This window comes from Camellia sinensis, chromosome 9, assembly GCF_055761805.1.
Source record: "Camellia sinensis isolate YWXY chromosome 9, ASM5576180v1, whole genome shotgun sequence".
Classification (NCBI taxonomy): domain Eukaryota; kingdom Viridiplantae; phylum Streptophyta; class Magnoliopsida; order Ericales; family Theaceae; genus Camellia; species Camellia sinensis.
Genome location: NC_138969.1, coordinates 117,266,659 through 117,338,747, shown reverse-complemented (window position 1 = coordinate 117,338,747; position 72,089 = coordinate 117,266,659). Strand labels below are relative to the sequence as shown.

At 38.0% G+C, this 72,089-nt stretch overlaps 1 protein-coding gene across 3 annotated transcripts; it reads right to left on the bottom strand.

Annotated features, from left to right (window-relative positions):
• Positions 1-15,758: 15,758 nt before the first annotated feature.
• LOC114310149 (subtilisin-like protease SBT5.6) lies at positions 15,759-59,615 on the bottom strand. 3 transcript variants are annotated; one of them, XM_082887487.1, is made up of 9 exons: positions 59,460-59,615; positions 56,332-56,524; positions 53,479-53,667; positions 20,073-20,184; positions 19,133-19,694; positions 17,643-17,740; positions 17,201-17,555; positions 16,582-16,795; positions 15,759-16,477 (listed from the first exon to the last, which is right to left on the bottom strand). In XM_082887487.1, the coding sequence occupies exons 1-9, from the start codon at positions 59,541-59,543 to the stop codon at positions 15,981-15,983; spliced, it is 2,304 nt and encodes a 767-aa protein (XP_082743613.1). In that variant the 5' UTR covers positions 59,544-59,615; the 3' UTR covers positions 15,759-15,980. The 3 variants fall into 3 exon arrangements, with proteins under 3 accessions (XP_082743613.1, XP_082743614.1, XP_082743615.1); XM_082887488.1 differs by lacking the exon at positions 53,479-53,667; XM_082887489.1 differs by lacking the exons at positions 17,201-17,555; positions 17,643-17,740.
• Positions 59,616-72,089: the final 12,474 nt, after the last annotated feature.

Genomic DNA, 72,089 nt, shown 5'->3' with positions numbered 1-72,089 from the left:
ACTCACCCTCTAAGGAGGAACATGAAGAACACTTGCAGATTGTACTTGAGTTGCTTAGAGTCCACAAATTGTATGCCAAGTTTGGGAAGTGTGAGTTCTGGTTGAAGGAGATGAAATTCTTAGGCCATGTGGTATCCGGGGAAGGGGTGACTGTAGAATTTTCTAAAATAGAGGCAGTACAGGATTGTGAACAACCTAAGAATGCCTTTGAGATCCAGAGTTTCTTAGGGGTAGCGGGGTATTACCTTTGTTTTATGAAAGATTTCTCTAGGTTGACCTCACTGTTGACTAGACTGACGAGGAAGGGAATCAAATTTGTGTGGAGTGAGACTTGTGAGAAGTCATTTCAAGAGCTTAATGTTAGACTTACCACTGCTGTAGTGTTGATTATTCCAGAGAGGGGTTTGGGCTATTTAGTGTATTGTGATGCGTATCAGGAAGGTTTGGGTTGTGTCTTGATGCAAGAGGGGAAGGTAGTAGCATATGGCTCACGATAGTTGAAAACACATGAGAGAAACTATTCTACCCACGACCTAGAACTAGAAGCAGTGATTTTTGCTTTGAAAATCTAGAGACATTATCTTTGTAGTGAGAGATTTGAGGTCTTTTCCAATCACAAGAGTCTAAAGTATCTATTTTCACAGAAAGATTTGCATTTGAGGCAGAGAAGGTGGATAGAGTTTATGGAGGATTACGACTTCGAGTTGCATTATTATCCAGGGAAGGCCAATTTAGTGACTGATGCCTTGAGTCGGAAATCCATTAGCAGTGTAGCTAATATTGCCATCCGGGAATGGGAGGTGTTGGGTGCTATTGGTGAGTTTGACTTGCATCTTGGCGAGTCTGTTGAGTCGGTAACTTTGTTTGCTATAGTTGCACAACCTACACTTGTGAGCCTTGTTATAGAAGCGCAATGGGATGATCACAAGCTAAAAATCCTCAAAGAGAAGATATCTAGTAGCACGGTAGAGAAGGGATTGAACGTGTATTCTGACTCTAGTGTCAGATATCTTGACCGTCTTTTTGTGCTGGAGTCGTGTAGGAAAGAGGTACTCCGAGAGTTTCACCATTCGCGCCTTACGATACATCCGGGAGGCACAAAGATATATCACGACCTTAGTCACCAGTTTTGGTAGAGGGGAATGAAGAGAGACGTAGCATTGTTTGTTTCGAGGCACCTTACTTGTCAACAAGTGAAGGCCGAGCATCAGAGGCCAACGGGTTTGTTACAACCCTTGTTTATAGTCGAGTGGATGTGGGAGCATGTCACGATGGATTTTGTTGTGGGTCTTTCGAGGACTCAATGGGGTAATGATGTCGTGTGGGTAATAGTCGACCGGTTAACTAAGTCAACACACTTTGTATGTATGCACATGAGTGACTCGGTAGATTGATGTTAGGGACATATTTTGTCTTTACGGGGTCCCTGTGACTATTGTTTCTGATAGAGATCGACGTTTTATGGCTCGGTTGTGGCAAAGCCTACAGAATGCCTTAGGTACTGGATTGACTTTTAGCACCACCTATCATCCTCAGACTGATAGGTAGTCAGAGCGTACCATTCATCCTAAAGAATATGCTTCGGGGTTGTGTTCTTGACTTTAAGGGGTTGTGGGAGAGGCACTTACCTTTGGTGGAGTTTGCCTATAACAATAGCTTTTAAGCGAGTATTGGTATGGCACTATTTGAGGCCTTGTATGGCCAACCGTGTAGATCTCTAGTATGTTGGGCCGAGATGGGTGACGTACCTATGCTAGGTCCTGAGTTAGTTCGGGAAACAATGGAGAAGGTTGCACTTATCTGTAAGAGGTTGGTTTCGGCTCAGAGTCGCCAGAAGAGCTATGCTGACCGTAAGAGGAGACCGTTATCATTTGAGATAGGAGATCATGTCTTCTTGAAGATATCACCGAGACAGGGTTTGATGAGGTTTGGGAAGAGATGGAAGTTGTCTCCTAGATTTATTGGGCCTTTTGAGATTCTGGAGCACATTGGAGAGGTAGCTTATCATTTGGCCTCACCGCCACAGCTTTCTGAGGTTTATGACGTGTTTCATATCTATATGCTCTGGAAGCATGAGTTGGATCCGTCACATGTGTTGTATTGGACTGAGTTAGAGGTAGAGGAAGATGCCTCATATGAGGAGAGACTAGTTAGAGTTTTAGATACTCGAGGCCAAGTCTTGCGAGACAAGACAATTCCATTGGTAAAGGTGTTGTGGAGACACCATGGTGTTGATGAGGCAACTTGGGAACATGAGACGGAAGTCCATGAGAAGTATCCAGACCTTTTTGTTAATGTTTAAAACTTGTAATGAAAATCTTGCCATGTGGATTAAATGTAAACATTGCATATGTTTTGGGAAAAGTGCATTATGTATTCAGTATTGAAAACTTTGTTTATCATTGTTATGAGAATGAATGATATGGTTATGAGTTCGACTTATTATTATTGTTATAATTGATTTAACACAGTGTTGTAGTTTGATTTAAAATTGAAATTTTTTTAGGGAGGGAGGTTATAATGATTCTGGTTTAAACCCAACTCGTTTATTGTTTTGAATCCGGATTCCTTGTCTTATCTGGTTGTTTATATCCTTGTTCATCTTATTCCTTGTTGAATTAGGTTGTTTGAGTATTGTGGTTGGTTTGAAACAGGTTAGGAGTTCATTTTTCAAAGCAGTCTTTGCCCAGATTTTGGTCAGTTTGCTCGAGCGGTCATTTGGTCGCCCAAGCAGTATTTGAGAACTTCCAGTATATTTGCAGGTTTGTAAAAGTACTAGGAGGGTAGTGTTTTTCACTCGAGTGGTTTTTGTGGACTTGCCCTTTTCTCGCACCCTGCCTTTCGGAAAGGGTTTGAAAAGAAAGGCCTCACAGCTTGCACTCCCGCGGTTCTGAATCTAGTCTTACAAGTGCAATGTAAAACTGATAAACATTAAAGAGTCCAAATCCAGCAAACCTTTTTGAAAAATCGATTTTAAATCAAATAATGCCAAAATTGGACTGCTTTGCCAGATATAGAGTCACCACCTAAATATTTTGTTTTGGAAAAATTTAGGAAACCCTGACTCTTGCCAAAGGCCACGTGTTTGTCATCACCAAAGTTGCCTCGGCTCGGAAACTTAGGTACGAAGGGGGAATGTCATGAAATGAGCACCCCTGCTTGCCCGATCAAAGATTGGCCTCTACTAATCATGATATGTTCTTTTATAAACATTATGTGTTCTTATTCCGATTGTTAGACTAGCTTTACTATGTGACGCACACAAGCAAGTATAGACTAGTCGCAAGACTTGGAACAATTCAACTCATGTTTGTTTTGTGAAAATGGTTTGAATTTACCACCCTCAAGTGGGCTTAAAGATGTGGATTTGCCACCAAACATAGTGGGCTTAAAGCAGGATTTTGCCACAACAAAGTGGGCTTAAAACTTACATTCATTGAATTGTTGCAATTCAAACAACAAGCCTTCGTCCACAGGCATTCATGCAGCTTAGCATTTAAGCACATAACCTGATGGCAACATGGCAACATGGCAATCACACTCATGCAAGTATGCTAAAGCATAAAACTCACCGAGTACTCCAAGCCAAAACAAAAGCTAGTTAAAAAGATGCTTGATCCTAACTATACAAGATGCCTAATGCAACACATGCAATATGAAATTAATAGGCTTGGCTACTAATATAGCATATGAATCAATTTGAACAACATGTGATAAACACGTATTCAAAGAAGTATCGAAATTGCAATGTAGTTTGAATGATGCGCCGAGCCTCGGTGCATGCATGACAAATGAATGGATGCAAGCATGCAAGCATAAGGTATGCTAATTGAAAATGTCCCTAATCTAACCATCAAAAGCGGTTAAATAAAAGGGAGAAAGACGTGGGGTTGGAAGACATACACACACGCACTCACACTTATTACAACATTGTGCCCTCGCGAAGGAGGTTCCAAATGAATAAGCTAACTAACTAGCTACGCTAATTAAGCTAACTATTACAACACAAAACTAATTAACTAACTTATTCTAAGCTAATTAATTATTACAAACCGGAATTGAAGAACTAGTTACACTAAGTAATTAATTACAACACTTGCATTAACTAGCTATTCTAAGCTAACTAAAGCGATTAAACTAATTAATTAGCTACCACTAACTAACTAAACAAAGCAGTTAGATGGCCTCGGGAAGCGAGGGATGCATGCATGTTCGGTTTCTCCACCCGAAAATGCCACCGCCTTGCCATTGAATGCCTCTGTTTGCACTTATTTGAACACCAACAGTGTTGTCATCTCCCAGAATGCTTCTGTTTCAACTCAGGAACACACTTTGCAAAATTTTTATTGATGGCCGGTCGGCTACCATTGGTGGCCGGTCGGCTACTGCTGGTGGCCGTCAGCCACTGTTGGTGGCCGGTCGGCTACCCCTTCCCTGAACTTCTTTTTTTTGCTACAACAGAGAGTTAACAGAGGCAAAACAGTGTGTTCTCAAGGAGTGTCTATACTGTTACCCTCATCGTTAAACAAGCTCAAAGGAGTGCAACTCTTGGCCCTCAAACTATCAACCAAGCATTTTTCATGCATGATGGCTAAGGAACAAAGCTTGTACAAGCTTAATGAGTGCAAAACAAGACTCAACAAGACCACCACCCTATCATGCCTGATCAAAGGTGATGATGACCAAGGAAAGTGGCACATTTCATCACTTTTAGTATGGAATGTTACATTTTCCTCATGTTCAAATTAATGTCCACTTCGAACACATGCAATGCATCACAAAGATGCTTAATCTTGCCTCTTTTACTTTCCATTTTTGTTTACCCATTTTACATTACCAATCCATTCTTTAATTAGTTAAGTCCAAAAATGAGTGTCCTCTAATGGAAAGAGGGCTTAAACCACAAGTTACTTTGGGCATGAAAGAGACCTCATGCCGTTGGTAATGAACCCCAAAAGGGATTAAACCATTAAGCACAAATGTCTAAATTTCACACTTAAGCAAACAAGTGGTTTAAACCCACTTTCAAAGAAAATAAAAGAGTGAAGAATAGAGGGAGGTTGCAGAGATTCCAGTGCTGAAATGGAGTGCAAAACAACACTAAAACTTGCTTTCAACTCAAAACATTGATGAATAGAGCATTAAAACTCCAAGCTAGTGAAGAAAATTGCACTACAACTATACAATACAAGCCTCAAAGGACTTAACTAGCCCAAAACAAAGCTAAAACAAGTCAAAACAGTAGCAAAAACATGCTGGACCAAAGCTAAGTTAGACTAGAAAAACATGCTAACATGTGAGGCTAACTAGGCATGCAAACAAGGCACAAGGAAAGAAGGCTAACCCTTCAATTTTGGACTTCAAAAGAAGGTTTTTGTGAATGACAAATCTCTGAATTTCAGTGGTTAAAAGGCCCAAAAAGTTTGATTTGAATGTAATGAAAAATAGCACAAAAAGTTTCACAAGCTAAGGAGCAAAAAGCGGGGACAACTCCCTAACTCACAAAGGCTCAAACCACCACTTTTCTGCCTCAAAAACAGAGTTTTTTGCACTTCAAAAACAGCCTTAAAACAGTAGAAAAAAATGGCAAAGCAAGTATGCACAATAAGCTTAAATTAGGTAAGTTCTATACCTTTGAAGAAAAGCACAATTTAGTCACAAATTCAAGCTCAAACCCCCTTCCAAAGCTCAAACACAACTCCAAGGGACCTCAGCTCAATGGTGGTCAAGTTTGGTTAAGGGTTAGTGTGCAAGAATGTAGAGAAAACTAACTACAAAGCACAAAATATCAAGTAAGAGAGAGAAAGCTAGAGAGAAAGAGAGAGAAATTTTTGGTCTAAAATATCTAACCCTCTAAAATGGGGAAAGACACCCCCTATATAAAGAAATCAAGACTTGAGCTTGTATACATCCTGCCATACACGTATATGAAGATGCAACTCAGTGAGCAACAACTGGCACAACTGGCAAACAAATATATGAAAAAAAAGGGACCAATGGTTGTCGGCCACCACTGGTAGCTGATAGGCAGAAACCATGGCCGACAATCCAGGGGGCTGGTCGACAGGTCACCCTCATCTCCAGGCAAGAGGCAACAAGCTCTTGGTCCAAAAACATGCACAAAACAGACAAGGCTTAGAGGCTCAAAGACCAGGCGTTTCGCTGAGGACTTCGGGCACTCAAAATGAACACAAACAAGCACAATCATCGAGTGCACAAATGATGACATCTAAGTCTTAAGGACGGTCAAAAATGGGGTGTCTATAGTGTTTCTTGCGCACGAGCGGTCTTTCTTACGCTCGAGCGATTTTTGGGAACTCTTAGTACTTTTGCAGGCCTACAAAACAACTAGGAGGGTGGTGTTCTTTGCTCGAGCGGTTTCACTTATTATGTCTGGCCACTCGAGCGGTGTTTTGGTCGCTCGAGTAGTCTGTGCGTATATCAGTTCGTAACAACCACTTTTTGAGTCATTTTCTCATCTCTCTCTCTCTGTAAACATTCTAAAATCGTAGATTTTCTTCCTCTCTATCTAGAAAACATCTTTAAACCTCAAATACACTATCATCCATTGATTCCTCAACTATTACCCTTTGGGGAAAATGGTAGAGCTTGCCTAGCGCTACCATTTAATCGGAGCAAAGTTGGTTTTCGGCTTCGTCAAAGTTTCTCCTCTCTCTCCTCTGTCTTCTAGCTTCGAGGTAGGGATTTCTCCACACTTTTGTACGGTTTTTAACTTGGTTATTTGATATTCTAAACAATATTATGATTTGGGGATTTTTGAACAAAATCTAGGGTTTTGGTTTAAAAGTCAAAAGAGGGGTTTTCAAAGGGGTTCTTGAATATGATTGTGGGTTTGTAAATGTGGTTGAGTTGTGATAAAATTGTGGATTTTTATCCTTGGAATTTATTTATAAAGGAAATGGGATTTTTTCCCTAAAATGCGAACATTTGATTTTGTAAAGAGGAAATGGAAATGATGTTGGGTTTTATGGAATTGGAATGATGATGATGATGGAGTTGGATATGTTTTATCACACCCATATTGAAATTTTGGAAAGTTTATCTTTATTGGAAATTTTCTATATATTTAGAGATATTTGTTTTGGGATATCGGTAGAGGATAGCTATGATTGTTATAGAAATTGCATGAGAATTCAAAGAATTGAAACTAATTTCTCATCCATTTACATTGAGCATTGTTGCATATTTAAAACATTGAAAATGTATATTGTTTCGAGAAAAAAAGGTGAATACCTTGGTGAATCTGGATTAGGGGTGTGGTTGTGGTATTATTGTTGGCTTGTGTGTCCTTGGTGAAAGTCTAGAAACTCACATGGTTAGGTGCCGAGCCTTCCGGTTAGTGCTGGTAAAAATGACAATTGGTAGTGCTTGTATAGCCTATTTGCAGATACGTACCTAGAGATTCCCAGTGTTATATCCATTGCCCTGTTTTCTATTGTATAGAAAATGATTTCATGAATTGTGATATAATCTGGCATTGCATGGTTTTTGGAAAGAGATGTAAAACATTTTGACATGAGCATTGCATATGCATTCACCTTATAATTTTGTTAAGATTCATACACTATGTTGGAGTATCTCTACTAGGCTTTGGCTCACCCCATATGGAAAACTATTTTCAGGTGCTGATGATATGCCTCTGCCAAGGCCATAGCTTGGGAGGACTTGGAGTCAAGAGCTTCTTTTTGCTATTGTTATAATTATTTTGTACAAGCCTAGGGCTTTATTTGTATTGAGTTTCAATCTCACTTTTGTTGTAACCAAGTATTGTTTGGGAAAGTTGTAAACAATAGGACATTAGTGTATTTGTTTAACTTTTATTTCATGCTATGAACGTGTGATACATGCTATAAATTCAGGGTTAGGGCTTATGGATGTATAATTGCATGTGTTACCTTTTGTATAGTTGGATCATATGAATGGAAAGATATTATATTCAGAACTGTGTTATTATTTAATTAATATCATGCGAGGAATTATGGTTATTATTTTCGGGGCGTTACAAGAAGTGTTGCTTGAGCGCAGATATCACACTTCCTGTAGTTTTGCAAACTGTAAAAAGATCGTTCGAGCGCAAGAAAGACCGCTCTAGCAAACACGCAAAAATCTGTGCAACAACTTATTGAAAAACTGATTTCCCAACTTGTTCCAAACGCAACCAAAACTCCCAAAAGCCAAACTTAACAAGCAATAAGATGGAAATGAGATGAACAACAGTTAAGTACAAGGATTCTCGGATTCGAAATTAAGAAAATGGGTCAGATCTAAATCAAAATCATTATAGTCAAGTTATTTCTTCTATAAAAAAATGTGTATATTTATAAGCAATTGAAGTGAGAATGAAATCACAAGCACATTGTCCATGTCTAGTGAAATAACTAATTTGATAATGTCTAGTGGGCTCGTTTTAACTATTTTAGTTTATATTTTGGATTGTTTTATTTTGCTTAAAAAGTTATATTTGGAATGATAATTAATATTTTTTTATAGTTGATTGATGGTTGTAACAAAGAAAATAAAATAATTATAATTTAAATGTAATATTTTATCTTATTAATTATTTTAACTTATTTTATTCTCATTAACTATTTTATTCCAAACCTAATTTTCTAAACAAGGTTGTCTCTTGGATTAGTGAAATTTGTTTGGGGAATTACATGCATTTGAAAGTTGGGAAAAAATTTACAAACACATAAGGAGTGCAAACATATTTGTGATAGAATGCAAATAAAAGATTGTTGGTGCACCTCTCCATATATTGATAATTTTTTTTTTCTTCTAACTTTCACCTATATATTTTCACCCAATTTGTTTTGGATTTGGTCCGGTTTGACCCAGACACGTTCCCTTGTTCTCGTACGGTCACCGCTATCAAATATACAAGGGCCCACTTGTAACGCCCCCAAAATAATACAATGAACCTATCTATCATGCGAAAGATTATAACAGAAATACAATACTTTCATTCATCAGAGTTTACTGTTTAACAAGCAGTTAAATGTCATGTAGGCTTACATCTTCCCAAGTCATTGCTTGGTTGTACAAAGTGAGTCTTGCTCATTACATCTTAAGCCCTTAAGCCCTTGGCTTCACAAATAACAATCGTTCGAATAACAAAACATAATCAAGAAGCTCTTGTTTTCCAAAAGTTCCCCCACGCTATTGCCTTGGCGGACGCATATCACCTGCACTTGAAAATGGTATTCCCATATAGGGTGAGCCACAACCTAGTAGAAATAATCTAACACAATATATGAGATTTAGCAAAGGTATAAATACCATATGCATAAACAATGCCTATACCAAAACATCCATAAACTTGCATACTCACATCATGCTAAGTTGTTCAAACCTTAGTCCATTTTCCTTCGATTCATTTACAGTTCATAAATACTTCTCAATTCATGAGTTAAATTCATTATCTTTCATTAACCAAACTACGACTACAACTCAATAGCTTTTCAGAATTATACAAAACACACATAAACACTTCTATCTGCCATTTTACGGATATTTCATCCGAAGGAATCGGCACCCATGTATACTCTCCAATATACCATTTTACGGATATTTCGTCCGTGGAAATCGGCACCCATAGTTATATAAGATTTCGGGTCTTTCACCCAGGACACTCCGGCCAACTTGCTTTCAGTGCAGTCCATCCCCTTTCTCCTCCCAAATAAGCATACATATGCAATGTATTTATAAACATGGTCATATGCAATGACAACCAACAATGCATTAGCATTAAATTGCCTAATCCTCATGCAATTTCTACAACAATCATAACTATCCTCCACCGATAGCCCAATATAATTATTTCTAAACAGATATTCAATCTCAAGAGAAATAGTTCATTCAAAACTTCCAAAGGTGTAAGATAATACATATCTAATTTCACCATCTACAACCATAACCTTCCAATTTCACATTTTCAATGTTAATCCCAATTATTTATGCAAATAATTATTTAAAATCAAAATTTGGAGCAAAATCCCCCTTTCACCAAATATCAACCCAAACACCAAAATCAACTATTTTGGCACAACATGATCTTATATTCAAACCTCATACTCGTTTACCTCATATTTATCAAAACCACTTTTTTCATTTCACACCCAAATCTTAGATTTGTCCAAACCACAACCAAATCTCATAATCTATATACAATAGCAAATAACTAAGCTAAAAACCATATTAGAGTGTAGAAAATCCCTACCTCAAGCTTAGAAGAGAAGATGAGCAAAACAAGGTTGAAAATCCAAAGATGTCGAAACCAACTTCTACTTGGATCAAAACGAAGCTTTTGACAAGCTCTACACTTAATCTCAAAGGAGCAAGGCAAAGAGATGCTTCCAAGAGAGTAGATCTAAAGATTTTTGAGCAAAAAGTGATTTTGGAGAGGAAGAGAGTGACTCACAGCTTGGAGAAGGAGAAAGAGAAGAAAAAGTAATGAAAATGTTAAGTGAGGGACCTATTTATAGTTCTAGGTCATAATGAAATAAAGTCCCAAAGTCAACCCAAAAAGTAGGCCCAAAACCAGACTGAAATCTGGAAAAAATGTCTGCAAGGGTCGACCCTTGCAACACACGGGTCGACCCTATGAAGAAACTTATGTTTGACAGCATACAAGGGGGTCGACCCTTAGACAGAAGGGGCTTAACCCTATTTTCCAGCAACTAACACACAGACATAAGAGGGTCGACCCTCCCCAGACTGGTTTCTACCCTATTTTCTAGCAACACTTCCAGAAACTTCACCAACAAATAAGGGTTGACCATTAGGAAGGCTGGTGTCGATCCTAAAATAGAATTTCTAAGTCTCCAGGGAAGTTTTGACAAGAATAAGTACGAACAACCAAACCCAACAAGTTTAAATCGGATTGTACTCCTCCAAAACCAACCCATAACAATGCCAAAGATTTCCAAAATAAAAATAAAGGATTCGAATACACTTCCCAAAAGCTTTGAAGGACACAAGTGTTACACCACTTCTATTTCCCTAATCATTTTTTTTTTTAAGAATAATCCTTCGTAACTCGAAATTCTTTTGCCCTGAATGGCTCGACTGCCCAAAATGACGTCGTTTTGGGCATTTTTTTTTTCTTTTTTTTTTCTCTTTCTTTTCCTCTTATATCTTTGAAACAGACGGATAAACGAAGATAGAGAAGAGAGAGGAATAAAGAAGAGGGAGGGGGAAAAGAGAGAGCACCCATCACTGGCGTTGCCATCACCGGCACCACCATCCTCTGTGTGTATACACAGATCTGTGTACCCCCCTCTCTCTCTCTCTCTCTCTCTCTCTCTCTTTCTGTGTATCTCTCTCTCTTTCTCTCTGTGTATCTGTGTGTGTATACACAGATCTATACCCCTCTCTCTCTCTATGTATCTCTCTCTATGTACCTCTGTTCTGAGTTATGGAAGAAGAAAAAAAAAATAGAGTAAGAACATATGATGTGTTGATGATGATAATGATGTGTGGTTGATGATGATGATGATGCTGGTCGGAATAAATTTATTTTTTGATTTTGATTTCAATTTGGTGATTGTGAATAGAGAGAGAAAGAGATGAACAGAGGGAAGAAGAAGAAGAAGAAGAAATAGAAGAGAAAAGAGAGAAAAAAAAAATCCAAAACGATGTTGTTTTGAATTCGAGCCATTTCAGCCCAAATATTTTTTGAGTTACGTAGCAGCTCTACTTTTTTAATTCAACCATAGCCGTCCAAATCACCCCATCATTGGTCAACCAAGTCAACACTTTGTATGTACTCCTCCTAAATCGTCTTCTTTTGATTGGTCCCACTTCATTTGTTGTCCATCATTCGGCTACTTGAGATTTAGGGAGTGTTTGGTATCTAGCACATTATTTTACCAGTGTCACAATTATCTTATTTGAATCATATCATTTTTTTATTATATCATTTCAGATTCAACTCATATTTTATATTTTTTTTATAAAAAATAAAATGTATACTTATTTAAATAATCCCAAATAACATTTTAAAATTAATAGCTGAAACACGTGATTGTATCCAATCACACCGCACCTTCACCGCACGAAAATTCTCGCTAGCTTAATGAAAAAAGGGCGATTATACTAACAGTCCCTATAGTTTAAAAGTTGTGTCACTTTAGTCCCTGACTTTTCAATTGTGACACATTTTACCTTGAATTTTGAATATTGTTCCAAATAAGGACAATTGAAGATACCATTAGACTTTTCAAGGGCAAAATCATCAATTTGATAAAATATAAACTAATTTGACAAAAATAAATGTCAAAAAAATATTTTTAAATTTTTAAAAATTATTTATACCCACCAAAGATAAAATTATGTAAAATTAAGATATCTTTTAGACATTTATTTATTATTTATTTTACCAAATTAATTTTTATTATATGTTTGGATGATGATCATGAAATGGGTAGTTGTTAAGCTTTTAATGTGTAATCGATATATTTAATATGTGAAATATTTTTAGCTTTGGATTTTTTTTTTTATTTGATGGATTGGTTTAATAATGATATCAAAGTTGTCACCATATTTGACTTTTGAAAAAATAGAAACTAATTTAATGAAAACAAAAACAACCACCCATTACATGATTATTATCCAAACACATAATAAAAATTAATATGGTAAATAAATAAATGTTTAAAAGTGTACTGGGGAGAGATATTCGTCGTTGTCCGTACTCCTTGAGTCCAAGCTCCGTGTCTATCCGATCAACATGGAAACACAATGGCGGTGAGCTACCCGGCAGTGTGTTGCCGGAAAACCCCTCCGATGGTCAAGTTGGCACCCACTCAGAGAGAGAGAGAGAGAGAGAGAGAGGGGAAGAGAGTTCGATCTACGTTAAGTTTTTCTCCCCAAATGATGTTCCATCATCAGCATGGGGGGCGCAGTCATGCTTATATACTTTTTGCGTTCACCTCTGCACCCACTAGTCTATTGATACGTGGAGCTGCTCTCCCATCCGTTAACACAAATCCAGCTAAACCCCACCTAATCAAACCGCCCGACAACATTAGCAGGAACGGGGCAGCCCGACGGCATCACCTCGGCCTCATACGACCGTGCTACATAACGAGTCCGACGGCGCCACTCGCCGAGCTTCATCACAACCGAGCTCAGAAGCATTCTGATAGGGCTGGGCTCTAGAAAAGTTAAGCTAGTATTCAGAAGACCTTTTCGGCCGAGCTAAATGGGCGAACCATGAAACCCGGGTTGACAGACGATCATCTTGGCCAAGTTAGCTTGGCCCAAACATGGAACTTGGGCCTCGACCGAGCAAAACCAACTTTGGACAAGGACAAGCCCAAATTAGCTCGGTCCAAACATGGGACCTGGGCCTGGACCGAGGAAAACCAACTCTAGACAAGCCAAGTCAGCTCGGCCTAAACACGCTCGGCTCTCATTCTGCCGGCTTCTACCACGGCCCAAAGCCAGATTATGAATCTCCCTCTCAAAAAGATTTATCAATTTTTCATAATTTTATCTTTAGTGGGTAAAAATAATTTTTAAAAATTCAAAAACATTTTTTTGACATTTATTTTTGTCAAATTAGTTTATATTTTATCAAATTGACGATTATGCCCTTGAAGAATCCAATGGTATCTTTAATTGTCCTTATTTGGAACAAGATTCAAAATTCATGGTCAAATATATCACAATTAAAAAGTCAGGGACCAAAACGACACCATCTCCAAACTATAGGGACCATTGGTGTAATTCACCCATGAAAAAAATAAAGGAAAATTAAGACGGTGTTTGGTTCACTTTTGGAATCATGATTTCAATATAAAATTTTTAAAATGTTTTTTAAAATTTATAACCAAATATACAACTCAAAATCATACAAAACTCAATTTAAAAATTATTTTTGAAACTCATAATTAAATACACAATTCAAAACTCAATTTAAAATTCTTTTCAAAACTCAAAACTAAACTCTTGTCAAAATTCTATTTTAAAAAAAAAATTTAAAAATATTTTTTTATTTTTTAAAAAAATTATTTTTAGAATCTTGATTTGAGTGTGAAGTCGTGCTTGAGTTGTAAAAAGAGAAAATTTGTTTAATTATGGGTTTTGAAAAGTGTTTTGGCCATATGTATTTGGTGGCTTAGGTTGGATGGTATTGGCGTTGTTTGGCAAATGGAAATCCAGGCTACTGTAGCCTTTTGAGAAAAAAAAAAAATCCAAAAAGCAGCACTGTTGCTCATCACTTCCCACGTGAGGCAGAATAATAATGACAGAGTGTAAAATGACTCTTTTGCCCATTTAATTTTGAGAAATCCATGACAGTAGCAGCAATACACACAGGGGCATTTTGGTCATTTAATTATCCCACATCATGTCAAAGTTGTAATGGTCAGACTATAAAATGACGTTTTTGCCCTTTTAATTTTTGAGAAACCCACGACAGCAACAACAATACACACAGGGGCATTTTGGTCATTTACTATCCCAATCATTTCAAACTCATTTTTCCATACAATAATCAAATAAAAAATTCAACCCAATCTTCCCAAACACAAAAATAATACAGCAGTGATTTAGACCCCCTCAAATTTCAACCACCACCACCTCCCACACACACGTGGCGGGTGGTGATTGGAGGAGGAGAAAAAAAAGAAAAAGAAAAAGAGAAAGAAAAAGTGACCAATCAAAAAAGAAAGGGGGTCAAAAGGGGGTGGGGGAAAGGGGGTCCCAATCTTTATTCAAAATAATAATAGCCTACTAAAATAGCCAAATAACCAAAAAGCCTAAAAAAATAGTCACTTCCCAAACAAGGCCATTGTTAGTGAAGATATTGTTAATATGTAAATTGTTAGTGAAAGGATTATGTGAAAGTGTGTTTGTTTTAATGATGTAGTTTGAAAATAGTTAGTGATGAGATTGTTATATTATTTTTATAAAAAATCTAAAAAAAAGAATTATATAGTAAAAAAAAACAAGTGTATATTTTTTTAAATAGCAGGTTACAATTGCAAATAAATAAATAAATAAATTGCACTGTTCCGGTCAATCAAGCAGACAACCGAGTAAACTCAATCCACTAAATAAAAATTATAAAATAAATAAATAAATAAAAACATCTAAAACATTTAATAATTTATAATTAAAATATTTAAAATAAAAAAAATTAAAAATATCTAAATAAAAATTATATATTTAAAATAAAAAAATAAAATTTTCTTAAACATTTTTTAATATTTTAAAAAAATAGATCCATAAAATTTAAAATACACTCAAAATTCAAAAACTTAAAACTCAAAATACAATACAAAACCTTTTTCAAAATTCAAAATTCAAAAACTCTTTTCAAAACTCATAACCAAACAAATTTCTCTTTTTAAAACTCAACTCACAATTCCACACTCAAGTCATAATTTCAAAACTAAATTACACAACCTAATTTTTTTTTTTTAAGAGAAATTACTTATCAGTTAGACAGGTAAAAAAAAGTATCCAAACATGTTGCAACTTGCATTTTATCACAGTATTACTTGCAACCCGAATGTTTTGGTAATTTTCTTTCTATCCCAGTATTAACTAATTATTCCATTTTTTTTTGAAGGTGTTTTTTTTAATTTTTTTTATCACGGTAACAAAACAAATTTTTATTGATAAAAAAATAATTTTTTAATTACTATTTTGTATATTGTTTTCAATATGAATATTTGCTTATTTTTGTTAAGTAAAAATAACAGAAAAATAATATTTTAATAATTAAATTGAACCAAAAAGATACTTTAGACATTTTATTTTATGTTCATTAATATTCAACAACTTACACTGTTGTTTGTGGAGATAGAAGTGCTGTGAGGAACCACATTCACTCTAAAGCTTAGCACAAAAAGCAAAAAAGAAAAAAAAAACAAAACAAAACAAAACAGACTCTAAAAAGAAAAAATTGTGAAGGGTTTCATTTATATTTCATGTTCTTGAAATCTTGGCTATGCAGAAGACACTGCAATGGGACTTCTTACCATGTGAATCCCATCACCCCACATGTACCAACCAAATGAATACTCATCCCTCCTGCTCCCAATTTCTGATTTCACTGTTATGCTGAAGCTCTTCTTCTCCCCAAAATAACTAAAGTCCAACGTTGTTGGAGAGATCTCAACAGAATATCCAACTGGGGGTATGATCGTTGAATTGTACGAACTTCTGTTGCTACCAACATTTGTAACAGTCCTATTCACTGTCATGATGCCTTCAAGTTTTGCAATAGCAAGAGATGGGTAGTTAAGGTTACTTGGTGATGGAACAAATTTATTGGTACTACTGTTGGGAAGGAAGAGAAAATAGTCAGTGTAAGTGGTATCATAAACGAGACCAGGGTCTTCTGCTTTTAAAGGTTGGAAGTGGCCAGCACCATAATGGAAAGGGGTTGCAGGACTTCCATTAGCATCTGTAATTGGTTGACCCATGTTATTATTTAGCCCGGCTGTGCCAAAACAAGAAGAAAAACCTATAAAAATTAGGACACGAAAGATGTCTTGAAAGCTAGAAAATAAAGAACATGTAATGAGTTAAAACATGCAAGTGTACCAGTTGTTATGAGGGCAGATCTTATCATAGCACTGCTCCAATCAGGGTGTATGGCTTTGATGAGTGCAGCTATAGCAGCCACATGAGGGCACGACATGGAAGTTCCAGACTCGATGTTATATTTGACAACTCGATGATCATCAGGCAACTTTGTGGGGGAGGATGCCTCACTCCATGCTGCTAAGATATTCAATCCTGGAGCAGTAATGTCTGGCTGCCAAGATAGCCATTAACCTTAAGTTCATGAAACCATTCACAAGTATGATGACATAAAAGCTACTAATAAATTGTTTTATTGTGCCAAAGAGACTCTAAAATTGAAACATCTTCTATTCTTCTTGTTCATATATAATGATATTGCAGTCGCATGTCCTATACTCGAGGACTTCTCAGTAATGAACAGAGATATAAAACTTCCATTGAAAAGAATGATGCACATTGTCCTGGATGGAGTACACACTGCACTAAATGTAGTATTGCCAACATTTTTTATTTTATTTTATTTTATTTTATTTTTTATTTTTTATTTTTAAATAACTAGAAACAACATGTGTCACCTTTTGGGATTCATTATGGACATCTAAAAGTATAATTTTATAACAATGAATATACTTCTTACCTTGAGAATATTGGGTTCAAGGCCATTTGGACCCATTGAAGAGAAGGATGCCATGAAAGGCGCTGGTTTACTATTCAAAACAGTTTCCGGTGGGACCAATGTTGCCATTGGATTCTTGGAAGTTCGTATGTAGTTGAGAATTGTGGTTGAATCATTGGAAAATACTGTTGTTCCTGGAAGTACATGAGCATCAACTAATATTCCAATGCCATTCTCAGGGTTCTGTAGAATGAACCCAATTCCTTGGACTCTTTTGACCTCTAAACCTTTCTTAACATTATATGAATACCCACTTAGGCACAAAACAATTTTTCCTTTCACAAGCTCCGGTGAGAGAGTACCATCAAGGCATTGTCTGGAAAAATTCAACAACTCAAATTCAAATGGTTCAAAATATCAATTAAATCTATACACTTTTGAACAAAAAGAAATGAATAATTACCCAGTCGTACTATTCGTGGTTGTTCCAGGGACTTCAACATCCCCAGCATAAACTAATTGATACATTTTGTCCAGCTTGAAGGGTGTCACTGTTTGTCCCTATGTATAGATTGAGGAGAAAACATTATGAATAAAATTCAATATAAGAAGAATATTGATATTTAGGCACAAAAGTTAGACTTACTTTCTAGACCCAGTAATGTGTCAACCAATTATCTTCTTAACACACAACTAAGTTTAGAAAGTGGGTCTAAAAAGTAGACTTGTATATCATTTTCCATATAAGAAAGGTTTATTTTTTCTCTTAAAATAATAGATTAGCATTTTATGTGTGATATAGAGATTGATTATCTTAAAATAATAATTAATTACGAAAAATCCACATGATGAAAAAAAAAACTGTAAGACACTACAAGAAAAAGCGTTTTTGGCGACTAAAACTTCATTTTTCGTCGCTGAAAGTAGTAGAATGGGCAACTAAAATGGAATTAGTCGCCAAAATTGAACACTTTTGCCGACTAAAAGAGTTTAGTCGCCGAATACAGGGGTTGTAGCGACTAAAAGGCAGTTTAGTCGCCGAATGTAGGGGTTTTAAAGACTAAAGGTTGTTTAGTAGCCAAAAGTGACGGTTTTTGGCGACTAAAATAATTTAGTAGCCAAAAGGGGACGTTTTTGGAGACTAAAAACAGATTTAGTCACTAAAACTGCTTATTTTTAATTTGAACTTATTTTTTTAGCGACAAAAAATTAATTAGTAGCCCAAAATAATAGAATTGGCGACTAAATAATAGATTTAGTCGCCAAAAGTGGCCTAAATTTTTTTTAATAAATAATTTATTTTTTACATAAATTATATTGAATAAAAATAATTATATTTATATATATAGTTTTGTATTAATACCGGTCTATATACTATATAAATAATATATATTGCATATATATTCATGCGATGTTGAAGTGGCATAGTGGAGGGAGTGTGTTGCTAAAGGTGTTGGCGGTTCGAATGTGGGAGAGGTTGGCGGTTCAAATCACAGAAAAAGCAAAGAAATTGGTTTTTTTTTTTTTTTTTTTTTTTCACGGAAGGAACTTTGGCGACGAAAATTTTAGTCGCTAAAAGTGTTTATTTTGGGCGACTAAACCGTTTAGTCGGCAATTCATGGACTATTGGCGACTAAAAGATTAGTCGCCAAATGTGTGATTTTAAAAAGTGTAAATCACTATTGGCGACTAAAATGTTGGTCGCTAAAGAGCTATTTTTTGCCGACTAAAAAAATTTTGGTCGCCAATACCTCCGGTGACCATATATACGCGACAAAAGGGGCGACTAAAAAAATTAGTCGATGAAAGTAAAAACTCGACTTTCGGCGACTAAAAATGGACTTTTGGCGACTAAAAATTTAGTCGCCAAAAATGCTTTTTCTTGTAGTGAGAGTATTATATATATACTTCTCTTTGTATTTTGATATTGATTTAAATTGTTTAAAGTTTTACCTCAATTTTCATGCCATTTCCTAGCAGAACTGGTGAATTGAACACTCGGTCTATGCTACTTGCACCAACAGTGATGATCCAGGGTGCCACATTTTTCACAGTTGACAGACTAGGGCCTTCATTACCAGCACTGCATGCCACTACAATGTTTGCCTTCACCGCATGTAATGCACCGATTGCAATCGCATCTTGTTCATAGGGTCTAAGACTATTTGATGCGATGGAAATGCTTAGCACATGAACCCCATCAGCAATGGCATCATCAAATGCGGCCAGCATGTCTTCATCGAAGCATGTGTTTCCCTCTAGTTTAGGATGGTTCGGAATTGCCCAACATACTTTGTAGATGGCTAGACGCACTAGTGGGGCACCGCCAGTGGCTGTGCCACTGGCCAAACCACCGAGGACTGAAACATTAGCAACTGCTCGGCCTCCGATAGTAGAGGCTGTGTGAGTTCCATGGCCATCTTTGTCACGGGGTGACCGATAATCCTCTGTGTCATTGAGTCGCCCATAGAATGCCTCATATCCCTTTAGGTAGTATCGAGCTCCAATTAATTTCCTAGAAAAACATCATTTGTGAATTGAATTTATTATGTGTGCGTTACACTATACTAAATTTAAATCTATGCTATATATTAAAATTTTACGTACTTTTTAAAAACAAAAATATGAGTACATAGCACTAGTTAAAAAAAAAAAAATTCTGAATCATGTGCATTCATGAAACTTGAGTTTATGGTGTGTGACCGGTGGACATTACCTCAGTGTTAAAGTTGTACTATTGTAAACTATGCGCCGTAAGATTTAATTCATGAAAACATAATCCACTATGATGAGATCGTCCTCTTTTAATTTGGATTTTGGTGGATTGAACATTCAAATTATCCATATTATATATAAGGAAAATTATATAAATAGAAGTTGCTTAGTAAATTACCTATTGCAATGAGATGGTTGGAAAGCAACCCCATTTTGGCAGATTCCTTTCCATGAATTGGGAATTGGTTCCATCCCTTCATCACTAAAACTCCGTGACTCTGGCCATACCCCTGGGTTTAAAAGAAAAGCAACAGAAAATACTTTATTGAAATTTTAATTCTTGAAAAAATCTATAGAGTAAAATTATAGTGAAATTTTAATTATTTTTCTGTTTTTTATTTTTAATTTTTTAAACATTTAGAACTTTTATCATAAAAATTATGGCGTTTCTTACAATGTATACCTTTTTAGGACTGCATACTGTAGTATTCCCCCTCAAAATTAACAATGTGGTAAACCCACAATGGAGGAGTAGACAGAAAAATAAACCAAAGATAACACATATAACAAGACAACTACTACATATTATTAGAATATTTCACCGAAACTTTTCACTTTGTATGTGAATTTTCATATGACATGGTACGTCTAATTATTATCTTTCAAATACCATAGGTCTTGCATATAAAAATGGCATTTCTCCTTTACATTTTATACGTGGAAGGGAGATCGTTATTTCATAGTTAATTGTTGTGAAAGATACACATCAACAAATCCACTAGAATGACATGAAGGGAAGTTATAAATAGTTGAATGTGAATCTTATGAAAAATAAAAAAATAAAAAAAATTGCTATCTTATTTATGAAATGAAAAATATCAAAATCTAAATAGATAAATAGTAGAAGGTGAGACAAAACGATGAAATGCATATGGAGTGATAGAAGATATCACACACACACAGAGGTGGAGACACAGCTGGCCTAGGCGGGTCACGTGCCCCCCCCAGTTTTAAATTATTTTTTATTTTTTGTTATTGTCATGTATAAAATGCATTCTAATTTTTTTTTTCTTAACATGTTCTTTGGCTAAGTGTTTAATGTATTGTTCACAACAAGTAGTTATTTGATACTTTGGAAACACTATGTGATATTGTTTATTTATTTATTTATTTATTGATCAGCAAAGAAAAACTTTATTGATGAAAAGCATACAAGGTATGGAAAGAACATCAATAAAGGGAAGAGTGCAGAAAGCATCACAGTGACCCATCAAGATCCCAACCAAGTTGGCACCAAGATGAACACGAAATCATCTGCTAGCACAAGCTCCAAGCTCCAAGTTGGTGAGAAACCAACATAAAGAGCAAAAACAAAAACACCAAAACAAGAAACAAAAGACAAGATCAACAGCAGAAAAGAACATCAGACCAAGGCTTGCAACCAGCTTCAACCCATACACCAAACAACATAGCAACCAAATTTACCAAGAGTATGCAGCCACAAAACTATAGCAAACCAGCAGCATAATAACCAGAAGGGCATAGCAGATCAACAACATAACTACAACAGAGCACAACAGCAGGTAGAAATTTCAAATATCTAATCAGCATATCAAACTCCCCCGTGACACACCATTCCACATACAGCAGCAGGCAAATAGTCAATAATACATTTCTCAGCAGCCCAAGAATCCTTAGACTATACATCATCAACCCTTTACCCCACATAGTGATGCCCAATCTCAAGTTGAGAAATTCAATCCATAGAACTATCCTAACCTACAGTAGCTCCACCATCTCTATTCACCAGCACCAAACCAATTGCAACCCAACTGATATACCTATTCACCAATACCAAACTACTGAACAGCAGCATTAACAGCAGAGCCTCCACAGAATATAATCAAAGCCAAAACATTGACAGTAGAAGAATAACAACCACTACCACATTAACATCAGCATCACAAAACAATAGCAACCTAATAGAATTTGACCAAGAGCAACCTAACAGAATAGAAGAGCAATACAGAGCAGCAGGGGCAACTATATAGCAATACACTATAGTAGTTCATCTCCCCCTTTTATCAACTAGCAAGACTTGGAGGTGCAAAGCAATGCCTTATTGTAGCCACTGCTGAGCATAGCAATCCAATGTACTCCCTTATGTAGTCCTGATAATCACATCCAATGTATAACCACTATGCTCTCCGAATCCACCATATTCAGACTGAGGCATGATTCCTATAGCCCAGACACCTTTTCACCTAATTGAGGTTGTGGATCAGATCATAGACAGAGTAATCCAAAGTAAATGTTGACTTGACCCACATTGCATTTCTAACCTTAATGTTTTCACATAAAGCATCAAAACTGGGCTGCACCCCATTGAACATATAATCAATCCTTTGTTTCCAGATTGACCATAAAATAGCTAAAGGAACTACACTCCATATCTTCCTTACCATCTTACTATGCCTACACCCAGCCCACAAATCCAGCATGCCCTGAATTGAACCTGGTAAAACCCATTGCAGCCCCCCCCCAAATTAACAAAATAAGACCAAATCAGCCAAACAAAAGGACAATGGAATATCACATAACTAGAAGGTTCCTCCATCTCTTTACAAAAAATACAACAAACATCCACATTGCCATTAAGTATACCAATCCTTCTCAAGAAACTAGCAGTCTTAATTCTACCCCGCTAAGCCAACCAACCGAAAAATTGAACTCTTGGTGGTACAGCATTCTTCCGTAGTGAACTAGAGACCGTGCAAGTAGGACCAAAACCTAGTTCAAACTAGTGATAGGTAGAAGAAACACTGAAAACACCAAATGGAGTTGCATTCCATTTCAAACAATCCGGGACATTGGCTCTAAGTAGAGAGAAGTTGCTGAGATGGATTGACAATCTACTCAGCGCCTCTTCTTCCCAAGCAAAAAGGGGTCTTCTAAAGTTAAAACCCAATTCCTAAAAGCATCTCTACTAGAATGCTATAGAGACACAGACCCATCTTTGTCATTTGATAGTGAGTAGAGTCTCGGAAACTCATTTCTGAGGCAAAACCGACCTGACCAGCAATCAGTCCAAAATCTAGCTCTTTGACCATCACCAATCAAAACAACTGCATTGCTCCTAAAGAAGTGAAGAAGCTCTGGCCTAGTAGCTATAGTATTGGCAATATCACCCCAGATTTTCGACATCTTGCTGTCTCTATCTGTTGAAGGGAACCAACCCCTACCTTACTCAATATACTTCCCACAAATCACCTCCTTCCAAAGGGAATTTTTTTTAGCACCAAACCTCCACCACCACTTCAGTAAAAGAAAAATATTCATAACTTTTACTCTGCTAACACCTAGCCCTCCAATGCTTTTACTTTTGGAGATATCCTCCTATTTTACCAAATGCACTTTTCCTTCTCAGGTCTGAACCACCCCATAAGAAAGCGGATTGTATTCTGTCAATCTCTTTTGCAACCATCTCGGGCATTTTGAAGAGAGAGAGACAAAAAAAAAAAAACAGGCAAGCTAGCAAGGATAGATTTGATCAAGGTCAACCTCCCAGCGAAGGATAGAAATCTTCTCTTCTAAGAAGCAAGACGTAACTTGCACTTATCAATTACAGGCTGCCAGGTTCTTCTCCTACTTGGGTTGGCACTTAATGGCAGACCTAAGTACTTTAGAGGCAAGATTTGATGATGACAATTCAGACTTGTAGCAAACTCTTGGCCCAGCTCAACAGGAATTCCCACTCCACAAACCACACTTTTATTGTAGTTAATTCTAAGACCTGATACAATTTCAAAGAACCTTAGGATTCTTTTTATATTGGCTACTTCCCCCCGTTCAGCTTCGCAAAAAAAAATAGTATCATATGCAAATTGTAAATGAGTAAGCCTAAGACCACTTGAGCCTACAGAGGCCCCTCTGATCAAACCCAAATGCTTGGCTCCCTCCAGCAAAATGTTGAGGGTTTCAACCACAATATTAAATAGGAATGGTGACAAACTCACCCATTTGCTCTCAAAACCAAAGTTTGATAGCATAGAAAACAAAAATTCCCAATTCACTGAGTCAAAGGCTTTTTCAAAATCAAGTTTAAGCACAATACCACTCTCACTAGCCTTCTTCCAGCCATCTACTATCTCATTTGCAATAAAGATACCATCTAAGATATATCTACCCTTGATGAAAGCTGATTACGTTTCATTTATGATTCTTGGCAACACCTGGGACAACTTGTTAGATAAAACCTTGGCCAAAATTTTGTACAATGAGCCTACTAAACTAATAGGCCTATATTCACTTAGGCTAGTTGGGTTCTTAACTTTGGAATTAAAGCTATGAAAGAGCTATTTAAACCTCGAACCAACTTAGCATTCAGGTGAAAATCCCTCATAAACTGCATAACATCCTCCTTAACTATACTCTAACATTTTTGAAAAAAGCCCAAATTAAAACCATCCGGCCCAGGAGCTTTGTTACCCCTACAAGATTTGATGGCATTATTGATTTCCACCTCTGTGAATTTTGCCTCTAAAAGGCCGGAATCATTGGCATCCCCAATTGACTTAAAATGGCCATTAAGGGAAGGTCTTATCTTCCATGGCTCAGCAAAAAGATTACTGAAATAATTCAACACCTCTGATTTAACACCTATGGGATCTTCAATATTAATTTCATTCACTAGAATTGAGCATAAGGCATTCCTATTGCGCCTACAACTTGCCACAGAATGGAAAAAAGAGGTGTTTTTATCGCCCGATGTTGCCCATTTGAGTATAGATTTTTGAAGCCACAACCTCTCTAACATTTTATTTATCTTCCAAGCATCGCCGTGCAATACTCTTCTCCTAGCCAGTTCATCTGCAGATAATGTCCTTTTTTCAGCAACTAGATCAAGGACATGTGTTTCCTCTTCTGTAGCTTTTAACTTGTTCTCCACATTTTCTAACACCTCGATGTTCTACTTCTTTAGGGAAGATTTCAAGGATTTGAATTTGACTAAACATTTAAAACCAACCCAACCCAACACATGTAATTCAACCCAAGTTTTCTCAACAAATGACAAGAATTGAGGATGCATAGACCAGGCATTAAGGTACCTAAAAGGTCTAGGGCCCCAATCTCTCTCATCTTCCATTAAGAGGATGGGACAATGGTCAGAGAACAATCTTGGTAATCCCCATAGCTTGAAGTTAAAATATTGCAACCAATCTAGGTTTAGTAAAAATCTATCTAACCTGCTCCATCTTTCATTCTCATATGAGTTACACCATGTGAATTTCCTTCCACACATTGATAGATCAGACACCTCTAATTGCTCAATCATTTCATTGAACTCTCTCACCCCCTTATCCCTTCTAGAGCATTATTTTCTTTCAGAGATGCATCTAATTTCCTTAAAATCACCCCTCAAACACCATGGAAATAAGAACTGTGATTTGAGCCTCACTAGAATATCCTGCATCCCTTTCCTTCTGTCAGAATCATTTGGCCTATAGACATTCACCACTACACAGCTAAAGTTGAAAAAGATCGTACCTGTGAGTAGGAGAAAATTATGATTGCAACAACATTGATTGAGCTGAAAGACCTCAGGATTCCAGATGTAGAGTAACCCCCAGCTGCACCCTCTGAGTCAACGGACATGAATTCCACTTTTTCTCCAGCCCAAATAGAGTTCACAAACTCTGCGTTGATTCCCTGTTTTTTAGTCTCTTGCAACAACACCATGTCAATCTTTCTTTCCTTGAGAACCTTCATGATCTTCTTTTTTTTTTCAAGGCCTTCCTAGCCCCCTAATATTCCAAGATAACAACTTCATTAATAAAAATTAGCACTCCTAAACCTCCTGGAATAGTCATTTAGCAGACTACTCCCTTTCTCCTTTTTTTGAACTGTTTCCATGTCCTTTGTTTCCAATTCAAGAAGTTTGCTCACAACCTCATCCTCTTTATCTTCAAAATTCAACCTAAGAGCTTTCCCCATTTGTAAAGTTGCTTCAGCCTTATTGAGTAGCATCTTACCACGATCGGATGCACTTGCTATAGAGAGAGAGAGAGAGAGAGAGAGAGAGAGAGAAATTGCTACAGCAGCGGATCTAAAAACTGCTCCTTTCCTGAGATTGATAGATGGCCCTAGTATGTTGTGACCAAGTTTGAGACCACCTTTCTTGTTCCAAACTTTTCTTCTCATACCTTTACTCTTCTTCCTCGTGCAAGCCTTCTTTTTCTAGACTGCTAAACTGGAACTTTTCCCAAACTTGCCAAGAATGACTCCACTGCCTTCTCCTAGTTGGACCTGGTCATGATCTAAAGCCCCACAACATCTAGATTAATTTTCTTAGAAATAGTTGGGTTACCTGGGCTACTAGGACCACTAAATTTCTGGGCCAAACTAACAGAGTTCCCCTCACTGTGGGCCTTACTCAGCACAACTTCTAGATTTAAACCGAGCCCATATCCTGCAGAACCACTCACACTTCTAATGAAGCCTGGCGTGAAAAATTTGCCTTCCACAATACGCTTTCCATCACTTTTACCATGCATAAAGCCCGCCATTTTTTTCTGAAACACTGACATCCTGTGCCCCTCCAACATTTGGCATTGCAATGATGATGTTTGTTTCTTCCACCATAGAAGTACTCTGCCGACTGACATCCACATGCGCTGTCTCTACTTCCCTTGCAGCTAGGTTGACAGCTTTCTGACTCCCCACCACACCGCCACGCTGGACAGCCTGCAAGCTAACCATTCATGTGCTGAGGTCGTTTTCTTCCTTGTTTGAGCTCAAGATGTCTTCTTCCTTGTGCGAACTCAGATCAGCCCTATCCTTTTGCTGGGTATGGCAATTGCATTGCCTCATAACAACCTTAAAAATTACAATCCGCACCTCGCAAATCTTCATTGGGTATAAAATACCTTTGCAGTCCAGATCAATAGTGCAATTGATGGACTCCATACAGGACATTGCTATCCTCACCTTACCACATTGAAGGTTCTTAAGGCTCAGTGTATCATCATCTAGTCCAACAACCTTACCCTAAAACCTCTCTATACGACTGAAGGTGTTGAAACTCTACAAATTTGGAGGAACCCCATAGCAGCTAAGCCACACAAGCCTTTCCTGGTCAAGCACCATGCCTTGTTTCCATTCTTTAACTGAGTCACTCCACTCCTTAATCCATCCGTCCAAATGTTTGAGACTCTCTTTCATCAATGGTGCAGAATTGAAAGAGCGTATGACATCTCTACCACCACCTAGAGAAAACTTGATATCCCCTAAGCCCCTATTCTGCAATTCCTTCTTAAATTTGGCTGCAGAGCAAGTAGATTTTAGCCTAATAATCACACTCTCATATAACCATCCATTACCTTCTTTAGTTGCCATAATGGTAATAGTTGGTTTGGAAGAGGATCCACCTTCTTTAACAACCTGAACATACAATTTATTCCCATTTTGCATCATAGAGGCAGCTATGGACTTACGTCTGGTCTGCCTCCCATAGATCGGATGAACTGACCTCTGCTTCCCATCGACCTCCTTACCAAACTCTGCTAACTTGACCTTGAGAGCTTTATCATCACACCACAGCCCATCTGTTTTTTGAACCACCATGTTTGCCGCTACTGGGTAGTCATATCTGACAAAATCGAATCTGGTGTGTGTCGTTTTCCTTCTCTTGAAAGGGATGAAAACATCTCTCACACCTCCAAAGTTAGAAAATAAAGAGTGCAGTCTTCTCGGGTCCATCGAGTCTGGAATGTCATCCACAAAAATGGTATAGGTGACTGCCCATACCTTCGTGTTCCATGATCTTGGCCTTCCATGTCTTCGAACCACCGGCCTCCAACCTCCGAACTCTCTCTTTCTAGAACTCATCTGTTGATTAAGTCACTTTTTTATTTTTATTATTATTATTTTTTTATGTAGTAGTTTAAATCAATCGTGTAGCGAAAAATATTATAAATTAGATATAATGAACTCATTATTTTCAAGTAGTTAATATACTAAGTGTGATTTATGATTTTCTATGCTTTGAGCATCATGTAAGCAATGCCATATGGTATTCTAAGATTGTTTAATAATTTTCATTCAAAACACATCATTTATAAGCAATGTCATCTCTTCAATATTTTTATGTAAATAAAATTAAATAGATTTTATAATAATTCGTGCTATAAATGATGTGTTTTTATTTTTGAAGTTAGGAATTTTGATCCATAATTTTTTATGCTAAAATTACAAACTTACGTGATCATCCCACGCCGAGCTATTCCACACTATTATAGAATTTTGATTTGTTCTTATTAATAATGAATATGTGTAGACCGCCCCGAACTCTCTCCGCGCGGCCCCCCTTTCGGAGAGGGCGCGAATTGGGTTCTAGTTACTATAGTTCAGACTCCTGTCACGGTTCTGAATCTAATCTTACAAAGTGCAATGTAAGACTAATAAATCACCAAAGAGTCCAAATCCGGCAAATCGTTTTGGAAAATCGATTTTAATCAAAAAGTGCCAAACATGGACTGCTTTGCCAGATTTCAGAGTCACCACCTAAATATTTTATTTTGGAAAATTTAGGAAACCCTGACTCATGCCAAAGGCCATGTATCCGTCATTACTAAAGTTGCCTCGGCTTGGGAACTTGGGTACGAGAGGGGAAGGTCCTGAAATGAGCACCCTTGCTCGCCCGATAAAAGGATCGGCTTCTACTAAACATGATATGTTATTTTGAAAACACATGTGTTCTTATTCCGGTTTATTTGCTAACTTTACTATGTGATGCGCACAGCATACAAGTATAGACTAAATCACTCGATTTGGAACAAAACATCTCATGTTCGTTTTTCAAAAATGGTTTGGAAGTGCTACTCTCAAGTAGGCTAAAACGCAGATTTGCCACCCGCAAGTGGGCTTAAAACAACATGATTTGCCACTTCGCAAAATGGGCTTAAAACTCACATTTGATAAATTGTTCTAATTCAAGCAATAAAGCCTTCACCCACAGGCATTCATGCAGTTAAACACTTAAGCAAATAGCCTTATGGCAAGCATGCTAAACATGGCAACACTCATACTTATGCAAGTATGTTAAAGCGTAAACACTTACAGTGTACTCCGAGCCAAAACAGAAAACTAGTTAGAAATCATGTATGATCCTAGCTATGTCGAAGATGCCTAATGCAACGCATGCAATAATGCAACTAATAGGCTCAGCTATATAAGATGGCATATGAATGCAACACTTGATAACATTCTTTGGAACACGTATTCAAGAAAGTGTATTAAAATACGATGCAGTTTGAATGATGCGCCGAGCCCGGTGTATGCAAGACAAATGAACGATGCACGCATGAAAAACATAAGGTATGCTAATTGAGATATGCCCTAAACTAACCATCAAAAGCTAATAAGTAAAAGGGAGAAAGAAATGGGGGTTGGAAGACATGTACACACGCACGCACCCTTATTACAACATTGTGCCCTCTCGACGGAGGTTCCGAATGAATAAAAGCTAAGCTAATCTACTAACTAATTAACTAACTTAGCTAATTAATTACAACACAATTGAAATTAAATAGCTAGCTAATCTAAGCTAATTAATTACAAACTGAATTAATTAATTAAACGCTTAACTAATCAATTACAAAAATGACTAAGCTAATAAACTAATTAGCTAAGCAATTGGAATGAACGGCCTCGGGAAGCGAGGGGGATATGCATGCTCGGTTGGCTTCACCCCGAAAATCCACCGCCTAGCCTCAAGATGCCTCTGTTTGCACTCTTTTGGACCTCTGAAAATTGTGCCAACTTCTAGACTGCTTCTGTTTGATCCCAGGAACATGTTGAGGGATGATCAGGTAGAAGAGATGGCCATCGGCCAGTGTTGGTGGCCGATCGACTGGCATGGGTGGCCAGTCGGCTAGGGCATGTGGCCGGTCGGCCACTGATTCCTGAAATTTTTCCTTTTGCTGCAACAAAGCACAAATAGAGGCATGACAATATATTTGCAAGGAAATGTGTGTGCAACTACCCTCCTTATCATGTTTCAAGCTCAAAGGAGCGTAGTACTCGGCTCTCAAGCCACCAACCACGCATCTCAATGCATGATGGCCGAAGAGTCAAGCTTGCACAATGTTAGTGAATGCACAAACAACACATAAGAGCCTCCACCTCTATCATGCATGGTCAAGAGGGTCGGCGACCAAGAAATGTGACACGTTTCATCACTTGGAGTATGAAACATCTCACATTTCTTGTGTTTGGATTAACATCTGATCCAAACACAATAGAATGCAAACAACATGCTAATCTTTCAATGCTAAAGCGGGATGCACAAGACTCAATCATGCAAGCAATACATGTAAGACATGTTAAAAGGGGCCAAGAGCACTAAAGCAAGTGAAGAACATTACTCATGAGGCATGCACTATCAATCTCAAATGGTCAAACCAGCTATGGATAGACCATAGATACTCCAAAATAGTGGCCAAAACACACTAAAACTTAGGCACAAAAAGTAAGAAATGCATGCTCATTCATTCGCTTGCAAGCAAGGCACAAAGCTTAACTTTCAAACACATTGAGAGAGTGATACATATGAGAGTATGACAGTGAAACGTGCTCTGAAATCACATATCAAATGATGACATATCATGAAAACATCACAAGTAAAGCATGCTAGGGGCCTCAAACACAAAGCTAGTGAAACCCGACTACACTATAGCTATACAAAGCTAAGCATATATGACTAAGACCACTTAAAACAGACCTCAAGCATGTTAAATAGTGGCAAAAATGTGCTGGAGCAAAGCTGACACATGCTGGGATGATGAGCTAAAACCTTAGGCATGCAAGACTAGTAAGCAAAATTACACTACAAGTGTAAGATGCAAGCAACAAGTGACCAAGCCGGCCCAAAACAGAGCTTAAATATGTTAAAATATAGGCTAAAACATGCTTGAACCAAGGCTACATTAACCACAAAAACAAGCTACTTTGGAATGCTAACAAGGCATAGCAAAGAGATACAAGGAGGGGAGATGTGACGACCCAAACCTGCCTCTATGGGTTAAGGCCATAACCGGCCAGTAATCACGAGATTACCTATGGCCTCAAACCAAATAAGACAAAACTCATCAGAGTAAAGGGGCCAAACAGAAGCAAATTTAAAACTTTGTCCATAGAGCCGTGCTTATATGCACATCATAACATTCCACATTTACATATGTTAATAACTCACAGCAGAAAGTATAGTAGCATAAGGTTTTGTACAGACAGGATCATTCAAATCTAAGTCAGCAAAACAAAACTATACACAGACGTATACCGAAGTCCTCGCCAACATGACAAAATACACAGAAAGGCAAAAGGGCGAAGACGCGTCTCATGCGTGAGACGCCAGGGCTGACTCTTCAAAACTTTGGTTGTTCCTTACAGACTTCACTGAGGATGGGTCTGGACCTCTCTTGGCTCACCTACAAACACATGAATGAGCGTGAGCGAAAGCCCAGTGAATAATATCAAATAAAGAATATACATTTGAACAATATACATCAAACGGCCTTAGGCCCAATTTATATTTCTAACTAATACTTACATACATAGACATATGTAGGTTAATTAACAGCGGTTCCAAACACATCATACGGCCTCGGGTCCAATTCATTAGTATCATTTAGGTCAAACTGGCCTTTGGCCCCATTCGTACTTTTGTTCACGTCGAACTGGCCTCTGGCCCATTCGTTTATGTCAAACTGGCCTTTGGCCCATTCAAATGACAAACTGGCCTTCGGCCCATCCTTTCCTTCATGTCAAACCGGCCTCTGGCCCATTCAAATGACAAACTGTTATTCGTGTCAAACTGTCATTCGTGTCAAACTTGCCTTTGGCCCATTTATTTATTCATGTCGAAACGGCCTCTGACCCATTCATTCATGTCAAAACGGCCTCGGGCCCATCCATTCATTCTTGTCAAAACGGCCTCAGGCCCATCCATTCATTCTTGTGAAAACGGCTTCGGTCCATTCATTTATTCTGGTCAAAACGGCCTCCGGCCCATTCATTTATTCTTGTCAAAACGGCCTCCGGCCCATTCATTTGGTATAGCAAACATTGTCCACCAATCGAATCAACGAATCTTATAAAACTTACATGGACGTAAGCAATTACACAATAACATATTTCAGATTTCTTTGTTAGATATTACTCACAGTGATAGGCTGATTGATTTGCTCTAGAGCTTGACCCTAAACATCACATAACACATATGGGTCACAACCGATTCAATCCGTTCTTAATTCACATATTCCTCTTTAGGCTTAATTCTTATTCTTCTAACTCATTTACCATGCTCAATGTATGCCTAAGAGTATTTAGAAGTGAAAGGGAACAAAAAACGGAACACATAATGCATTTTCAAAATTCCAGAAAATAGGGTCCTCGCTCGAGCGTGGACTTCCCCGCTCGAGCGGACCCATGAGGTCTGCAAAAGTGTTGGATGCATCAAAATTACGCTCGAGCGTGAAGTATGGAGCTCGAGCTAAAGGTCTATCTACATAGCTTCCCGCTCGAGCGGACATCCAAGTCTGCAAAAATACTAGGAGCACAGAATTCACGCTCGAGCGGACATCAAATTTTCTGGGTTTTCCAGAACATGTTCTTGAGCTCCAATTCGACATTCAATGGTTCTAGATGCATGATTTTGGCTCAAACTTCACATAATCATATACTAACATGGTACCAACACCAAATTACAACACAATGGAGCTCAATTTCACAAATTAATCACATGCATGTCCCAATCTACACCAAATTCACTTTCAACATAACAATTTCATGCATTCAAGCTCATACTTCTTATGAATGGTACATGCATGTGAGATATAACTTCCATTTCAACTCAAATTGTACAAATGGTGGTCACAAGCATGGATTCTAGCCAAGATTCTACATGGATCATATTTTTCATGCTCAACTATACCAATTCATGGCAATTATACACATGCATGCATTACATGACTTCAAATTCATCAAATACAACATGATTCTTGTTCTTGATCACCCTTCAACTTTGAATTCACAAAATTACAAGATTAAACTCATGAATTTATAATCAATTACTCACCTAGAAGCTCAATCTTCCCAATAGAAGCAAGTTCTTGAGCCTAGCCCTTCAAAGCTTGAGCTCCTTAGCAAAATCTTCAAAATTGAACCCTCTCTATCTCTAAATCCTGTTCTCTCTCTCTCTCTAGAGAGGAATTTCGGATGATGAGCTCCAAAAGGAACAAAGGGAGGGTGTATAATGGCTTTTAAAAGCTCCTTCTCAAATACATTATTCTAATGTAAAATAATTAAGCACTAACCCATTAATTTAATCTAATTAATTTTATCCAAATTAATTTTTAATTAAATTTCACCGTAGGCTCTAAAAATTATGACAATCACGAGGGCATAATCAATTTCGGGTTCTGTGGCCGATAAGGCCTTCAATTTAAATTTCGAGGCAGATAATCAAACAGATATTCCTACGGTGAACAGATAAAAATTCAAAACCACATATATTCATATAAATGACACTCAAAATCATATCAAACACATAATCATATGCATAAGGAGGATAAATTAGCATAATACGGAACAGGGGTATCACAGTCTTCCCCCCTTCAGGAAGTTTGGTCCTCCAAACTTATTTTATCTCTAGTTGAAAGCAACTTGAGAGACTTTCTTATTCAACGGTTTCAATCCTTTTGATAGTTACCTGCTTAGTCTCAAAATCAAGCAATACTCTGTTCTCAATCAGTCAGAGACTTACCTTTCCCACCATACAAGGTTTGTACGGTGCCATACCGAAACTAGAGTGTGACCCGTTGTTGTAAGTAAAGTCTGCCAACGATGGATAGATTTTTTCCAGCTTCCCTGAAAAATCTAAGGCATGTATTTAGAGCATTCCTCTGAAAATCTAAAAGTTCTTTCTGGTTATACATCAATTAGCGGATGGAAGGTAGCGCTGACTCACAATCCAGTTCCCATCGCCTCTTGAAGGCTTGTCAGAATTCAAACACATTTTAGGATCCCTGTCCACAAACAATAGATACTAGGATCCCATGCAAACGAGCAATCCTGTCGATGTAAACAATTGCTAGTCTATAAGCATCATACGAAAATTTCACAAGGAGGAAATGAGCAAACTTTGTAATCCTATATACAATAACCCAAACGGGACTTATACCCTGGGTGTCCAAGGCAGCCCCATAATGAAATTCGTTATTTGGCTTTGACTTGTTGGTACCGAAAATATTTAGACATAAATTCAACAATTTTCTTTTTCACAATAGGTCACCACATACTTATTTCAGATGTCAGCTAACTTTACCATAGAAGTTCGGTCTATTCCCTTGTCACAAAAGTTCAATTCATTCTTCAATAACTCTGCAATTCACAATCCGATTCGGTATTTAGTTTAGTGACTCATCACAGTTATCCAAGGTCAATCAAAAGTCTACAGGAATTTAAAGCGGATCCAGACACTGATTCCCGAGTCAACAAAGATAACAACGAAGCAATCAACCACACGACATACGTAACTCATATATCCCTATAGTACCAATTGTAAAGTATAATAACATCGAGGCAGTTGACTTCTAACAGAATACACATGTTCTCAATTTATTCAACAGTTTACAGTTTACAATTCGGTTCAACATTCACTTCCCTGTTCTTTCGAGTCTTTCCACACTATCTCATAGTCGCCAAAAGCATAAGGCAATTCGTATATTAACCCGCATGATGTCAAAGATGATATCAAAACAGTCAATCACATGTTAAACACAATTTACACATCCTCAGAGCCCCAATTACAGAATGTAATGGCACTGAGCAGTTATTTACACAAGGCGTATTGAATTCACATACTTTCGAACAATCAGGGTTTTTAAAAGCTTCTTGGATATTAATAACACCCACATAATACCAAAGGATGACATTTCGGACAAAACAAATGAATAATCGTCTCGGAATCGAAGCACACCCGTTCACGACCGTCGGTGGCCGACCCGAGATCAGTTAGACAAACCCACCGGTACAAAACCGTCGGTGGCAAAAGAGATATCCCAATAAAGGTGCTACATAGGCTTAACGTCCCCTAGCATGAAAGGACATCTCAAGAAAGTCATCAAAACAAACATAATACCACTCACCATAACCTGATTTTCCAAAATCCGATAACACTGAAGAAAACATATTCTGATTAGTCGAGGATAAATATTCAGTACTGTTTACAATCAAATCAATCTGTTGTCACCAGCTTCCTTAGCGTCAAATACGTAAGAACATGACAATACACAAGCATTGTTCCTTAAGACACCCAATCACTGGATTTGCACAATTCAGTTCATTTCTAACACATATGTCCTCAATAGTTGAAGGTTGGTTCTCAACGGTGTTCATGGTTAGATCAATCTGTTGATAGCCCAAATAAGGTCTTTCAAGTAAGTCAAGTACTCTAAACGGATTCAAGTTTTGGGTCTATCAATTTCCCTACCAAGAATAATCTGGCTATTTATTCATACGTAATCTGTACTTTCCCTTAACAAGGTCAAATCAGATAGAGGGTCTCATCAAATTAATCCCGTCAAAGGTCTTGCCAAATCAAATCGAGCGAAGGTCCCATCAAATTATATCAAATGAGGGTTCTAACAGGCCCAATCAAACAAAAGTTCTATCAGATTGAATCGGATAAAAGTTTTCTCAATGGGGTATTTTTGGTCCTGTAAGGCACACTTCGTTGCTTAGGTAGATAGTCGATAGTTTCACAACTTTTCTAAGTTCATCAGTTCTCAAAATCATATCGGAGTCATTTATCACAACTGTTCATGTCAAAGTATTTCAAATCATGTACAATATGACATTGTTCACATAAGTTCAGGTGTAGTTGCATGTGCGGGCGTTCATATCAGGAGGTATATATCATAATCAGTATAGAAATTCTCAAATAGGTCTTATATGCAAGCACATGGTACATAGTAACACATTAAACAAAGTTCTTCGGTTACACATAATATAAGATTTGTCACGCAGAGGTTCCAAATTAGTCACAAAAACATAGGTTTACGAGTCAAGTTTAGCATAGTCACATAGTTCAGTCAATTTTCTACCAATCCAAATACATGATCTCGCAATTTATAAAGTTCGTTATTTGGAGTGCTCAACCCCGTCACACAATCACAGAGTCATAATTCTAGTGGTTTAGTCATTGAAGACAGTAATATAACAAATCACCCTGAGCATAGGTTTAGATGTACATGTGCATGTGCAGAGTTAATCCATATTCCAATACATATTTCACAAATTTCCCAGATGGAGCATATACATTCAATGAATACAGTCTCGACCTTGTGGGTCTAACCAGTCTGGATACACATGCAGTAGATACGAAAAAAAAGATGCCGATCCGAATCAAATAATACCCCAAGCGAAGATATACACATGTACTAATTCAGAATCAATCAACACATAAGCATTCATTCATAAACAGTATAGATACCTGGGATAACGTTCACAATATTCTGAGCATTTTCTGGAATGAGTGTGATTACTCTATCCTGATTAGCAATTCCTACCATTGGTACGAATCTAGCTGAGGTAGAAGATTTATTCACATTTCATTCAGTTCGAGGACAGTTCCTTACCATATGGTCCATTTTACCACACCTATAACAAGTCCCAAAAATTCGATAGCAAACTCTTCGGTGTTTCTTACACTGGTGGTGGCAAAGGTTCTTGCCGTAGTGGCAATTGACGTTGTTGTCTTAAAATTTCTGCCATCTCTTGTACTATTCTTTGCAATCTATCAAGTCGGGCTGTGGAAGAGTCTGCCAAATCGTATGCCCTTACTTTATCCATATTCTACACAAATTCTTATTAAGCCTTGCCAAATACCAGGATGCCCAATACAAAAATAAACACAGATACACATGCGTACATTCGCATATAGGCACATTGTTATATTCCCATTTTATGTATCGTCAAGGCACAATCAATCACATACGTAACAGATGATTGCATACTTATCAGATATCGTATGCTGAACATTTACTAGGTAGTTATATACTCAAATCATGTTCATATTTCACATAGACACCCATTTGCAGAATCGAATGCATATAAGCAACTTTTCATAATTCATATGTTCATATTTGTGCATTATAACAAAACGAACTTGTTGTACACATTAGTGCAACAATTCATATCTCATATAATCACATGTTCTTAACATTTGATTAAACTTGCATTATACTTCATACAAAAGATTCACAGGTATGCATATACTAAAGAGCGTACGTATTCAAATAATTTGCAATGCAAGCGAATTACAAACTTATAATACATAATCGTTCACATTAAACATTTAAGCGTATTTTTGATGCTTTCAGATTCATACTTATCACATGAATGCATCTTAGATCTTCTCTAGACGCTTATTGCTCTTTTGGACAAGTGTGTGAGTTATTAACTCGTGCTCTGATACCATTCTGTCATGACCCGAACCCGCCCCTATGGGTTGAGGCCATAACCGGCCAGTAATCACGAGATTACCTATGGCCTCAAACCAAATAAGACAAAACTCATCAGAGTAAAGGGGCCAAACGGAAGCAAATTTAAAACTTTGTCCATAGAGCCGTGCTTATATGCACATCACAACATTCCACATTTACATATGTTAATAACTCACAGCAGAAAGTATAGTAGCATAAGGTTCTGTACAGACAGGATCATTCAAATCTAAGTCAGCCAAACAAAACTATACACAGACGTATACCGAAGTCCTCGCCAACATGACAAAATACACAGAAAGGCAAAAGGGCGAAGACGCGTCTCGTGCGTAAGACGCCAGGGCTGACTCTTCAAAACTTTGGTTGTTCCTTAAAGACTTCAATGAGGCTGGGTCTGGACCTCTCTTGGCTCACCTACAAACACATGAATGAGCGTGAGCGAAAGCCCAGTGAATAATATCAAATAAAGAATATACATTGGAACAATATACATGAAACGGACTTGGGCCCAATTTATATTTCTAACTAATACATACATGCATAGACATATGTAGGTTAACTAACCGCGGTTCCAAACACATCATACGGCCTCAGGTCCAATTCATTAGTATCATTCAGGTCAAACTGGCCTTTGGCCCCATTCGTACTTTTGTTCACATCGAACTGGCCTCTAGCCCATTCGTTTATGTCAAACTGGCCTTTGGCCCATTCAAATGACAAACTGGCCTTCGGCCCATCCTTTCCTTCATGTCAAACTGGCCTCTGGCCCATTCAAATAACAAACTGTTATTCGTGTCAAACTATCATTCGTGTCAAATTGTCATTCGTGTCAAACTGGCCTTTGGCCTATTCATTTATTCATATCGAAACGGCCTCTGGCCCATTTATTCATGTCAAAACGGCCTTTGACCCATCCATTCATGTCAAAATGGCCTCTGCTCCATCCATTCATTCTTGTCAAAACGGCCTCTGTCCCATCCATTTATTCTTGTCAAAACGGCCTCTGGCCCATCCATTCATTCTTGTCAAAACGGCCTCCGGCCTATTCATTCATTCTTGTCAAAACGGCCTCCGGCCTATTCATTTATTCTTGTCAAAACGGCCTCCGGCCCATTCATTTATTCTTGTCAAAACGGCTTCCGACCCATTCATTTATTCTTGTCAAAATGGCCTCTGGCCCATTCATTTGGTATAGCAAACATTGTCCACCAATCGAATCAACGAATCTTATAAAACTTACATGGACGTAAGCAATTGGACAATAACATATTTTAGATATCTTTGTTAGATATTACTCACAGTGATCGGCTGATTGATTTGCTCTGGAGCTTGACCCTACACATCACATAACACATATGGGTCACAACCGATTCAACCCATTCTTAATTCACATATTCCTATTTAGGCTTAATTCTTATTCTTCTAACTCATTTACCATGCTCAATGTATGCCTAAGAGTATTTAGAAGTGAAAGGGAACGGAAAACGGAACACATAATGCATTTTCAAAATTCCAAAAAAATAGGGTCCCCACTCGAGCGTGGACTTCCCCGCTTGAGCGGACCCATGAGGTCTACAAAAGTGCTGGATGCATCAAAATTACGCTCGAGTGTGAAGTATGGCGCTCGAGCTGAAGGTCTGTCTACATAGCTCCCCGCTCGAGCGTGAACTTCCCCGCTCGAGCGGACATCCAAGTTTGCAAAAATACTGGGAGCACGAAATTCACGCTCGAGCATCGGTTTCCCCCCTCGAACAGACATCAAATTTTCTGGTTTTCTAGAACATGTTCTTGAGCTCCAATTCGACATTCAATGGTTCTAGATGCATGCTTTTGGCTCAAACTTCACATAATCATATACTAACATGGTACCAACACCAAATTACAACACAATGGAGCTCAATTTCACAAATTAATCACATATATGTCCCAATCTACACCAAATTCACTTTCAACATAACAATTTCATGCATTCAAGCTCATACTTCTTATGAATGGTACATGCATGTGAAATATAACTTCCATTTCAACTCAAATTGTACAAATGGTGGTCACAAGCATGGATTCTAGCCAAGATTCTACATGGATCATATTTTTCATGCTCAACTATACCAATTCATGGCAATTATACACATGCATGCATTCCATGACTTCAAATTCATCAAATACAACATAATTCTTGTTCTTGATCACCCTTCAACTTTGAATTCACAAAATTACAAGATTAAACTCATGAATTTATAATCAATTACTCACCTAGAAGCTCAATCTTCTCAATAGAAGCAAGTTCTTGAGCCTAGCCCTTCAAAGCTTGAGCTCCTTAGCAAAATCTTCAAAATTGAACCCTCTCTCTCTCTAAATCCTGTTCTCTCTCTCTCTAGAGAGGAATTTCGGATGATGAGCTCCAAAAGGAACAAAGGGAGGGTGTATAATGGCCTTTAAAAGCTCCTTCTCAAATACATTATTCTAATGTAAAATAATTAAGCACTAACCCATTAATTTAATCTAATTAATTTGATCCAAATTAATTTTCAATTAAATTTCACCGTAGGCTCTAAAAATTATGACAATCACGAGGGCGTAATCAATTTCGGGTTCTGTGGCCGATAAGGCCTTCAATTTAAATTTCGAGGCAGATAATCAAACAGATATTCCTACGGTGAATAGATAGAAATTAAAAACCACATATATTCATATAAATGACACTCAAAATCATATCAAACACATAATCATATGCATAAGGAAGATAAATTAGCAAAATACGGAACAGGGGTATCACAGGAGGCCACCCCCTGCTACTTTGGACCTCAAAACAGGTTTTCTACCATGGAAAATCCCATGGAGTTCTGTGGTTTTTAGGCCAAAAATGAATTGTTTCAAACGCCTCAAGAGATAGCACAAAGCATAGCAAACAAGCCACAAAAGAGGGGGGGGGGGGGGACACCCCTAACCCCAACAAGGCCTTAAACCACTATTTTTAACACTTGAAAACAGAGGTTTTTACAGTTGAAACTTAGGCCAAAAATAGCATGCAAAGGTAGCCAAATACTTAAGCAAAACAAAGCTTAAAGAGGGTAACTACTCACCCTTGAAGAACCACAGCAAAACATGCACTTCTGAGCCAAAAACCAAGCTTTGGGAGCTCAAATAAAACCTCCAAGAGCCTCAACAACAAGATAGAGCTATTTGATTAAGAGTCCCTTTGCAAAAGTGTAGAAAAATCCCACTTTCAAGCACTTTCAAACACTATTATATATATATATATAGAGAGAGAGAGAGAGAGAGAGAGAGAGAATTCTAGAGAGAGAGAAAGAATTTTCAGCTCTAAAATTTTTGGAACCCCTGGAAAGGGGGAGGCACCTCCCCTTATATAGAACAAGCAAGCCAAAGCTTTCTTGACAAGCTAGAAGCTTGTTTGAATCCATCTATACATGTGTATGGAGGATACCCTCAGTGTGCAACAGTTGGCACAGCAGGCACACAAAATATTTGAAAAACCAGAAAAAATGCCCTCGGCCAACACATGTGGCCGACCGGCCATTAATAAGGTCGACCGGCCATCAGTGAGGCAGACCGGCCACCACTGATGGCCGATGGGAACAAGGCTTGGCTGATGGGCATAGGGCCTGGCCGATGGGTTGTAGGGCTGGCCAAAAGGCCACCCTCTTCCCTTAGAAACAAAGCCACAAGCTCTTGGTACACAACCAAGCACAAAACAGACAAGTTAAGAGGTCCGAAGGTGAAGCACTCCACCAAGAACTTTAGGTGCTCAAAACGAACACGAATTTGGATGATTATCAAGTGTTCAAACGATGACGTCGAAGTCTTGAGGACGGTCAAAAATAGGGTGTCTACAGTTGCCCATTTTTGACAGAACTCGAAAGTCATGAAATGGTGGGAGTGAGTGTCAAAGCCCAGAGACGACCCATTTTTGACAAGGCCGAAGACTTAGACAAACATACAAGACAACAAAACAAATGTGCCTGCAGGCAGGGGCAAAATGCAAGTGACATGCACAATGCAAAGGCATAGCTTATGATTATACAAAGTGGGCTTTAATGAAACACTTATGCAAAATAAATGCAACATTGTAAACAAACAGACAAGTGACAGCAATCTCACACATTTCAATAGAAAGGATGTAAGAAAATTATGCAATTTTAACTACGCATCACGTAGAAATAGCCAAAAGAACAACAACCGTCAGGCGCACCTGAGGCGGCAAACAAGATCCCAACACGTGGCACACGTGAAGAAAGAAGTGGTGTGAACCTAAGGACACATCCTAAGGTTCCAAGCCACAGGGAACAGTGATAGCAATTGAAACGCATCCAAACATTATGCAAAGAGCAGTATAAGCATTGGAATTCGTCTAGATGCTTTAAACCAAAGCGTCCTAACGTGCCACACACGAGAGGGAAAAGGGAGCGGTGCAAACACCGGAGGGTGGTATAATCATCAGAACACGTTCCAATGTTTCTAACCTAAACCAGAGAGGTATAAGTGTCGAAACTCGATCCAAACGCTTCTAACCAGAAATGTGGTATTAAGCGTCGGACACACGGTCCAAACACTTCTAACCAAAGGGGTGGCATAAACATCGAATACACAACCCAATGTCTCTAACCAACAGGATGGTATAAGCGTCGGACACATGGTCCAAATGCTCTTAACCGAATAAGTGGTATAAACATCGGGCGCACAACCCAATGTCTCTAACCAACGGGGTGGTATAAACGTTGGACACACGTCCCGAACACTTCTAACCGAAGGAGGTGGTATAAACATCGGGCACACGACCCAATGTCTCTAACCAGCAGGGAGGTATAAGTGCCAGACATACGGTCCAAACGCTTCTAACCAAAGCAGAGAGGTGTAAGCGTCGGGCACAGGTCCCGAACGCTTCTAACCAAAGCAAAGCGGTATAAGCGTCAGGCACACGCCCCAAACGCTTCTAACCAAAGCAGAGGGGTATAAGCGTCAGGCACATGCCCCAAATGTTTCTAACCAAAAGAGGAGGTATAAGCGTCGAGCACACGCCCCAAACGTTTCTAACCAAAACAAGGTATAAGCGTCAGGCACACACCCCAAATGCTTCTAACCAAAGCAGAGAGGTATAAGCGTCGGGCACACGCCCCAAACGCTTCTAACCAAAATAGGAGGTATAAGCGTCGGGCACACGCCCCAAACGCTTCTAACCAAAGGAGAGAGGTATAAACACTGGGCGTTCCCGAGTATTTCTAACCAACGGAGTTCAAAGGACAGGAATGATCTTACCTGGAATGCCTCTGAATGAACCGTACATACAATATCGTGCCTTATGCTGTTGAGGATCTTCAGCTTTTCGATTGTGCTTCCAAACCGTAGTTACTACCTTTCTTCCTGACCATGTTCACAACTTTCCCTATTCTTCAACGGGGTGACAGACTAGGTTGGTTCAGTATCCAGAATTGAGGTGCATACCCGCTACCTCAACCTATGGGGCTTCCATACAGATTTCAAGCCGGGGACACACCCCTGGGTATTTAAACCAGACTTCAGTCTCGGAAATCCTGAACCTTTGCGTTCTGGGCATCATCCATTCGAACTCTAGTTTCCACCGTCGCAATTAGTCTCCTAGGAACTCATTGCTAACACAGCCAAGATGCCTCTGGCAGGGAATGATGTTTCATGGATAGCACTTCTGATTGCCATTCTGGCTTTGAAGCGAGCTTGAGCTTGAGCTTGAGGTAGAGTTACACTTGTACTTCAGAGCATTGACAAGACCTAATGAGGTACATTCGAAATGCAATCTCGAAAATTACTGAAGTTGAAACACACTAAGATGCTCCAAATTTTCCCTCTTTCCTTTTGCTTTGTAGTCTGGAACCTATATAGCTTCAGATAGGTCCTTGTTTTACTGTTCTCATATGACATGGGTTGAACCCTGCAGTTTTATGAAAGAACAAATCCTGTTTTGCACATATGTGGAGAATGGCACAGCACTCTGAGCACAAAAAAAATTATTTTTGAAATTGAAATTGAGAAATGAGTTCTCAACCTGGTATTGAGCCTACGACTAACCACAGCCAAAATGACTCAACAAAGGGAAACAAAGGTAAACAACCTAAACACATCTATTGATACTCAAAACGACTCAAACAAGACCGAAGACAAACAAAAACACACACACAACACTCAGACGTGCTCCAATGGCGAGAGACCTCTCAGTTCACAAAGAGCCCACAGCTTTGCCAGGTATTGTTTTCCACCCTTTCTTATTTGTGATTCTCACACCACTCTGGCACTCTATCTCTTGTTTTCTGAAAAAGCCCTTTTCTCACTTTTTCTCTCAGCGCACATCTCTCTATTCTTCAATCTCTCTACTTTTTTATCCCTCCCCTGGGTGGTTGATGGATAAACAGGAAGTTGTGGGCTCTTGCCCCTAGTATTCTACTAGATGCTCCTTCTTTTGCTCACAATAGTGAGCTTTCCCACAGAGGGGTTGTGTTGCGACCAGATGCGCAGCAGATCTGCAACTGAGATCGGTTGATGATGCCCCTGGCTTAGCTTGATCGAGGCGAGTTACAACATGTCCCACCGGCCAGGTATATAATTGATTGGTCTGACACATTACGTTTTCTACGTCCCCATTCCGAGTCAGACGCCAGTTTGAGCATGATCATCCAGATGAAGGAATCAAACATCCTGCTCTATTTTCAATTCGTGCTACGAACTCGGCTTGATACCTCGATGCTTGAAGGATGTGAGAGCTTTTTGCCCTTTGCTTGTTAGCTTCAGTTGTGCCCTTTCTGGCAAGTAGAGTGCCTTTTTCGGCAAGCATGGTGCCCTTTTCTGGCAAGTAGATTGAAAATAGGGAAAAGACAGAAAACCTGACTCAACTGTGCCCCTAGTTCATCATTTTGACCATTTTTTTGTTTTTTGTTTTTTGGCTTTCTGCTAAAACAATTTTGACCAATATGAGAGTTTGATTAACATGCTTGTTCAATTTTCTGATTCGAAATCATGCAAATCAAGTTGTGAGCACTGAAAATTTTTCTTTTTTGGGTCCAAGAAATGGTCTAGTTTTGGAAAAATGGAATAATTTTTGAGAGAATTAGCCAACCTCAGTAAAAATTCTCAAAAACTATTTTTGCAAATGGCCACTGCTCAACCAACACAGAATTAACTCTTGAGATGCACAACCTCAGATCTAAACTTGAATTGTCTTGTAGCTGAATCTTCCAACGGAATATTACAGTCCGAATTTGAACGAAAACAAGCCAATTCGCACATGGATAAGATAGTCGAGTTTGAACAAGGATAAACCAATCAACATGGATGACCCAAGCAGGCTGAAAATGATTGGGGCCGAACTTCAGGATGAAGTTGCCTACGTATCCCAAACATGGGAATCAGGCCTGACGTAGTTCCGGGTTGGGGTTCACTCGGCTGTTGACGCTCTCCTTTTGCGCTCTAACTTTTGCCAAGACCGCCCTTCCGAGTTTTCAACCTTGCGAGCTCTATTTTTCTTTTCTTTTCATTTCATTTCTGCTTTTTTCCTTTTCTTCAATTCTTTTCTTCTTTTCTTTTTCATCTTTTCTTTTCACCTTTTCTTTTCATCTTTTCTTTTTCATCTTCTCTTTTTCTTTTCCTTTGCTTTAACTTTTGCTTGGGTCGCCCTTCCGGGTTTTTGGCCCAGCGAGCCTCTCAAGGGTAAAAAGTGTAACTTGTCCATGTTGACTGGTCGTAGGATCTTGAAGCCATCTGAATCCAGGAGAATGGCTGCTGTTTGCTGATGATGTAGGAGTCCATCCAATGGGGGCTAAAGTTGCCCCTAGTGTTGTGAATAGGAACTCAATTGTCCTTCAGCCAAAATTTTCTTCTCTCCGTTTCTTGGATTTGGCTTTCTGGCCAGTCTTTATTGGTTTACGGAAAAGACTCATCTTTGACTCTTCGAGTACATCTGTCATTTTTTGCCCCTAGTTCAAGGGATGCTTCTGATCTAGCTTTGCAAGCTTCCTTTGCTAACATCTGATCTTATTGATCTGACTTTCTTGCCCCTAGTTTGAGGGTTGCTTCAAATCTGGCCTGACGGGCCTCCTTTGATGTCATATGACCTTATTGCCCCTAGTTCATGGGCTGCTTCAAATCTGGCCATACAAGCCTCACATTATGGTTGATCGTTGAACATTCTGAATCCAAGTTCAAGGTTTGAAAGAAAAAGGGTTTGAGTCTTGAGGCTGAGAGCGATCCTATGCTGCACAATCTCAAGATCAATTCCATGCATGTCTTCGCAGGACCATGCAAAAACATTTTTTAAAATCTTTTAAGAAAGCGACTAGTCGCTCGCGCTGAAGATAGTGTAGAACCAATCTGGATCAAGCCAGGATCCTTTTCAGTACTCACATTAACAAGCATGATCTCATTCATTAAGGGCTTAGCATGCCTCTCTTTCTCTCAATTGATCAAATTTTTGCAAATCCCAATGAATTCCTCCCTCTTTGTTTTCATTACAATGTTCAAAAAGTTTTGAAAAACTTTGGTCAATGCAATGATTTCAAGGCACAGAAAAGTAGGTGAAAAGCACTGCCATTTCATTTAAATCTTCTGGCACAACTGGCTTCATGGCAGAAATAGACGCAAAAGAAATGATGTAAAAGACAAACACAAAATAAGATAGTGATGTCCGAGGTAACAGCCCCAAAATCACCTGACTCTAACACAACAGGACTGACTTGATACAACAAGATAGACTCGACTGACTCAGTACAAAAAGACTGACTCAATACAACATAATAGAACTAACGCAATACCCAAGTCAGAAAGTACAGAAACTAGCATTCGCAATTTGCTCAAAACAGTGCGTGCCATCCACTACATCAGGAGTAAACTGAGCGCCATCAGCAGGTGGTTCATCCCCCGATCACATAATCACATTATCCCTCAAGTTCACTGATCCAGTGCCGATAGACTTTGCAGAGCCTGGTGCGACAATGACCTTATTATCAATCAAATCTTGTATTTCATGGCGAAGACGAAAACAAAGGTCAGTGTCATGACCGGTTTGTTGATGGAAGGCACAATATTTGGCCGGGTTATGAGAGGGAGGGAAGTTATTTGGCAGTGGGCATGGTTCCAGTGGCTTCAGATGCCCCTGTCTGATCAGGACCTTTCAGGCTGCTGATAGAGACATATAGAGCGGAGGTAAAAATCCTCTGGCCCCGGGGTGGATATTTTGCTTGTTGTGGGGTGGTCGGGTTGGATGTACTGGCGAAAGGATTGGCAGGTGCTGACTGGATCTGCTGATCTCCGATAGATGTAGGACTGAAGTTGAGAGGAACATTTCTGGTACGACGGCCCTTCTTCCGGCTTGCCCATCGGTTCAAACTGCTCTCATTCTGAGTGGCAAAAGTGTCATCCACAGTCTTTGCAACAACTGCGAGCACTTGTTGTTTGTTCAGTCCCTCGGCTTTCAAAGCCTCAACAGCCCATTGAAAGTGTTCATGGGGACCAATGCTTGCCCCTACCTTGTTCTTTCCACTTGCCTCCGCTTTGCCAAGGGATTGGCCTTCTTCAAATGCAGTCGGTGATGGAGCCAAAACCCCAAAAGCTAAATCTGCCACAGTTCTCTGCAAATCTTCAATCATGCTCCCTAGTTCAGAAGTAGTGGGTTTATGGGTTTGAGATGTTTGGGGTTCGAGGGCATTTTTCTTGCACATGCCCGTGGTTTCTGGGATAAACACCTCAGGCTTGGGTAGATGGGTCGGGGTGTACATACTAGGATTGTAGGTGGGTTATAGTGTATGTACGAGGTTGAGATGTGGATGAGGTACTTGGTCATTAGGGTCTTGAGGTGGAGCTATCGTCTGGTTGTCAATGAGATTTTGGACCTCATAACGAAGGCGGTAGCAACGATCAGTGCCATGACCGCGTTGTTGATGATACACGTAGTATTTGGTTGGGTTATGTCCGGTAAGGAGTAGGTCAGGCAGAGGTTGAGGATTAAGGGGTTTGAGATACCCTCTTTCCATCAGGACTTTTAGTGCGCTGGTTAGGCTCATATAGAGAGGGGTGAAAGTTCTACCCTGAGCTTGGGTTGGGCTGGCTGTTTGTAGGCTTAATTTGGAAAAAAGGTCGGATATGGCAACTGTCTTGCTTTTAGTGGGTTTGGGAGCAGTGCCACCGCCAGCATTGGTACCCCCGGAAAACACCCTCCTTACCGGTTCATTTATTTTGGGAATAATCCCTCTCTTGAACGCACTCTCAATCTGAACCCCCAGTTCATGCAAACTTCTGAAAGTGAATGGTGGAGCCACTATTAACTTTTGCAGCATATCAGGCTCAAGATTCTACACCACTATCCGCACTTGATCCCTCTCAGAAGGGCGATCTGTCATCTGTGCTGCCTTTGCTCTCCACCTTGCAACAAATTCCACAAAAGGCTCTGTTGGGTTCTGGTGGGTTGCTTCAAGCTCTTGAATGGTCATTTCAACTTGGGTATTGTAAGAATACTGATCGACAAAGGCCTCAGCCAACTTTTCCCAGTTTTGCTTCACTATATTCTCCAACTCGACGTACCAAGTGGCGCCTGCACCCGACAAGGTTCTACCATACAGAGAGAGTTTCTGCGACTTAGTCAGACGCATCGGTTTTAGGATGTCCAAGAAAAGTCAAACATGTACCATAGAATCTCCAGTCTCGTCGAAACGATCAATATGTGGCATTTTGAATCTGTCTGGGAGTCGTACGGAAGCCTCGGTGTACCTATCCTCAATGTCGGGAATGGAGTTAAGGCCATGTGCCTTTTTGAATTGCTTCTCAGGGTTAGCAATTTTTAATGAGGTCAGGTCGGGCTCATTAATATCGAGAGAATAAAGCCTCTCATTAGGCTGCACTAGAAGTTTGAAAACTCGAGTTTGAGCCAACCCTTCTTGAGGATCCGTACCATGCAAATCTTCAACTGGCGGAAGTGGGTCAAAGTTCACCTGGGGTCCCGAGACTGGATGTGTGGTAGATGCCCCAGATGAGCATTGCATTTCAACATTGGTCTCATCCTGCCTGACGATTCCCTGGTTTAACGCCGCTATCATGGCTACAACTTCTTCTGGACTCTGTGCCATCACAGTCTTCTGAGTTTGAACAAAGGTGATGCGATTGGTGGCTGTCGGATCAGTTGGACCGGTGAACCCTGACTAGTCTTTCTTTGCCTTTCCACTGGAGAAGGAAACACTGGTTGCCCTTTTGAACTGAATCTCTGTTCTAACAAAGTCTATCAACACAATTCCAATGTACCCGGGAGGTATCGAAGCCTTCTGAAGCTATGGTTCCAAGATTACCTCCTTGAAAAAGAGAAAACAAACAGCATCTCAGCCTGATTTCACCAGAACAAATATGAGCATAGCTGAATGACTGTGCTCTCTACTGAATTCTGTCCAAAATTCTGCCTGAAAGCTGATACCCTCAGGCCGATACTCAGACTTGCAACTGATACATATATTCCTGCAGAGTTTCACTCTAAAAGCATGTATCAAGCAAGTGAGAGCCAAAACACCCCTATGGTGGGGTAGGGTTTCCCTGTTCTATTTTGTTAGGAGCTGGGGTATCACTACGCACGCAGCGGCTTCAAACAACCTACATTCGAGTAAGCGGCCTGTCCTAGCTTGGAATGGTCTCTATGGCTTCCGATATGCGACTAGGCCGAATGGTCGAAAAGGGTGCCTCGGTAAAAATTGAGGTTTGTGTTTCCATCGTGGCAGAGCCCGTAACCGGTCAGCCTTATGGCACGCTTTTCCAAGCAAGCCTTCGGTAAACCGTTCAGGAATAGCAGATGGCAAACACTGTGACTTAAGAGCACCAATGCAAATGCAATGCAAAGAAATACATAAGTGTAGACAAAACAACATATCACGAGTTCGAGTCAAGTTCTCTAAATCCCCAGCAAAGTCGCCAGAAACTGTAGACCGCCCCGAACTCTCTCCGCTCGGCCCCCCTTTTGGAGAGGGCGCGAATTGGGTTCTAGCTGCTACAACTCAGACTCCTATCACGGTTCTGAATCTAATCTCACAAAGTGCAATGTAAGACTGATAAATCACCAAAGAGTCCAAATCCGACAAATTATTTTGGAAAGTCGATTTTAATCAAAAAGTACCAAACATGGATTGCTTTGCCAGGTTTTAGAGTCGCCACCTAAATATTTTATTTTGAAAAATTTAGGAAACCCTGACTCGTGCCTAATGCCACGTGTCCGTCATCACCAAAGTTGCCTCAGCTCGGGAACTTGGGTACAAGAGGGGAAGGTCCTGAAATGAGCACCCCCGCTCGCCCGATCAAAGGATCGGCCTCTACTAAACATGATATGCTATTTCGAAAACACATGTGTTCTTATTCCAGTTTATTAGCTAACTTTACTATGTGATGCGCACAACATACAAGTATAGACTAAATCACTCAATTTGGAACAAAACATCTCATGTCCATTTTTCGAAAATGGTTTGGAAGTGCTACTCGCAAATAGGCTAAAATGCGGATTTGCCACCCTCATGTGGGCTTAAAACAACATGATTTGCCACTCCGCAAAGTGGGCTTAAAACTCACATTTAATGAATTGTTCAAATTCAAGTAATAAAGCCTTCACCCACAGGCATTAATGCAGTTAAACACTTAAGCAAATAGCCTCATGGAAAGCATGCTAAACATGGCAACACTCACACTCATGCAAGTATGCTAAAGCGTAAACACTTACAGTGTACTCCGAGCCAAAACAGAAAACTAGTTAGAAATCATGTATGATCCTAGCTATGTCGAAGATGCCTAATGCAACGCATGCAATAATGTAACTAATAGGCTCGGCTATCTAAGATGGCATATGAATGCAACACTTGATAACATTTTTTGGAACACGTATTCAAGAAAGTGTATTAAAATACGTTGCAGTTTGAATGATGCGCCGAGCTCGGTGCCTGCAAGACAAATGAATGATGCACGCATGAAAAGCATAAGGTATGCTAATTGAGATATGCCCTAAACTAACCATCAAAAGCGGATAAGTAAAAGGGAGAAAGAAATGGGGGTTGGAAGACATGCACACACGCACGCACCCTTATTACAACATTGTGCCCTCTCGACGGAGGGTCCGAATGAATAAAAGCTAAGCTAATCTACTAACTAATTAACTAAATAGCTAATTAATTACAACACAATTGAAATTAAATAACTAGCTAATCCAAGCTAATTAATTACAAACCGAATTAATTAATTAAACGCTTAACTAATCAATTACAAAAATGACTAAGCTAATAAACTAATTAGCTAAGCAATTTGAATGAACGGCCTCGGGAAGCGAGGGGGATATGCATGCTCGGTTGGCTTCACCCCGAAAATCCACCGCCTTGCCTCAAGATGCCTCTGTTTGCACTCTTTTGGACCTCTAAAAATTATGCCAGCTTCCAGACTGTTTCTGTTTGATCCCAGGAACATGTTGAGGGATGATCGGCTAGAAGTGATGGCCATTGGCCAGTATTGGTGGCCGGTCAGCTGGCTTGGGTGGCCAATCGGCTAGGGCATGTGGCCGGTCGGCCACTGATTCCTGAAATTTTTCCTTTTGCTGCAACAGTGCACAAACAGAGGCATAGCAGTATATTTGCAAGGAAATGTGTGTGCAACTACCCTCCTTATCATGTTTCAAGCTCAAAGGAGCGTAGTACTCGACTCTCAAGCCACCAACCATGCATCTCAATGCATGATGGCCGAAGTGTCAAGCTTGCACAATGTTAGTGAATGCACAAACAACACATAAGAGCCTCCACCTCTATCATGCATGGTCAAGAGGGTCGGCAACCAAGAAATGTGACACATTTCATCACTTGGAGTATGAAACATCTCACATTTCTTGTGTTTGGATTAACATCCGATCCAAACACAATGCAATGCAAACAACATGCTGATCTTTCAATGCTAAAGCGGCATGCACAAGACTCAATCATGCAAGCAATGCATGCAAGACATGTTAAAAGGGGCCAAGAGCACTAAAGCAAGTGAAGAACATTACTCATGAGGCAGGCACTATCAATCTCAAATGGTCAAACCAGCTAAGGACAGACCATATATACTCCAAAATAGTGGCCAAAACACACTAAAACTTAGGCACAAAAAGTAAGAAATGCATGCTCATTCATTCGCTTGCAAGCAAGGCACAAAGCTTAACTTTGAAACACATTGAGAGAGTGATACATATGAGAGTATGACAGTGAAACATGCTCTGAAATCACATATCAAATGATGACATATCATGAAAACATCACAAGTAATGCATGCTAGGGGCCTCAAACACAAAGCTATTGAAACCCAACTACACTATAGCTATACAAAGCTAAGCATATATGACTAATACCACTTAAAACAGACCTCAAGCATGTTAAATCAGTGGCAAAAATGTGCTGGAGCAAAGCTAACACATGCTAGGATGATGAGCTAAAACCTTAGGCATGCAAGGCTAGTAAGCAAAATTACACTACAAGTGTAAGATGCAAGCAACAAGTGACCAAGACAGCCCAAAATAGAGCTTAAACATGTTAAAATATAGGCTAAAATATGCTTGAACCAAGCCTACATTAACCACAAAAACAAGCCACTTTGGAATGCTAACAAGGCATAGCAAAGAGATACAAGGAGGGGAGGCCACCCCCTGCTACTTTGGACCTCAAAACAGGTTTTCTACCACTGAAAGTCCCCTGGAGTTCAGTGGTTTTAAGGCCAAAAAAGAATTGTTTCAAATTCCTCAAGAGATAGCACAAAGCATAACGAACAAGCCACAAAAGAGGGGGGGGGGGGGACACCCCTAACCCCAACAAGGCCTTAAACCACTATTTTTAACACTTGAAAACATAGGTTTTTACAGTTGAAACTTAGGCCAAAAATAGCATGCAAAGGTGGCCAAATACTTAAGCAAAACAAAGCTTAAAGAGGGTAACTACTCACCCTTGAAGAACCACAGCAAAACATGCATTTCTGAGACAAAAACCAAGCTTTTAGAGCTCAAATAAAACCTCCAAGAGCCTCAACAACAAGATAGAGGTGCTTGATTAAGAGTCCCTTTGAAAAAGTGTAGAAAAATCCCACTTTCAAGCACTAAAATATATATAGAGAGAGAATTCTAGAGAGAGAGAGGGAATTTTCAGCTCTAAAATTTTTGGAACCCCTGGAAATGGGGTGGCACCTCCCCTTATATAGAACAAGCAAGCCAAAGCTTCCTTGACAAACTAGAAGCTCGTTTGAATCCATGCATACATGTGTATGGAGGATACATTCAGTGTGCAACAGCTGACACATAAAATATCTGAAAAAGCAGAAAAAATTGCCCTCGGCCAACACTTGTGGCCGACTGGCCATTAATAAGGTCGACCGGCCATCAGTGAGGCCGACCGGCCACCACTGATGGCCGATGGGAACAAGGCCTAGCCGATGGGTTGTAGGGCTGGCCAAAAGGCCGCCCTCTTCCCTAAAAAACAATGCCACAAGCTCTTGGTACACAACCAAGCACAAAACAGACAAGTTAAGAGGTCCGAAGGCGAGACACTCCACCAAGAACTTCAGGTACTCAAAACGAACACAAATTTGGATGATCATCGAGTGTTCAAACGATGATGTCCAAGTCTTGAAGACGGTCAAAAATGTGGTGTCTATATGTAATTTTTTTTGTTTAAATTTATATCATAAAATTATTATTAACTTAATGTTGTTTACGATTTTTTTTTAAAACAAAAAATTATAATTAATAAGTGCCCCCTCTAACTTAATTTCCTAACTCTGTCACTGCGCGCGCGCGCACGCGCACACACACACACACACACACACACATATATATATATATATCATGTAATTTAGAATTGAAATTACCATTATCCAAGACTCCAACAATGACATCTTTTCCATAGTTGGCTTTGTCTAATAGTTGTTGATTGTTTGTGATGGTGGGCGCGCGCGCGCGCGCACACACACACACACATATATATATATATATATCATGTTATTTAGAATTGAAATTACCACTATCCAAGACTCCAACAATGACATCTTCTCCATAGTTGGCTTTGTCCAATAGTTGTTGATTGTTTGTGTTGGTGAAATCATGTTGTCCTTGTTGTTCAAGAAAGTTCACAAAATCCCATGATCTTGTTGTTTGAAGACTGTATCTTTTGGGCTCGCTTTTGAAAACCGAAATCACTTCCTCCCTCTCTGTTAAAAAAAAATCCATTTCATACTAGGTTTGTTGGAACTTCTATAGTAAAATTCACAAACGAATTAGAAATTACATATACTAAACTAAACAAATAAAATAGTAAGCATAAAATTCAAGAACACAAAAATATTGCACTAAATGTAGAAGTAGAAAAGTTGGCCTCTCAGAGTCTAGAGTTGCGTTGTTAACAGACTAAAGCACATCCAAGAGAAAACTTTTTTTTTTTTTTTTTTTTTATCAGCAAAACAATACTTTATTGATGAAAAAAATCACAATATATGCAAAATTTACATCAACAAAGCAGTGCACAAAGTATCATAGCTAACCTCAACAATCCCAACTAGGTTGGCACCATAAAGAAAGCACAATCATTTGTGAGTACTTAACCCGAGATTGGTGAGAAATCAATCAAAAACAACCAAAGAAAGAAAGATAAAATACAGAACAGCAAGACAGGCAACAAATCCACAAAATAGCAACAGTAACAAACAATGAGCTACCAACCAAGCCAGCAACAGTAACAATACATCCAAGGGTAAACTTAGTTTACTTATAGTATGTATCGTTCAGGTTCACGACCACTAAAAAATTTGAATGGAGAACACAAAACATTTTTCGTCCCCTCGTGAATGTGTTAAAAGTATAAGAAATTAAGGATCGTTTTGGTATGACTTATAAATTGATTTTTTTGTTTATTATGAAAATACGTGCAAAAAATTAAAGAGATGATGTAACTCAAATAAGCTAATAGATTGATTTTTTTAGATGTTGCAAAAGAGACCTAAGTTTTAATATAAAAAAATTTACGAACAAAAGTACTTTGAGTAAGGAAATATCGTTGTTGTAATTTTAATGATATGATTGGATATTTAGTAATAAATTACTATTTCGTCTAAAAACAGTAAACCTTTTAGCACAAAATTATTGTCCCTAAAATTGATTTATTTGCGACATTTTTTAAATTTGTTGCTATAGGTAATTTTTTTGACTTTTTCGGACAGCCTTTTTTGTGACAACTTACATCATGATTGAAAATGGTATACTAATGTTTTTGCAACATTTTTTTTTTTTTTAATTTTAAAAACTTTTGGAGACCAAGGAGTTTGATCTCTAAAACATTAATATGTTGCAATATTATAAACTGAACGAGTTATAAGATAAATTTAATTTTTTCACAGCATTCCTTCAATAAAGTGGTGTTTTAGAAAGTTGGTAAAAATTTGACTTTTTTATTTTTTTTGTGACTTTTTGACTTTTTTGTGCTAAAAAGGCTAGCTTTTTTGTGACTTTTTTAGTTAAAAAGGTTAAAAAATCAAAAAACTAACTTTTTACCATTTACCCAAAACATCCCAAACTAAAGTCACCCAAAATATAATAAAATAAAGGAAATTGTCTCAATAGAAAAGGTGATAATCACACGGGTAGATGATAGGTTTTGTTGGTAAGCGGGATGAACAGTGATCAAATAACATCTTCCTTCTATTAATAATAATATCAAGGAGTTTTCTTAAGTGTGCAAGTGCACACCATGTGCCACTTACACAAAAAGTGTAAGTGTAAGATGTAAGTATAAGTATAAGGTGTAAGTGTAAGGTGTAAGGTGTAAGTGGGTTGCACATGGTGTGCAACCTCAAAAAAGGTGTAAGTGTAAGGTTTAATTTTTTACAAAAGGTGTAAGTGTAAGATGTAAGTGTAAGGTATAAGGTGTAAGGTGTAAGTTGCACACCATAACCAAAATAGAACTCAAATATCAAGTGCTAGTAGTAGTAGTAGTAGGGGATTTGTACTTTCGAATCTCTTTTGGCATATGTCATTTTTTTGTATCTTTAATTTCATATTTTTTATGAAATTTTTTTTTGTTGATCAAAAACTAAAAAAAAAATAAAAATAAAAAATAAAATAGAACTCAAAATAGTATAAAGCTAGTTTTGTAACAGAAACATAAATTTGAAAAATGTTTAACTATACATTTAATTTTGAAAACTTGATAACTGTTGTGCATTGATTTTGTAATGAAACCACAAAACTAATATATTAAATATATAATAAACATATTTTTATTTTTATATTAAAATTACAAACTTTAACACCCCTTCAATGTCATACGTATAGGCATTAAAAAACCATGCATAGGAAATTCATCTTTAAAAACAGAAAGAATGAATTTTTTGTTAAGGCACTAAACGGAAACTACACACACACAAAAAGGGGTATTTAACTAATTTAAATATGCTTATCATTCTTAAAATGGTTATGCAAAAGAAGTTTAAAATATTAACAATTATTTTTATTAAAAATATTAGGATAAATTACAAACACATCTTTTGAAATTTACTTACAATACGGATTGCCCTTTGTAGTTTTGAAAATTACAAATATTTTCTTATCAAAAAAAATTTATTTAACAGAATTAAAAGAAAAAATAAAAATCCTGACTGCCCTCATATACAACAATAAAATTACCTAAATTGTTAATTGAAATATATTTTTGACATCATTAGAAATTGTTAATTGACTTCATAATTTATTAATAAAGAGGATAATTCATTATGCGATTAGAAAGTTGAAGGGTGGAATGTAATTTCGAGAACTATAAGGAGTAATTTATACTTTAAATAAATCTCAAGGAATGTATTTGTAATTATAACAAGGTTGGTTACCAGCTAACTTGGCAGCTTGATCTGGGGTGAGCCATGCAGAGAAGCCATTGATGACCTTCTTGTAACTATAAACCAGAGAAGCTTTAGCTTCCTGTTTGGAACTCTTTATAGATAGTAGATAGGAGTGATGAGCATCTTCAATTTCTTGATAAGTCTTTTCCCCAAGGTGCTCTCCAATGTAGACAATATAAACCTGTGGTTATCCAAACAAATTTGAATAAAGCAATTCACGTCAATTGATATATCAATTAATCTATTAATAAATGATATGATATAATTTTAAAAATTTTAAGTCTTTATAATTTGTATAATGGATAGGATCCATAGTTTTAAAATTGTAATGTTATAACATATATTGTTACACTAATTGATATATTAAATTATGGTTTTTCAGCAAGTAAGTATTGGGACACATTGGCATTATTTTCATTTGCTCTTCCCCAAAAGAGAACTCAATGTTAATTTGACACAAAAAATAATAATTATAATATTTTTAAAATTTCAAAAATTATTTTGGTCCTAAAAGGGAGAATCATATATGAAAATGATGATTTATTTTTTAAAATTTTTGGATAAATTACAAATACTCTATGTGATTTGGTTAAAATATTAATTACCTCTAGTGATTTTAGAAATTACATCTCCCTTCTTAAAATTTCTAATCGCATAACAATTAACTCATTTCATTAATCAACCATTCAATTACTTCCTCTGTCCCAAAATATTAGTCATTTTTGGAGAATTTATCTTTTTTTGATAGTACAATTATTACACTTTAAAAATATTCACCATGTTTGTTTTCAGTTTTTTGAAAACACTTTTCAGAAAATTCTACTTCCTTGTTTTTCGTATTTATTTGTTTTTACTGAATTTTTTTAATATTTTAAGCAAATTTTTTTAATATTTAGACACACCTAACATAAATACATTTAAAAAAGTATAATTTTCATGAAACAAAATCTTTAAAAAATTCACTAAATACCAAAAATATAAAAATTCAGTATAATTTTAGTATTTTTGTGTATTCATTAATTTTTAAAAATATTTTTTCACAAATATTTTATTTTTTAGATACATTCAAGTAAGGTGTATCTAAAAAAAAAATACTTAATATTTAAAAAATATTCACTAAAAAAAAAAAAAAAAAAAAAAAACGAAAAACAAAAAACTTTATTTTTTTCAAAACTGAAACCAAACACACTCGTAAACTATACTTTGGTAATGCAATTATTACACTTCAAAAATATTAATGTTAATAAATTTAAAAGAAGGGAAAAATAGGAAATTCATGTCACTTTAATCCTTAATTTTTGAAAATGATCTAATATTTTGGGATAATAAAAAATGGAATAACAGACTAATATTTTGGAATGGAGGAGTAACAATTTTGAATGATGTTAGGAATATATTTCAATTAACAATTCTAATAATTTCATTGATATATAAGAGGATAGTTAAAAATTTTATTTTATTTTATTTATCAATTACGTTAAATGACAAATTTTGATATTGAAATATTTGTAATTTCTAGAAGCACAAGAAAACAATTTGTATTTGATGCAAATCTCAATGAAAGTATCTGAAATTTACACTTGCATTTTTTTACCAAACTAGTGTTGATTTTACCACAAAAAAAAAAAAAAAAATAGTGAACAAATAAAAAAAAAAGGAGCAAATTTTAGTAAAAATAAAAAAATAAAAACGAAATAGAAAATAAATTTTACAAAACAGAGTGTTGGATTTCAAAACTTATTTAGTAAATTGTTTATGTTTGGTTGACTTTTCAGATTTTTTTTTTTCTTTCCAAAATAGAAATTAATTTGGCGAAAATAAGCACTAATATATGTATATATATGTGTGTGTGTGTATACATTCAAATTGTTAAAAAATATTTTTTCCTCAAAAAAGAGAAAATAATTATGAATGTTTTTCTTTCATTACTTTTATCAGGCTAGGTGTTTTTTTTTTTTCTTTTTTTTTTTCTTTTTTTTTTTTTGTGTGTGTGTGTGTATGTGTGTGAGACAAAATAAATTTTGAAAACTGAGCCAAACAATATCTCATATTTATGTTTGTTCAAATGAAAACCCTATGGCTCCATTTATTTCGTCGTAAAATATTTTTCATGTAACTTAATTTTGAGCAAAAATAAGTTTCTATTTTTGTTTTCAGGTGTTTGGTTAGCACTTAAATTAGTTTTCACAACCAAAATCTTAATAAGAACCAATTATAAAGTAAACTTTACAACAAAAATCTTAAAAGAGAACGAATGATAAAGAAAGAAAAAAAAATGATATTCATACACAATTTTCATGTACAATTGGACATAAATTATCGATTTTAAACTTTCAATGAGTAGATATAAATGCGGCACATTATTATACATAAAATTTTTGTGTACAAATTTTGTTTATATACCATTACTTAAGAATAAAATAAAAAAATGATTGAATGCAACAAAAATAATAATCCCCAAACTGAATTTGGGTCAATTGCTCAATCATAATATATATACATAAAATCAAATTAAACCAAACCAAATTAAGTTTTAAGTTTCATCAAATGAAATTAATTATACGAATTCTTGTTTCCCATTTGATTTTATTAAGGACTATTTGGTTATAGTCAAATTAAGGAGATTTTTATCTCTACTTCCGGAACTATCCCACTTCAATATATGTCTATCCCTTCCCCTAGATTATATCTCTATTTGGTTATTTGGTTAGATTATATCTTTATTTGGCTATTTGACTATTTGATTTGATTACACCATTCTTCATATCTCTATTTGATTATTTGGTCAGATTATATTATATAAATGTAGATAGAGAGAATAAAGACGCTCAACTTAAAATCTAGATTGAATATTATTGAGCCTGATTAAAAAAATATATATATTTAAAGGTAAATCAATTTACCTTTTATGATAAAATATATTTTACGTAAAAAATATTATACTTAGTTTTTGACCATCAAACAAAGGAAAATATTAGCCTACATATATAAACGATAGGTACTTTGAATTTTTGTGTGGTTGTTTATCAAAACATGAAACAAAAAAAAAAAACAAAAAAAAATTAAAGAATACCAAAGTTACAAAAATAGTAAACATAAGAAAAGTAAGGGAAAACCTGAGGCTGAGCGCAAAATACTGAGAGAAGGAGATGAAGAATGATGAGAATAAAGTATGTAAGAATAAAGTGATGATTCTTCATCTCTTACGTCGTTTTTTTTATGTAAGATTTGATAAATTAATGTGGAATCAAATGAATTCAAATGGTTGATTTCATTAGAATTTGCATGGGAATCAAATGAATGATTGATTGAATGATTTCGACACCATTAATTGATTGAATTAATTTGCCACCACTAATTGATTAGACAATTAACCAATTCATTGGATTACTTGTACAGTACCAACTGATTTCCTAATCAATTACCTGTCTACCAGTTGCCTTCAATATTGAGTCCAAAATTGTTAGTCTATTCTCTCTCTCTCTCTCTCCCCCACAAGTGGAGCTACCTTATCTCCTAAATTAATTTCACTGGGGACTTGGTTGCTTCATTGGGCCTCTCTGTTCCTGTTTGTTTTTATTTTGCTAGTTGATGCCTTTTTTTCCTAGTGGTATCCTGGTAAATGATTGGACATGTTTCGCAATGCTGGAATGGCTTAACGTTGCTTTGATACCTTTTGCATCCACCCTGCTTTTTTGATGTATGTTTATATGCTTGTTCATATTTTTTTCATCAATGAAGCTTTTTTGCCGATCAAAAATAAAAAAAATAAAAAAAAAAGAAAGAAAAAAAAAAAACAAAGGGCTAATTGCGTAATAGTAGGTTAAAATTTTTTTGATGATTTGGAACACAATATTGAATGATGAAAATTATTATTAGACATTTAAATTTAATCTTTTGGATGAAAATTATTATTAAATATTAAAATTTAAAGTTTTTCTTATATTTATTTAGAGATCTAATTGATATTTTGTTAGGAAAGATGAAGTTTCAAATGAAATTTCGTTGCCACGTTAGCAATTGATTATAGATTGCAGTCGGCAGTGGGGGTAAATTGATCCATATCGATTAGTTTAGATGCAAAATTTATATTATTAAAAGAACAAGGGTTAAGTAGATTTTTAACTAATAGTTTGAAGGGTAAAATTAAATTCTCTTAAAGATTCATTATTTATTTTAACGGATTTTTTTACACCTAAAAAAAATAGCGTTTACGAAAATTTATGATAACATTTATGTATTTTTGTGGATTTATCACAAAACTCAGTAGTTTTGTTACAACATACCTAGTGATTTTTTCATAACAAAATGCGTAAGCTGAGCCGGCTCAGACATTTAGGGTACCCAAAACGAACTCTTGATATGGGGCCTCTCATATATTTAAAAAAAAAAATTATGATTAAAAGATCATATATTTAAATTTTGATCATATATAATTATTAATTTTTTTTAAATATATAACAAAGTTTACAATAAATAAAAAAAAAATTCAAGCTGAAATACTAAATAAAAAATGAACAAACTGTACATTTAAACACCACCCTTCTCATATTTTTAACTACAAAAATGCTAATTTAATTTGCATAATTCAAATTATTAACTAAATCATTTTCAATGGATTAAATAGCTAATACATTCAATTTTTCTTGTGACATAGTTAACCGAAGATAAAATTTAATCAATTTTAAATTTGAAAAGTTTTTTTTTCCTAGAAACAATTTTAATTGGTATAATTAATCGTGTTCAATATGCAATCTATACATTTGAGAAATAACCATCTATTAATTTAAAATAATTCACCATATCAATCGAGTTTTTAATTTTTTCCAATAAAAATATTCATTCATTTGTTTTAAATAATTCACCACAACAATCAACTATTAGTTTTGAATTTTCAGCAAACTTTGTCGGGATTTTTCAAATTTAGATAGATTTTTTTGTGGACTAACGTATAATAGTTGAAAAAATTTGGGTCCTTTTTTTCACAATTTTTTGGGCCCATAGTGGCAGCTTTCGGCCAAAGCCGACTCTGTGTGTAAGATACAATAATTATACTTCTAATACCTAGCCCTCCTTGTTTTACACTCTTAGATAATTCATCCCACTTAACCAAGTGAATTGACTATTTTTATCTCAGATCCACCCCAAAGGAATGCGGCCTACATCTTTTCTAATTCTCTTGCAACCCCTTTTGGCATTCTAAACAAGGACAAATAATACATAGGCAGGGCAGAGGTTGCAACCTTCTAAGGATCGTTAAAGGAAGCCTTCTCTGGCATTAAAGTTGGTATCATCTATCTACCCCTTTCGTGTATCTTCTTTTGGAGAAATTTGTGTACGTCAATAGGGTATCACATGTTACTACTTTCAGTCAATCATAAATGTATATACTTCTTATTATTTTCCAAACACCCAACATAAATGTTATGAACTCTATTGTCAAATTTAATCACAATAGTAGAAAGTAGCACATAGCATATACCTTATCCTCATACAAAATTTATTTCTTTTGCTCTTTTGTTTTTGAGAGGGTAATTTATGTGAATAGATTGGGCAGAGCTAAGTCCATCATTCCCAAACTTCGGGCCGAGCTATGGGCCAAGGTGGTTCTGCGATAGCCCGGTCTTAGGCCAAGTAGACACCAATTCAGTTAGAGGTGTCACTAGGGCCTGGACCTGGCTGTCTAAGGGTAGTCTGGTAACGGACCGGGAAATGATTAATAAAGAGGGCCGAGCTAAGTTTAGTTCGGAAGAGCACCATCTTGATTAAGATTACCACAGTTCTGCCAACGATAGAGCAGAGCCAAGATAGCTCTGTGGGTTACGGTGACAGCCGAAGTACAAGATTTTGACCATCTCACTTGGTTGGCAATGAGTAGGATGTTATCAGGATAGGCATTATCCTGTGGGAAAATGATTCCTAGGAGGACTCTCGTAAGGAGCGTTATAGTCCTACTAGGAATGTGTCTGGCGAAATCTATAAAAGCTCATAACAGAACCTATGGACAAGTATTGCAATTTTTACTCTCAAAGACACAGACTTTATTGTCTATTGTCTACTTGCTGACTTAGGCATCGGAGGAGTTTTTGGCACACACCCACCGGCTAGCTTATATGTGTTTTCAGGTAGCAAAAGGACAACGTTCGGAGGAGTGCAAACTTGGTTAACAGGATTATATGAGAAGATTATTTCGTGCTCGTACAATTGGCGCCATTTGTGGGAAATATCACAAAGAACTAACCTTTTGATTAAGTTTTTCTTCAACTCATTTCAATGGCACACAACGAAGACTTGCTCCATTCTACTATTGATAGACAAACTCCAAAGGGGGACAAGAGGAGCGAGGATTTGCCTTTTGTCCAGCCCATGGCATAATTGGATCCCTAATGACGGAACCCAAGGAGAGGCGCATGAGAAAAATAGTGCTCAAGTCCTTGTTGCTCTCAAAGCCCAGATGGACAAAGACGGAGGGTGGATTCTCAAGTTCTGAAGGATCGCGTGAAGGAGGAAGATGAATTGATAAGGAGAATGGCGGCTGACATGGTGACCATAAAGCACCAGATGAAAGGCAAAGGGGTGGAAGGGGAAGCGATTCGCGAATGTAGAAAGCGTTCTTGCCACTTAGGCGATCGCAACAGGCGTGTCACTCTATCGCAATCAGAAAGCATAAGTCTCAAGGCAGGCGACACACAATCAAGAACCTCCAGGACTCATTACTCTAGGTCTGAGAGAACGAGGACTGAAAGGTCTTACATGGAGGGAAGCTGTTATCAACCCTCACATATGGATCAAACCACTTCTCAGCACACTGAGTTGCCTAGGTCGGCAGAGCTGCGGACCGTGCTTGTAACGACCCCAAAATCCGTATTAGAGATTACCTTTACGGCCTATTGTGTTAATGCATTTTGATTTATTGATATGTGTTCAAATTGAGGAATTATTTGTTGAGCCACGACTGTAAAATTGAAATTACCGACCTTTACGGGTTCAGATATCAAAATTGAGTACTTGGGTATTTTAATGGGAATTTTTAAAACTATTGGGGAAAATTAATTGGAAATCTATTTTGTCTGACTCGTTAATGCATGTTTAGGTGGTTAACTTTATACTGCAAATTGAAGGCCCTAAAGGCTTCAGAAACCAGAACAGGGGACATATTTATGATCAGCACAATTTTTAGAGTCACCTGGGAACTGGAATTGAAATTTAATTTTTCGCGATTCGTAAGGGCGTGTTTGGCTATTCTTATTGTTAAAAGCTTAGATGTTGGTTATATGTATATATGGTTATGCTATGTGAGTGGTGAACTTATCATTTGGAAGTCAAATAAAATATTTGGGGGAGAGAGAAGAGAACCGTGAGAGAGAGGGAAGGAAGAAGAGGAAAGCTCCTCTAATCAACACTCATGGGGTTTTGAAGATGCTTGAAGGGGGTGAAGAAAGAAAAAGAAGATCATCCATGGGAAGCTTGGGAGGAATTGGAGAAAGCTAGGAGAAAGACAAGGATGGAACTAAGGTATGATCATCTATCTTGAATCCTTATGTTTGAGACATCAATTTCATGAAATCATGATAATAAGGGAAGCTTTGAACCCATTTGAGTTAGGGTTTTATGTATACATATTGATGGAACCTTGATTTCCTTAGAATTTCTTGATTGAAGAAGTATAGGCATTATATTTGTGTATTTTGAGGTTATGATGGTTGATGGAGAATAATATTGCGAAATTGGTCATGTATTAAAGGGTTTTGGACTTTGATTTACATGTAATTAAGGTTTGATTTTGGAAATGAAAAGCCCCAAAGTTTCAGCCATTTTCGGACAGCAATCTGCCCAGAGCCGCACGTGCGGCCCTGTTTCCCGCACGTGCGGGAGACAGCTTTGTCCAGCCATCTTTGAATGAGCATATCTTTTGCCTCGGGGCTCCGTTTTGAGTGATTCTTGAGCCTAAAATCAAGCCCCGGAAGTCTAGTTTCCAATGGAAGTGGTCTCACTCCAAAATTCTAAATACAAAAATAGTTATGCCCAAATTAGTGATGACTGTTCACTTTCTGTCAACTAATTTTATACCATTTCTTCACCTAAACCATTTTCCATTGATTTCTCCTGTTTCTATGACATGGAGTATAACTTATTAAGAAATAATGAGCTTGGTACCACCATGGCTAATTAAGTGAATGATCAAAGAGAATAAGTAAATGATCGAGTATAATCTCATATTATGTGTTGTGCACTGTACTTGTAGGTCGAGACGAGAACATCGTCCTATTACCACCGGGAACTGATCACTGTGAGTAGTAGTTCTGCAATCGTACGTTTACTTACCGTAAATAATTCTTATTGTTAACGCATTGTTCTTTGTAAGCATTTATGTTGTTTAGGGATCGATGAGAACATTGAAAGATTATGTGCACTTCGGTATGACGCTGAAACTACTCTACATTCTGATTATGGTTAATGGTTAACCTTAATGTATAATAACCTGTAAATTACCTATAACTCCGCACAAGAATTATTAATATTATGCAACTGGTTGGCAAGAAGGGATTATGAATATAGATCCCGCTTAATGGGAACATGATATTTTGAACGTCCTATCCTGGACTCCTACAGCCTTATTTAGTTCGATACATGTTTTATGACATAGACATCTGCCTAAAATGGATTAACGAAATGAAAATCGAACAGAACCATGGGTTTCCTTATATGTCAAGGAATTGAATATCAATAACATTGCTATATGACTCACGTTACGGTGCGACTTGTTCTATCCCCACTAATAGTACTGTAACGACACATGTGTTTCTGTAAATAATTATTATTAATACTTTGTTATATGTAAGATGACTATGGCTACATGTAATGAATCATAAAGGGAAATTTATGTGCACCATTGTGAACGGTATTTGTATGAACCTGGCATTATTATGTTATGTTTATTCACTTCGTTTATGCTGTGACATAATATGAATTGTTCAGTCTTCAAGAACTATTGATTCCTAGTACGAAACTAAGTGCTGCAATGCAAACCACCTCTTGAGTCCATACATACAAGAGCTGGGCTTAAAGCCGATTTGGTCCCTTTATGGGTCACCCGGTTATGTGAAATTATGAAAGATATAATTTGTGAAGATATGAAAGGAATAACTTGTGAAATTATGAAAGATATAATTTGTGAAGATATGAAAGGAATAACTTGTGAACTTATGAAAGGTATAATTTGTGAAGATATGAAAGGAATAACTTGTGAACTTATGAAAGATATAATTTGTGAAGATATGAAAGGAATAACTTGTGAACTTATGAAAGATATAAATTGTGAAGATATGAAAGGTATAATTTGTGAACTTATGAGGCCAAGGGCCACTTTGTGAATTTGTGAACTTATGAGGCCGAGGGCCACTTTGTGAATTTGTGAACTTATGAGGCCAAGGGCCACTTTGTGAATTTGTGAACTTATGAGGCCGAGGGCCACTTTGTGAATTTGTGAACTTATGAGGCCGAGGGCCAACTTGTGAATTCTGAAATTATGAGGCCGAGGGCCAACTTGTGAAGTATGAATCTGTAACTTGTGAAACTATGAATCACAAAGGCCGAGGGCCAATTTGTGAAGTTATGCATCTAAGTTAAGCCAAGGGCTAATTTGTGAATGTGTGAAACAATCAGGCCAAGGGCCAACCTATGAAGTTATGAACCGACAAGACTGTCCTGAAATGTGTACGGAATCAGACTAACCACAGGATTTTTGCATTTACTTATCTAATTAGAGAAATGTGTACATTGTAAGTAAATTAAGTTAATCTTTAAATTGTCTATGTACTACTGTTCACTGAGCTTGACTCACTTTGTCTTATGTCTGTTTCTGTAGGCACTCCACCTGGAGGTCAGTTTTAACCCATGGCATCCGTGCCTCTTTTATCAACCTCAGAGTATCCAGGCACTTAAGTGAAGGCAGCCCTTTTTGCTAAACTTTTGATTTTACACTCTGATTGTTTGCTTAAGGTTGATGTATATATATAATTCCTTTACCTGTCCATGTTGTTTTACGCCCAATTCTAAGGACTGGGTCTGTATATATACATATGTACATAGCTAACTCTCTGGTGCACGTCACTGTATGTTTATTTGCCTTATGTTCTGTCTGTGATCCTGGCATGATAGTGGTCGCTCAATGGATGCAGTTCTTTTATTTTTGTTAATTTATATTGATAAATGCTTCCGTTCAGGCCCCATATGATATGTATATCAGGTTATGCGTCCGTTTCTGTGTAGGTCATGCCCAAACTTTTAGGGGCAAGTTTAGGGCGTGACAGTGCTAGAAGAAAGGGCTCAAAGGAGAGAAGACGCCTAGGCACTCATTCTCCAAAGGGTCTCTTCTCTACAACAGTTGGCTTTTCAGACACATGGAAGTGTCGAGGTTGGAATGCCAATGTCACGCCTTGCTTATGAACTGGCAGACAAAGCGTTTGCATGGTTGCAAAGCTCGCCATTCATTCCGGCAATAGAGAACGCACCATGACCCTTGGGCTTTAATCAGCCTAAGTTCACATCCTATGAAGGGAAGTTAGACCCCTACATGTACTTTCGCCACTTTCGCCAAGTTATGGCCATACATTGACGGAACGAGGCTCTAATGTGTATTTTGTTTCCATCAAGCTTAGGTGACCTGGGCTTGACTTGGTTCAAGAGGCTACCAGAAGGTAGCATCGCTTCATGGGCACAATTAGCAGAGGCGTTTATCACCTGGTTTAAGACAAACACCAAGACCCTCGTAGAAATAGACCAGTTACTCGCCACTAACATGGGCAAGAAAGAAACGTTGAAGGTTTACAACAACAGAAATTGGGAGACCTTCAACTAGATAGGTGATTGTCCCATCAACCTAGCTATCACGCAGTATAAGCGGGATTTACCGGTAGGCCATAAGTTGAGGGATTCAACGAAAATGACGCCACCTCTCATGATGGAAGCCCTGATAGAGAGAGTGCACCAGTACATCAGGGTATACGAGGATGGCGCTCGAGCCAAGGCAAAGTCTAGTACAACGGCGATGTCAGACAAAAAGCTTGTAACAAAAGTTAACACGATCAGTCGGGAGGACTGACCAAACAAAACAGGACGAGGTGGAGGACCAAACGGTGAGGACTCCCAGGGAAGGAGGTTGAGAGTCTGCACCGCCACCACCATGGTGTTCAAGAAGCGTATCTACCATATTCTTAGCAAGATACATGACGAACCCTCTGTTCGGCGGCTAGCCAAATTGGGAGAGGCACAAAGGGGCTACGATGATAGATTTCGGTGCACCTTCCATGATGAAATGGAGCACTGAACTGAAAATTGCACGCCACTGAGGCAACATTTGGAAGGGTTGGTGGCCGCGGGCCACCTGGACCAATACATTAAAGGGGGACCTCAACCAGCCCTCCAGGACCGTAATGGACCATATGGGATGCCAGTCGAAGGTTCGCTTCAAGGCGTAATCAATGCGATACATGGGATCATCAAGTTTGAGCAATTCTGCTAGCTTAGAGGAATGATTAAGAAGGCAGAGTACATGAGGGAAGTGCTAAGTGAACAACTGTAGACACCCCAATTTTGACCGTCCTCAAAACTTGGACGTCATCGTTTGAACACTCGGTGATCATCCATGTTCATGTTCATTTTGAGATCCCGAAGGACTCGGCTGCGTGCCTTGTCTTAGGATCTCTCGACTTGACTATTTTGTACTTGGTTGTGGACCAAGGACTTGTGGTTTTTGCACCTGCGGGTAGGAAGTGGCATGTTAGCTGTCCCTTAAACCCACCGGCTGTGGCACGGAGCCACCGGCCTTGCTTTCTTTCTACCGACCAATTATTTGGTCAGTCGGCACGGATATCTGGTCGATCGGCCATTTATTTGGCCGATTGTCACTTTTTCTGGCCGGTACCTCATTTTTGCCTTTTCCAGGCATTATGCATGCCAGCTGTGCCAGCTGGAGTGCACACACCAATCCTCCATACACGTGTATGGAGGATTTACACCCTTTGCACCCTTTGCTCTAGCTTCCTGAGGAAGCTTGACCCTTTGTCTTAGCTTCCTCAAGAAGCTTGGACCCTTGTCTTGGCTTCCTCAAGAAGCCTTGACCCCTTTGCCTTAGCTTCTTTAAGAAGCCTTGACCCCTTTGCCTTAGCTTCTCTAAGAAGCTTAGGCCTTTGTCTTGCTCTATAAAAGAAGGCCTCTCTTCTCCTTTGAAGAGGTTCAACAAATCAGAGATATATATGGCATATACACCACTCTCTCTCTATATCTCCCTCTCTCTCTACATTTGTGTGTGTTAGAGTGTCCAAAAGTGAGTTTTGTTCTTAGTTTTACACTAAGACACCTAGTGTTACACCATACCTTGGCTATTGAGGTGTTGAGAGGTTGTTTTTGGAGCTTTTGAGTTGGTTTTGATCAGAAAAGGGGGCTGGAGTTTTGGTTCTTGAAGTGTTCTTCAAGGGTGAGCACTATTGCTTTATATTTCTCATTCTTACACTAGCTTTTAACCTACTTTGCATGCTGTTTTGAGCTTTGTGTATAACTGATAAAAGTTCTGATTTTTCGTGTTTAAGATTTTTCATTAAGGTCATTTTTGTGTTTGGGGTCGACCTCTCCCTCTTAGGCCTTGTTTGGCCCTTTTGTGCCTTCTTTGTTTGAGCTTTGAGAACTTTCGTGTATTGGCCTTCTCACCAATGAAATCCAGAGGATTTTCAGTGGTAGTGAAGGGGTTTTGAGGTCTTGCATAGGGGAGGGACACCCCTCTCCCTTTGTGTCTCATTTGCTTGTGTTTTGGCTCATAAGGGAAGCATGCATGCCTAGCTTTGTTTGGCTTTATTTCAGAGGTTATTTGGTGTTTATCTAGCATGTTTTATCTCTGTTCCATGTTGGTTCGTCAACCCCTTGCATGCACCATGCACTTGCCTTACATTCCTCTCTTTTGCCTAGAGATGCATCTTGCATTTGGATCACCATGCTCACATGTTTTGGCTTAGCTTTGTGAAGTTTTTAGTTATGTTTTACCATGCTTGAGGTCTGACTTTGGTTGTCTTAGCCATGTTTTCCATGCTTTGTATAGCTTCTTTACATTCTAGCTTGTAGGCTTTGAGCGTGTGAGTCATGAGCATGCTTTGCTTGAGCCATTTCAGTGATTTGGAATCACCTGCCATGCTATTTCAGTCCATGTTTTATGCTTATATGCTTGCATCAACCACCCTTTCAACGTCTTGAAGAGTTGAGGTCTTATGCTCCATGTTTGGGCCATTGTGTATGCCTCTTTGTTTAAGTCATTTAGATGCCATCTAAGTGGGTTTTGGGGGACATTTTGGCATGTTATAACTCTATTTTTCATCACATAATCCATGCCGTGTTTGGTTGTGATATTTGAAGTACAATGCTCCCCTTTGTGGCCTTGAATGCCCTTTGTTTTGGGCCCATTTCTTAGCATGTTTTGACCCCATCCAATGTATGTCCTAGCCTTATTTTGGTCTACCTGAGGACTGATTTAAGTCATTTTGGCTCTTTGAGGCTTGGTTGGTATGACCATGGCTTGAACCCTTTTGTTAGCCTCAAGTTTTGGCCTTCATTGCATACCTTACTTGCATGGTTTGGGTGATTTGGCATCATCCCTTGCGCATTTTCAGAGATTTTCTTGCTTGCCATTTGTTCATGATTAGTCTCTTTTGAATGTGTTTAAAAGTTCCCTCTTCATGTTTAGGTGATAGGCTAATTAGCATGCTTGTTTGCTTTGCATTTTGGTGCCTTCCCCCATCACTTTTGGTCACTGTTTATGGCAAGGTTGAGGTCTGCCCTTTGCGGTTTAAGTCCCCCATTGCATGTTTGTCGCATGTTGGTTGTATATTTGGTTCATTGTGTGTTGTCACATGCTAGTTCCATTGCATATTTTTCATGTTTGCTACATTGCATTTTGCATGCTTGGCATATTGCACGTTTGTATGTATAGGTTGCATTACATTTGGCATGCTTTGCTAACTTATCCTCATGTTGCATACTTGAGCCATTTTACATATTCGAGCCATATTGCATACATACATTGCATTGTATTTGGTTTAGGGTGTCAAACTAAACATGAGGAATGAGGTGTGTTCGTACTCAAAGTGACGAAACACGTCTCCATCCTCAGTCGCCGACGCCCTTGATCTCAACATGATAGGGCGTGAAGCATTCACTCGTTTGTTGCATTCATTTACATTGATTTGCAAGCTTGGTGCCTTTGGCCATCATGCATCGAAATGTGTGGTTGGTGGCCCGAGGCCCGAGGGCCACACTCCGTTGAGTCTATAGAATGATAAGGAAAGTGGCCATGCACACATTGCTTTGAAATTTCCTTGCCATGCACTGTCTATCCTCTGTTGCGGTCAAAATAGGATTTTGCAGGAATATTTGGCCGAACGACTACATACAGTGCCGACCGACCAAAAATATCTGGCCGATGGCTTCACAACTGGTCGATGACAATTTATCAATGGCCAGTGGATCTTTACCTTGGCCGGTGGCATCCCAGAATGATCAGGGAGTGGTTCAGAAGCATCAAGAATATTTTCACAATGTTCAGAGGTGCAGAACAGTGCAAATAGAGGCAACAGTGGCATGGCAACGGGTTTCCGAGCGAGGCGATCGAGCATGCATCATTCAAGCATTTCGAGGCGGGGCTGCGGCCACCTCCTTTTGTAATTAATTTATTAATTGATTAGGGTTTTGTAATATTTAATTAGGGTAGTTAATTATTTATTCAGTTTGTGTTATTTATTCGGACCCTCCGAGAGAGGGCAATGTTGTAATAAGTATGCGTGTGTGTGATGTATGTCTTCCAACCCCACGTCTTTCTCGCTTTTATTTACCAGCTTATGATGGTTAGTTTAGGGCATGTTTCAATTAGCATACTTATGATAGCATGTTTGCATTCATTCATCTGTCTTGCATGCGCCGGGCTCAACGCACCATACTAACTGTATTGTATTTCAATTCCGAGTTGAATACTTGTTAGTTATAGCATTTCACATGCCATCTTTAGAATAGCCGAGCCTATTGTAGTTGCATTCCTGCATGTGTTGCAATAGGCATTTCAACATAGTTAGGATCATGCATGGATTTCTAACATAGCTTCTGTTTTGGCTTGGAGTACTCGATAAGTGTTTATGCTTTAGCATCCTTGCATGTGTGTGAGTGACTGCCATGATAGCATGCTTACCATGAGACTATGTGCTTATGTGATATAACTGCCTGAATGCCTGTGGGTGAAGGTTGGATTATCTGAATTGGAATAATGCATTTACTGTGAGTTTTAAGCCCACTTGAGAGGGGCAAACCATCACGTTTTCTAACCCCACCCGAGGGTGGCAAATCCACGTCCTAGCCTACTTGCGGGTAGGACCATCAAACCATTTTCAAAATAAACAAACATGAGATGTGTTGTTCCAATTCAGGCGATCCAATCTATACTTGTATGCTGTGCGCATCACGTAGTAAATCTAGGCTAATAACCGGAGTAAGAACACATAATGTTTTCAAAACTTGATATCATGGTTAGTAGAGGCCGATCTTTGATCGAGCGAGCGGGGGTGCTCATAGCTGACCTTCCCCAATCGTACCCAAGTTCCCGAGTCGAGGCAACTTTGGTGATGACGGACACGTGGCCTTAGGCAAACGAGTCAGGGTTTCCTAAATTCCTCCATAAAAAATATTTAGGGGGCAACTCTATATCTGGCAAA

Bases quoted from the DNA above. Each gene is read 5' to 3' on its own strand.
- LOC114310149 (XM_082887487.1), bottom strand. From the start codon at position 59,543: ATGAAGAATCATCACTTTATTCTTACATACTTTATTCTCATCATTCTT. The intron at 53,668-56,331 runs GTAACCAACCTT...TTTTTTTAACAG, and splicing joins TCAAGCTGCCAAGTTAGCTG to AGAGGGAGGAAGTGATTTCG. The intron at 19,695-20,072 runs GTAATTTACTAA...ATGTTTTTCTAG, and splicing joins CAACCATCTCATTGCAATAG to GAAATTAATTGGAGCTCGAT.